General features: G+C 46.2%; 1 protein-coding gene across 2 annotated transcripts; it reads right to left on the bottom strand.

Annotated features, from left to right (window-relative positions):
• Window positions 1–15,772: 15,772 nt before the first annotated feature.
• On the bottom strand, window positions 15,773–71,812 carry LOC122935433 (fetuin-B-like). Of its 2 annotated transcripts, none has more exons than XM_044291202.1 (7): window positions 71,427–71,812; window positions 39,580–39,705; window positions 31,682–31,769; window positions 31,436–31,602; window positions 25,525–25,638; window positions 18,972–19,058; window positions 15,773–16,292 (listed from the first exon to the last, which is right to left on the bottom strand). In XM_044291202.1, the coding sequence occupies exons 2-7, from the start codon at window positions 39,670–39,672 to the stop codon at window positions 15,843–15,845; spliced, it is 999 nt and encodes a 332-aa protein (XP_044147137.1). In that variant the 5' UTR covers window positions 39,673–39,705; window positions 71,427–71,812; the 3' UTR covers window positions 15,773–15,842. The 2 variants fall into 2 exon arrangements, with proteins under 2 accessions (XP_044147137.1, XP_044147136.1); XM_044291201.1 differs by lacking the exon at window positions 71,427–71,812 and adding an exon at window positions 57,669–57,925.
• Window positions 71,813–72,089: the final 277 nt, after the last annotated feature.

Raw genomic sequence — 72,089 nt, 5'->3', positions numbered from 1 at the left:
CCACATCCTCTTCCATCATCGCCAGGAGCGTTTTTTCAAGGATGCATAGAAGTGGGATAGTAACGCTGAGAACGGCGTTATCGGCACGGGCCATGTTGGTGGAGTACTCAAAACAGCGCAACAAGGAACACAGGTCTCGCATGGAGGCCAAGTCATTGGTGGTGAAGTGGTGCTGTTCCGCCGAGCGACTCACCCGTGCATGCTGCAGCTGAAACTCCACTATCGCCGGCTGCTGCTCGCACAGTCTGGCCAGCATGTGCAAGGTGGAGTTCCACCTTGTGGGCACGTCGCATATGAGGCGGTGAGCGGGAAGGCCGAAGTTACGCTGCAGCGCTGAAAGGCGAGCAGCAGCAGGGTGAGAACGCCGAAAGCGCGCACAGATGGCACACACATTATGCAGCAGCTCTGACATATCAGGGGAATTCTTAAGGAATCTCTGCACCACCAAATTCAGCACATGCGCCAGGCAAGGGATGTGCGTCAAACCAGCTAGTCCCAGAGCTGCTACGAGATTTCGCCATTTATCGCACCCCACCAGGCCGGGCTTGAGGCTCACTGGCACCAATCACTCATCGGTCTGTTGTTCAAGGCCCATCCACAGCTCCTGCGTGGTGTGGGGTTTGTCCCCCAAACAGATAAGTTTTAAAACTGCCTGCTGTCGTTTACCCCTGGCTATGCTGAAGTTGGTGGTGAAGGTGTTACGCTGCCCGGATGAGGAGCCGGTAGAGGATAAGGAAGCAGAGTAGGAGAAGGAAGCAACAGGAGGAAAACTGAAACCCAGCCGCCACTGCATTTACCAAATGTGCTGTTATGGATATATAACGTCCGTGACCGTGCTTACTGGTCCACGTATCCATAGTGAGGTGCACCTTGCCACAGATGGCATTGCGCAGTGCACACCTGATTTTGTCCCCTACTTGGTTGTGCAGGGAAGGGATGGCTCGCCTGGAAAAGTAGTGGCGGCTGGGCACGACGTACTGTGGGACAGCCACCGCCATAAGGCCTTAAAAACTATTTGTTTCCCCCAGACGGAATGACATAATTTCAAAGGCCAGTAATTTAGAAATGCTGGCATTCAGTGCTAGGGATCGCGGGTGGGTAGGGGGGTACTTCCTCTTCCTCTCCAGCGTTTGGGAGATGGAGAGCTGAATGCTTGCGTGGGACATTGTGAAGATGCTTGGTGACCCAGGTGTTGGTGTTGCTGGCAGATCCTCTGTTTGCGGGGTGGCAGGTGGCACTGTCACTCCAGCGGTGGATGAAGAGGCAGAGACTGCAGCAGAAGAGGAAGCACGAGAAGCCAGAGACCTTTCTTGGTTTTTGAGGTGTCTACTCCACTGCAGCTCATGCTTTGCACTTAAATGCCTGGTCATGCAGGTTGTGCTCAGGTTGAGAACTTTTATGCCTCGCTTCAGGCTATGATAGCACAGCGTGCAAACCACTTGTGTCTTGTCGTCAGAACATTGTCTGAAGAACTGCCACCCCAGGGAACTCATTGAAGCTGGTTTTGGTGCTCGGTCCCTTGCTGCAGTGGGCAGTAGCAGGCGTACTGTCTAGAGGATGGCCGCTCCGCTTTTGCACCCTGCTTCCTCTTCTGCTGTGCTGGTGGCTCTGTGCGGCCACCGCCTCTTCCTCCGAACTACATAGGTCACTCGCATGACATTGATTCCATGTGGGGTCGAGGACCTCATCGTCCTCCACATCATCTTCCACCCAGTCTTCACCCCTGCCTTCCTTGTTGGTCTGCACACTTTCAGAAGCCCCAGCAGTTGGCATCCGAGACGTGCTGCGATGGTCCTCCCATGTACTCATCTTGAAAAATAAGTGGTTGGGCATCGGTGCACTCAATCTCTTCCACTTCTGGGGCAGGGATAGGTGGATGGCCCTGGGAAACCCTGCTAACAGAGTCATCAAAAAGCAGAAGAGACTGCTGCATGACTTGGGGCTCAGACTGCTTGGCTGATTTGCAAGGGGGTGAGGTGAAAGACTGATGGACATCGGCTGCAGGTGCCAACTGTGGTCTTTCAGCAGGAGACTGGGTGGGAGACAATGTGAAGGAACTGGATCCACTGTCAGCAACCCAAGGCCGCTGAAGGTTCTGTCGCCTACTCGCACCTGAGAAAGGGGTTTCACTTGTGTGTGTAGCTGGCACAGATCGACCATGTCCTCTCCCTGCAACAGGAGCTCCACCAGCAGCACCACGACCTGGGCCACGTCCCTTATTTGACGCTCTCCTCATATTTCTCGAATTTAGGATCTTGCCCTAAATGGGTGTTTCATTAATAGTAGAATAGAACGACAGTATGTACAGGGTGTATCTCACACGCACTGAACCAGACTAGGCCTTCTTTTAATTTTGTTTCGCCAAAATGGCTGTATTTCAAATATCTGAATAGAAACCCTGTATTTAAAGGGTGTATCTAACAATGACATATGCAGCAAAGGCTGAAAAATAAACTTTTTTTGCCCAAACGGGTGTTTGTTTAATAACTGAATATGGCAGCATTATATAACCCTGGAATTTCAAACGTCTTGATGCTGCAAGGCCTGGAAAAATTTGTATTTTCCCCCAAAAATGGTGTTTTATTAATAGAAGAATATAAGCCCTGTATATACACAGTGTATCTCACACGGCCTGACCCACACTAGGACTCAATGAAAGATTTGTGTACAAAATGGCGGTATTTCAAATGAATAGAACCTGTCACGAGTTGGAGGTCCCAGGAAAGACCTCCGCGTCGTCAAGCAAAAACATACAGCAAAACGGTACAGTCACAACAGAGTTTATTGCACAAACAGAATCCAAGGAGGGAAACACAGGGAAATTGAGAGCTCTATGTACCGTCCGCACAGTGGGAGGAAAACCCCCACTGCGCCACTGTCTAGTAATACTCCAGAGGGGCGTGACTAAGCAACTCCTAGTATTCACTAGGGCCCCAGATGGTAGGGTTAGGCTTTGCCGCAGGGAGTTGCCAGGGTCCACTCTGGAGCGTGAACTAGACAGTGACAACAGGAGCAAACGGACAACAGGTACCAGAAGGTACCGACGGTATATAGGCAAACATAAACAAGCAAATACAAGCAGGCAACTGAAAACACAAGAAGGAGTTCATGCAAGGGAGCAGGAGTGGCAATAAGCAGAGAAGGACTAGCTCCACCAGTGGTATACTGCGTGGCCTTGCCCATAACACTCTGCAACAAGGCACGCTGCAGCAGGGGCTTGCTGAACAGAGACAATTGAATACACACAAGGTGACTCAAACATAACTGGCAGAACAGATAACAGAAACACAGGAAAGAGGATGGCAATGAACAAGTAGGAAACCCACAGAGCACAGACAGACACGGATCCCATGGGTCAGCAGCATGGGAGAGTGAGTACAAACAAGGAGCAGGACAAGACAACACACACCAGGAGATCTGACACAGAACTGAGGAAACCTCAGCCTTATATACAGGTTCCATGGGTGCAGCAGAGAGGCCACACCCATGGAGCAGACAGAGAGGATTAACTCCAGATAGGAACACAGGGGAGTTAACCCATAATGAACCACAAGCAACATACGGGAACGGAGCTGCAGCAAGAGAATAGACAGAACGTCACAGCCAGAGGTAATGACTGTGACAGAACCCCTGTATTTAAAGGGTGTATCTCACAATGACATCTGCAGCAAAGACTGCCAAATAAACCTTTTTTGCCCAAACAGGTTTGTTTAATAACTGAATATGGCAGCAGTTGTCACGGCGAACAGGATCTCAGATACACAGACAACCAAATACACAAGTGTCTAGGCTAGATGCTGGGGAAAGGTCACCTCCTAGCACATCCCGGACTTCTCTCCCTATGCTGCTAAGCCCACATTCAGACCTTGATGGTAGGAATGATGTGTCCTCGTGCCTGGACTGCAAGCACCCTAGAATGCCTGAGATGGTGAAAGGGGAGAAGGGGCAGAAGACACACAAATAGCCTAGACCGCAAACAACACAAACAGAAACCTAATTTATCTGATCTGGAACAGACAATCCTTCCTTCCTTCCTTGAAACCAAGGCCAGACTGAATTCTATAACCCGCATAGCCCTCTGGGACTGAAGGCAATTTAAGCCAATGACCCCTCCCAGAGCACCTGAAGGAAGGCGGATCCAGCATGATTCCAAAACAAGCAAAAGGTTAGACACATGCTGCCAACCTGACAGACCTCTGCTCACCGTCCGAGCAAGGCATGACAGTACCCCCCCTTCTATGGGTGACCTCCGGGCACCCCGGACCAACCTTATCCGGGTGGGCTCTGTGAAAAGCCCTAACCAGTCGGCTGGCATTGACCTCCAGTGCCGGAACCCACATCCTCTCCTCGTGTAATGCCGCCGACGCGACGGCCTTTGCCTTGCCTGCTGCGGTCCTTGCGTTCCACCGTGGAACGCGGAAGTTGCACCAACTCCGGCCTGTGACGCGGCGGCTGCGTTCCACGGTGGAACGCGGAAGTCATCCGGACCAATCCGAAGGTCCTCTTGTACTTCCTGGTTCTGATTTAAAGGGGCTGGTGAGGCGGCACGGCGTGCTGTGATAGTAGTCAGATCGCCTGCTGCCTCACCACCTGTGTACAGGACCTGGGAACCGATTCTCGCACCACCAGATCCGCTCCAGCTACCACGCTATCTTCTGCGGTACGGATCCGCAACACCCCGGGACCCGCTCCAGCTACCACGCTACCTTCTGCTGTACGGATCCGCAACACCACGGGACCCGCTCCAGCTACCACGCTACCTTCTGCGGTACGGATCCTCAACACCACAGGACCCGCTCCAGCTACCACCCTATCATCTGCGGTACGGATCCGCACACCACCGGACCCGATCCAGCTACCACGCTATCGCCTGAGGGACGGATCCGCTCACCACTCTAACCCTTCTCACCTCCGCAATACCATCTAGAAGACGGACCCACTCTGCTCTGAACCTACAGTCCGCAGCGGAGTCTCCATCATCGCAAGGCCGCTGCCAACCGCAAGTACCCTCTCTGCCAGAGAGCACGTCTCCTTACATACATTGGCTAGATAACTGTGTAGGGTTCCTGCTAAGTGGCCTCTATTAACCCCGCGACACCTACCGCACACTTAGTATACTAACCCCAAACCGCAGTCTATGAAGCAATAGTACTGGGTAACCGAGTTGTTTCCTTTTGACCACGTGATGGTAGATTCTCAAACTCACCGTTAAGGTTGTGAGTGACGCCTGAGATTCATATCTGATTGGTCCTAATTAACTCCGCGGTTGAGATCCAGTGTTGAAGAATCGTAGGCGTGACAGTATCACAGCACCCCATAAAAATGGATCCAGCGGAACTCGCTAGACATATGGTTTCCTTGTCCCAAAGAGTCGAGACCCTATCTGCCTCCATGCAGGACCTACAGCTGGAGAACCAGAGATTGCGTGCTTTGGTTGCCCAAAACACAGGTGCTGCACCTCCCAGAGAGGGACCTGAACCTAAGGTCTGTGCCCCCGAACCCTTCTCCGGGGATAGGAGATTATTCCGTCAGTTCATAAGTTCGTGCAGACTCATGTTTGATCTGCGTCCACGCACTTATTACAACGACCGAATAAAGGTTCTCACACTCATTTCCTACCTCAAAGGGGAACCCCGAGCCTGGGCCGAGACCTACTTTGATGAAGAGGATGAGGTCCTAGATTCCTTTCCCAGATTCATGGAGGCCATGGCACTCCTCTATGATGACTCCAGTAAACAATTGACCGCAGAAACTGCCATCAGAGCACTTAAACAAGGCCGCCGACCAGTCGAAGATTATATAGCCGAGTTTAAACGGTGGGCCAGGGAGACTGAGTGGAATAACCTCAGCCTCCGCAACCAATTCCGCCTCGGCCTTTCTGAGGCCTTAAAGGATGAGATTGCCCGTGATGAGTTACCTCCCACCTTGGACGACCTAATCCAACGCTCTGTTACTATTGACCGCCGTCTCCGCGAACGGAGAGCTGAGAGAGTCTTTTCCCCTACACCAGCTGTAAGAGGAGCCAGATCTTCCCCTAAAGAGGAGCCAATGGAGCTAGGAACCTTGCGAGGACCCCTCACGACGGCTGAAAAAGCCAGGAGACGCACTCTGAACCTATGTCTCTACTGTGCCTCCCCTGACCACGTAGTAGACGACTGCCCGGCGGTTAAAAAGAAGACAGAAGGTAGGGAGATACATATCTGCAAACTGACACATAGTCTCTGCCACCGCAATTCTTACATATATATTTCTCTCAGTCTACAGTGGGATACCGAAAGGATCACCATCAAGGCCATGATAGACACCGGAGCCTGTGGCAACTTTATAGATTCACATCTGGTTAAGTCCAATAAAATACCCCACACCTTGAAGCAGAACCCGGTCTCAATTACTTTTTTAGATGGGTCCACATCCCCATCAGGACCAATCTCTCATCACACCCAACCACTGCTCGTGGCCTGTGGAGAGGGTCACACCGAGCACCTTATGTTTGATGTTATTTCCTCTCCCATGTTCCCTGTAGTATTGGGGCTTCCCTGGATCCGACTTCACCAACCTTCTCTCCTCTGGCCTAAAGGGGAGGTGCAGTTGGATTCCCACTACTGTACCTCCACTTGTTATCCAAACACTGCCCTCATGCAGGTCGCTCCCACGGGGCTACCTCCTCATCTCGCTGAATTTGAAGACGTTTTCAGCCAATCTGGTGCAGCCACACTTCCCCCACATAGACCCTATGACTGCCCTATTGACCTCATTCCCGGCAGTCCTCTTCCTACGGGCCGCATTTATCCTCTCTCCCAACCAGAATTAGTCCACCTGAAGGCCTACTTAGACGAAAACTTAAAAAAGGGGTTCATTAGGCCCTCAACCTCACCTGCTAGCGCAGGAATGTTCTTTGTGAAAAACAAAGATGGCGGATTAAGACCAATAATTGACTACAGAGGTCTCAACAAAATTACCATAAAAAACCGCTACCCTCTTCCACTCATCCCCGAACTGATCGAGAGGTTACAATCATCCCGTATTTTCACCAAACTGGACCTCAGAAACGCCTATAATTTAATCAGGATCCGGGATGGTGATGAGTGGAAGACGGCATTCAGAACCAGATACGGACTGTTCGAGTACAGGGTAATGCCTTTCGGACTGTGCAATGCACCGGCGACGTTCCAGCATTTCGTTAACGATATTTTCCGAGATCTGCTGGACGTCTGCGTAGTAGTCTATCTGGATGACATTCTGGTGTACTCGGACAGTCCTACCGACCACAGAAGGCACCTAAGATGGGTGCTGTCTCGTCTTCGGGTCCACTCCCTTTTCGCTAAATTAGAGAAGTGTATCTTCGAAAAACCTTCCATTTCCTTCCTGGGATATCACATCTCCCCCCAGGGGATTCAAATGGATCAGTCCAAAGTGGAATGCATCCTGACCTGGCCTGTGCCCCACACACGCAAGGCACTCCAACGATTCCTAGGCTTTTCCAACTATTACCGAAAATTCATAAAAAATTTCTCAGAGATAGTAAAACCCTTGACAAAACTAACCAGTACTACAATTCCCTATACATGGTCCCCCGACGCCCAAAAGGCCTTCGAAATACTCAAACAAAGGTATACCTCAGCTCCCATACTCCAATTGCCCAACCCCGATTTCCATTTTGTTCTAGAGGTGGATGCTTCCCACCTCGCCATTGGAGCAGTTCTATCGCAACAACCGTCCCTTTCGGAACCCTTGCACCCAGTTGCATACTACTCCCGAACTCTTAACACTGCTGAAAAAAATTACCCCATAGGGGAAAAAGAGCTGTTAGCCATTAAGGATGCCTTAGGCAATTGGAGACATCTTTTAGAAGGAACCAAACATCCCATCATGATCTACACTGACCACCGCAATTTACAGTTCCTCAAAACTTGTAAAACCATGTCGGCAAGACAAGTACGGTGGAGCCTTTTCTTTGATCGTTTTGACTTCCATATATCTTACCGACCAGGTTCCAAAAACACAAAGGCTGACTCCCTCTCCAGGTTATACGAAGAGAGTACTGACACAGAACCTCCTTCCTTACTACTTCCGGCAAACCGGTTCGTGGGTCTCACCACGAGATTCAAGGAGCTCTTAAAACATACTCCCTCTGAAGGGGACCCTCCTGCTCCTCCAGGGTTGACAACAACCGATGGATTCCTTTTCAAAAATGACAAACTTTACGTTCCTCCCAGAATGCAACCTTCCGTCATTCAACTCATGCATGACACACCTCTAGCGGGCCACCCAGGCATCACCAAAACCTTGGAGCTTCTACGCAGAAAATTCTGGTGGCCAGACATGACCAAATCCATCCACGAATATGTCTCCACATGCGATGTCTGCGCCTCTACCAAAACCGACAGAAAGCCTCCCTATGGGTTACTGATGTCACTGGAAACACCCAACAGACCTTGGCAGGTGGTATCTGTCGATTTTATAGTCGACCTCCCTCGCTCAGAGGGTTGTAACACCATCATGGTTACAGTCGACTTACTAACCAAAATGGCTCACTTCTCCCCGCTTAAAAAATTACCATCATCAAAAGAGAACCGCCCAAACTTTCCTCAGTCAAGTCCTTCGATTGCACGGGTTGCCTTCCACAATTATTTCCGACAGGGGCAGTCAGTTTATATCAAAATTTTGGAAGGCCCTTTGCACAGCCCTCCAAATTGATCACAGAATGTCGACCGCATACCACCCGCAAACTAACGGCCAAACAGAGCGTGTAAACCAGTGTCTGGAACAATACATTCGATGCTATTGCAGTCATCTCCAAGATGACTGGTTCGAGCTACTGCCTCTGGCCGAGTTTGCATATAACAATGCAATGAATTCCTCCACTCAATACTCCCCCTTCTATGCAAACTACGGTTTCCACCCCACCAACCTGCCCCCTGATTACTTACCCGGGAACGTTCCTGCAGTTCAGGACTATCTCAAATGTCTAAGAGAGACTTCCCTTACACTACAAGATAACCTAAAGACCGCAAAGGAGCGACAAAAAAGACATTATGATACTCGACACTCTAATCCCCCCGCATACTGTGTGGGAGACATGGTGTGGTTGTCGACGAGAAATCTCCGCCTTAACGTACCCGCTAGGAAACTCGGTCGCCAGTACATCGGCCCATTTCCCATCGAGAGAGTCCTGAATCAAAATGCGGTTCGCCTAACTCTTCCTCCCGACTGGAAAATCCATCCCTCCTTCCATGTGTCCTTGCTTAAACCGTACAAACCTAACCGACTCCCCCTGGGCCCCCAATTCAAGTCCAGGGTGAGGTTGAGTACGAAGTCGACAAAATACTCGACTCCCGTAAAAGGGGATCATCTATACAGTATCTCATAAGATGGAAGGGTTATTCTCCTGCGGATGATTCTTGGGAAGACTCGCGGGACGTACATGCTCCTAGATTGACCCGTTTGTTCCATCGTAGGTATCCTGATCGGCCTACTCCCAGGGAGAACTCCGGAGGCGTTCCTTTGGGGGGGGGATACTGTAATGCCGCCGACGCGACGGCCTTTGCCTTGCCTGCTGCGGTCCTTGCGTTCCACCGTGGAACGCGGAAGTTGCACCAACTCCGGCCTGTGACGCGGCGGCTGCGTTCCACGGTGGAACGCGGAAGTCATCCGGACCAATCCGAAGGTCCTCTTGTACTTCCTGGTTCTGATTTAAAGGGGCTGGTGAGGCGGCACGGCGTGCTGTGATAGTAGTCAGATCGCCTGCTGCCTCACCACCTGTGTACAGGACCTGGGAACCGATTCTCGCACCACCAGATCCGCTCCAGCTACCACGCTATCTTCTGCGGTACGGATCCGCAACACCCCGGGACCCGCTCCAGCTACCACGCTACCTTCTGCTGTACGGATCCGCAACACCACGGGACCCGCTCCAGCTACCACGCTACCTTCTGCGGTACGGATCCTCAACACCACAGGACCCGCTCCAGCTACCACCCTATCATCTGCGGTACGGATCCGCACACCACCGGACCCGATCCAGCTACCACGCTATCGCCTGAGGGACGGATCCGCTCACCACTCTAACCCTTCTCACCTCCGCAATACCATCTAGAAGACGGACCCACTCTGCTCTGAACCTACAGTCCGCAGCGGAGTCTCCATCATCGCAAGGCCGCTGCCAACCGCAAGTACCCTCTCTGCCAGAGAGCACGTCTCCTTACATACATTGGCTTAGATAACTGTGTAGGGTTCCTGCTAAGTGGCCTCTATTAACCCCGCGACACCTACCGCACACTGGTATACTAACCCCAAACCGCAGTCTATGAAGCAATAGTACTGGGTAACCGAGTTGTTTCCTTTTGACCACGTGATGGTAGATTCTCAAACTCACCGTTAAGGTTGTGAGTGACGCCTGAGATTCATATCTGATTGGTCCTAATTAACTCCGCGGTTGAGATCCAGTGTTGAAGAATCGTAGGCGTGACACCTCGGGGCGGTATCCCCTCCAGTGTACCAGGTACTGAAGGGAACCCCGAAGAACTCTAGAGTCAAGAATCCTGGAGATTTCGAACTCTAAATTTCCATCGATCAGAACAGGAGGAGGGGGCAATGGCGATGGTTCCACTGGTCTCACATATTTTTTTAATAAAGATCTATGGAACATATCATGGATCCTCCAAGTCTGCGGAAGATCTAGTCGAAACGCTACTGGATTGATCAGCGCTGATATTTTGTACGGGCCAATAAATCTTGGACCCAGTTTCCAAGATGGCACTCTCAATTTAAGATTTTTAGTGGACAACCACACCAGATCACCCACACACAGGTCCGGACCAGTCACACGTCTCCTGTCGGCCATTTGCTTATATCTCTCACCCATTGTCTCCAAATTCACTTGTATCCTCCGATAGAGGATAAGGTAGAAGAAAACCTTTCCTCCTCTGGCATCCCAGAGGAACTAGTCCCAGAAAAGGTACCAAACTGAGGATGAAAACCATATGCGCCAAAAAATGGCGACTTACCCATGGATTCCTGTCTACGGTTATTCAAAGCAAACTCCGCTAAGGGCAGGAATAAGGACCAGTCCTCCTGATTCTCCGCCACAAAGCACCTCAAGTAGGTCTCCAGGTTCTGATTAGTACGCTCCGTCTGTCCATTTGACTGCGGATGGAAAGCCGAAGAGAACGAAAGTTGAATGCCAAGCCGAGAGCAGAACGCCCTCCAGAACCTGGAGACAAACTGCGTGCCCCTATCAGAAACCACATCCGAAGGAATACCATGCAATCTCACGATATTGTCAACAAAAATTTGCGCAAGAGTCTTGGCATTAGGCAGACTAGTTAACGATGTAAAATGAGTCATCTTGCTAAAACGATCAACTACCACCAAAATTACTGTTTTCCCCAAGGAACTCGGCAGATCCGTAATAAAGTCCATGGACAAGTGCGTCCAAGGACGAGAGGGAATAGATAAAGGAAGGAGTGAACCAGCCGGCCGAGTATGAGCAACCTTAGATCGTGCACAGGTCTCACAAGCTGCCACGTAATCCTCAATGCTCCTACGTAACCTGGGCCACCAGAACCTCCGGGACACAAGGTCACAGGTGGACTTACCACCAGGATGTCCGGCAAGGACAGTATCGTGATGTTCCTTGAAAACCTTGTATCGCAGTTCTTCGGGAACAAACAACCTCCCTGGGGGACAGGAACCAGGAGCCCCCTCCTGGGCTCCGAACACCTCCATCTCCAATTCGGGATACAGAGCGCAAACCACGCCCCCGTCAGCCAAAATCGGAGCAGGATCCTCTGAATCACCTCCCCCAGGAAAACTGCGGGACAACGCATCTGCCTTGATGTTTTTGACCCCCGGACGAAAAGTAACAACAAAATTGAACCTGGTAAAAAACAGTGACCATCTGGCCTGTCTAGAGTTCAGACGCTTGGCAGATTGCAGGTAAGCCAAATTCTTATGATCCGCATAAACAGTAATGGGGTGAGAAGCCCCCTCCAACCAGTGACGCCATTCCTCAAAGGCCAACTTTATAGCTAGCAACTCTCTATCTCACACATCATAGTTCCTCTCGGCAAACTTCTTGGAAAAGAAAGCACATGGGACCCATTTGCCAGGAGAAGAACCCTGCGACAGCACCGCTCCCACCCCCACTTCTGATGCATCCACCTCCACCACAAATGGTTGAGACACATCCGGCTGCACCAGAATGGGAGCAGACACAAAACACTCCTTAATAGTCGAAAAGGCCTGCAATGCCTCCTCCGACCAAACAGAGACGTCAGTGCCCTTCTTTGTCATAGCAGTCAGAGGTTTAACAATGGTGGAATAGTTTAGAATACATTTTCTATAAGGCCCCATGCATACGGCCGTGTTTCACAGCCGTGTGCGGGCCGTGGAACCGCGGCCTGGATCCCTCCTGAGAGCAGGAGCGCACGGCGTCACTGGTTGATATGACGCCGTGCGCTCCCTGCTGCCGCCGCAATACAGTAATACACTGGTATGATCTATACCAGTGTATTACTGTACTGTGCCGGCAGCAGGGAGCGCACGGCGTCATAGCAACCAGTGACGCCGTGCGCTCCTGCTCTCAGGAGGGATCCAGGCCGCGGTTCCACGCCCCGCACACGGCTGTGAAACACGGCCGTGTGCATGGGGCCTAATAGTTAGTAAACCCCAAAAACCGCATCAAAGCTTTCTGATTCTCTGGTCAGTCCCATTCCAGAACTGCCCGGACCTTTTTGGGGTCCATACGTAAACCAGAGTCGGAAAGCAGATATCCCAAAAAACGGAAGCTCCTGCACAGAAAACACACATTTTTCCAATTTGGCATATAACTTATTCTCCTGAAGGATCGTCAAAACCTGTCTCACATGATCCTGATGGGTCTTCAGATCAGGAGAGTAAATTAAAATGTCATCGTAAACTACCACGAACCTCCCCACCAAGTGATGAAAAATGTAATTGACGAATAGCTGAAATACCGCTGGCGCGTTCGTCAACCCAAAAGGCATAACCAGATTCTCAAAATGACCCTCGTGCGTATTGAAGGCCGTCTTCCACTCATCCCCTTCCTTGATTCTTATCAGATTGTAGGCCCCTCTCGAATCCAACTTGGAGAACACCCTGGCACCAACAATCTGATCAAAAGATCAGCAGAGTTGTGTGAAAAGGTAGTGAATCTTTAAGTCTTATTCAGATTTTTCCTTTATGACATGCAGGGCCGGCCTTTGGGGTGTGCGGGCTGTGCGGCCGCACAGGGCGCCATAGCAACAGGGGCGCCGGGCGGCCGACAGCCCGCAATGTAATATGGGCAGGCGAGGCGGCACTTATGTTTTCCCACGGGGCGGGCCTCCGCCCCCTCCATCTCCCCCTCCCCTGTATTCAGCAGGGGGCGCACGTTGCGGTTTAAAAAAAAAAAACTTGCTTATATAAGTTCGGGCGGCTGGCGGCGCCCCTCATTCTGCGCCGCCTGAGTGGCTGAGGCTGAGCGCCTGCCTGCGCCTGCTGTGTGCTGTTAATGTAGCGTGGCCGAGCTCTGTTCGATCCGCGGTACAGGAGCTTTTGTTTCCTGTACCCGGCCGGACTGACAGGAAGTGCTCACTTAGTGTGCACTTCCTGTCAGTCCGGCCGGGTACAGGAAACAAATGCTCCTGTACCGCGGATCGAACAGAGCTCGGCCACGCTACACTAGAGGTGGAAAAGAGAGTGAAAAGGGGGAGGGGGGGGAGGAAATAATGAGAGTGATGGGGGGGGGAGAAATAATGAGAGTGATGGGGGGGGAAATAATGAGAGTGATGGGGGGGGAATAATGAGAGTAATGGGGGGGAGAATAATGAGAGTGATGGGGGGGGGAGAATAATGAGAGTGATGGGGGGGAGAATAATGAGAGTGATGGGGGGGGAGAATAATGAGAGTGATGGGGGGGAGAATAATGAGAGTGATGGGGGGGAGAATAATGAGAGTGATGGGGGGGGAATAATGAGAGTGATGGGGGGTGGGGAGAATAATGAGAGTGATGGGGGGGAGAATAATGAGAGTGATGGGGGGGGAGAATAATGAGAGTGATGGGGGGGAGAATAATGAGAGTGATGGGGGGGGGAGAATAATGAGAGTGATGGGGGGGGAGAATAATGAGAGTGATGGTGGAGAATAATGAGAGTGATGGGGGGGAGAGAATAATGAGAGTGATGGGGGGAGAGAATAATGAGAGTGATGGTGGAGAATAATGAGAGTGATGGGGGGGAGAGAATAATGAGAGTGATGGGGGGAGAGAATAATGAGAGTGATGGGGGGGAGAGAATAATGAGAGTGATGGGGGGGAGAGAATAATGAGAGTGATGGGGGGGAGAGAATAATGAGAGTGATGGGGGGGAGAGAATAATGAGAGTGATGGGGGGGAGAGAATAATGAGAGTGATGGGGGGGAGAGAATAATGAGAGTGATGGGGGGGGAGAGAATAATGAGAGTGATGGGGGGGAGAGAATAATGAGAGTGATGGGGGGGGGAGAGAATAATGAGAGTGATGGGGGGAGAGAATAATGAGAGTGATGGGGGGGAGAGAATAATGAGAGTGATGGGGGGGAGAGAATAATGAGAGTGATGGGGGGAAATAATGAGAGTGATGGCGGGGGGGGGAAATAATGAGAGTGATGGCGGGGGGGGGGAAATAATGAGAGTGATGGCGGGGGGGGAAATAATGAGAGTGATGGCGGGGGGGGAAATAATGAGAGTGATGGGGGGGAGAATAATGAGAGTGATGGGGGGAGGATAATGAGAGTGATTGGGGGGAGAATAATGAGAGTGATGGGGGGAGAATAATGAGAGTGATTGGGGGGAGAATAATGAGAGTGATGGGGGGGAGAATAATGAGAGTGATGGGGGGAGAATAATGAGAGTGATGGGGGGGAGAATAATGAGAGTGATGGGGGGGAGAATAATGAGAGTGATGGGGGGGAGAATAATGAGAGTGATGGGGGGGAGAATAATGAGAGTGATGGGGGGAGAATAATGAGAGTGATGGCGGTGGGGGAAATAATGAGAGTGATGGGGGGGGGGAATAATGAGAGTGACGAGGGAAGGGGGGGGGGGGGAGAGAGTGACAATGGAGTCCCCAGAGCCAGACTGCAGCCAGAGTCCAGATCATCTTATTGTCCTGGTGGTAAGTAGACAATGCAATATGTTTATTATTTAATTGTTTAGTTATTAATACTACATTGGAAACTAATTTTCTCAGCTGGACACCGGCCGACATGCGCTGGGGGCCTCACCAGCGGTTAGGGTAGGGAAAAAGCACTGGCCCGTACGTAAATTTTTCCCTTCCCTAACCGCTGGTGAGGCTCCCGGTGCATGCGCAGTGTCGGCCGGTGTTCAGCTGAAAACATCCATCCGATCACTGCGCATTGGCCCATAGTTTTTCCCTACCCTAACCGCCGGCGAGGCTCCTGGCGCATGCGCATTCTGCTGTGAAATTTCCCTAACCTGTCGTTGTGCGCCTGCGCGATGCTGCACACCTCCTCACGTCATGTCCGGTGCGACCGGAAGTGACGAGGGTAGGGAAATCTCACGAACTAGGGAAGTATAACATTACACCGGCCTTTGGGGTGTGAGGGCTGGTAACTACTTGGTTGGATAGTCAGCCAGCCTATGCCATGATGCCAGCAACAAGCAGTTTTTTTTTTTTTGGGGGGGGGGGGCGCCACAAGGTTAGCTCGCACAGGGCGCCTGAACACCTAAGGCCGGCCCTGATGACATGCATTGAAGGTGACAAATACTGCTATTTTTTGTTTCATAAATGTTTATTGTTGCTCTTTTTAACATATATAGTAGACAAATGCTGTTGCTCTATATTATTTAAAAAGACAATCTTGAACAATTTGTGGTAATTCTACCATTGGTTCACCTGGACATGTTTTCAGTTTTGATTGTTCACTTGGAAATTCTATATAATCAAACTTTCCATGCTTCCCAGGCTTTTTATATTTTTGAGGTTGGTGGACAATGGTAGGATGTGGTACACACTCTCCCACAGCAAAAAGATAGTAAATCCCAAGTGAACTTTTTGATCTTTTTTCATGTCGGCAACGATGATGTTTATGACCCCTGTGGAGTGGGCATCGCCCATGCTCACAATTGCCAGGTGCCTCTTTGCCTTTTCCCGCCTCCCCAGCACCTTTTTGCATTTCTTCTGCTGCATCTGCGCCTGGGACTGTGGTATTTTCTTCTCCTCGTTCATTATTTGATCTATCTGGTCCATGACCACAAAGCCGATGTCTATGATCATCATAGTCTTTATCAACCTGAAAAGAAAAATCATATTCAGGCTTTTGTTTATTAAAAAAAACTATATTTATTATACTAAACAAATAGATACAATCAATTTAAAGGGATTTTCCGCGAGTTTAATATAGATGGCTTATCCTAAGGAAAGGTCATCATTATGTGATCAGTGGTGGTTCAACTCCTGGCACCCTTGCCGATCAGGACCCCCTTTAGTAATTTTCTAGTTTTAATCCATTATAGATAAATTGCTGTATAATAAAAAGTCATGGGAAACTAAAATATTTTGGGGTCATTTATCAAACTGGTGTAAAGTAGAACTGGCTTAGTTGTGCATAGCAACCAATCAGATTCCACATATCATTTTCCGAAGGAGCTGTCAAAAATTATAGATGGAATCTGATTGGTTGCTATGGGCAACTAAGCCTGTTCTACTTTACATCAGTTTGATAAATTACCACATTTGTCTACCAATTCCTTACAATTTAAAAACCATCTAGTTGTTGTCAGTGAATGGAAACATTCTCATTGACATCTTGAGGCAAAAATCTGCTAAGATCATGTCCAACTGACATAGGTGCACAGCTTATTAGGCTAGGTCTACACGACGACATTTGTCACACGACATTTTGTTGCACTAATGTCGCGCGACAATTTTTATAATGGCAATCTATGGTGTCGCACTGCAACATGCAACATGCTGCGACTGCAACGCAACCGTCGCAGAAAATCCATTTGAGATGGATTTTTCTGCAACTGTTGCGTCACAGTTGCAGTATGTTGCATGTTGCAGTGCGACACCATAGACTGCCATTATAAAAATTGTTGCGCGACATTGGTTCAACAAAATGTTGCGCTACAAATGTTGCAGTGTAGTTGTGCCCTATCTGTCGCACGACTTATTGTGGCACGACAAATGTCGTCGTGTAGACCTAGCCTTAAAGTTTGAGAACTCTCTTCTAGCAGTCTCTGACCCTGAGTCAGAACAGGACAAGTTTTCAGCCTCTCTTTGTGAACGAGTAACTGACAACAATCAGGGTTCTTGAAAAGGTATGTAATTCAAAGACAAGGTTTGTTAGAAACTTACATAACTTTACATTATACTGTGATTAGGCTACTTTCACACGAGCGTTGTTAAATCCGGTATTGAGATCCGGCAGAGGATCTCAATAGGTTATTTTGCACATCATGATGCATCCTTTCTGTTAAGCTTTATTCACACGTCAGTGATTTCCATCAGTGATTGTGAACCAAAACCAGGAGTGGATCCTACACAGACATAAGTTATAAGGAAAGATCTGCTCCTGTTCTGTGTTTAGAGCCGCACCTGGTTTTGGCTCACAATCACTGATGGAAATCACTGACCGAACACTGACGTGTGAATGAGGCATTAGGATGTGGTTGTGTGAAATAAAATGGAAAAAAATGGATCAGTCACTAAATATATTGAAAGTCAATGGGTGACGGAACCGGTTTTTAGACATAAAAAACACGGATCTGTCACCATTGACTTTCATTGTTTTCAGTGCTGGATCCATTTTTTATGACCGGACACAAAACTGCATTCTCTTTCTATTCAGAATGCATGAGGACTAAACAGAATTTTTTTTTCGTGGTATTGAAATCCTCTGCCGTATCTCAATACCAGAAAACAACAACGCAAGTGTGAAAGTAGCCTTACACCAATCGTTAGGCCTATTACACACAGTTGGTTTTTTTTTCAGCATTTAAAAACACATAGTCATATAAACTCCTCATTACACCAAGAGTTTGAGATGTTTTATGGTGTTTTCATTTTGCCATGGAGACAAAAAACTGAAAAAACACTATACTCAGACATGCTGCTTTTGATAAAAACATTAGTCAGCAGGGTTTAGCTCAGAAAATGAAGCCAACAGCACTGTGAAACACTGTGAAAGTGGCCTAATGCTATATTCACATGCTACGGATTTGTTGCACATATTTCTGAGATTAAAAGTAATTTCCATTTATTCTGGTTATTAAAGGTTATCCCCTATCCCCTGGATATGACAGAATAGGGGATAGCTAACTGATTTGTAGGGTTCCAACAGCTGGGACCACCTCTGATCCCAATGGAGTGCCGCTCCATTCATTCTATGGACTTTCTGGGACTGTCAGAGACAGCCGAGAAGCTCCATAGAGAATGAATGGAGTGGCGGGGAGCATTTAGGTTATTTTCTCATGAATTACAAAATTTGGAAATAAAACAAAAGTATGGCACTCTCTGCTTCTAGGGAAGACAACATTCTGCAGCATACAGAAGGCTTATGAATGCCATAATGTAAGGCATAATGCTGCCATATAACACACAACTTTACTATGTGCGTTGAATCCGCCAATACCATGAGATGTCAGTTGCAATGGCTAATTTTGACTGACCCTTGTTTGAAATATCAGCGAGAGCAATCGTTTGCCCAATCACTTACCATTGAACTTAAGGCCCAGGAAGTCATTTTTTTCTTTAGAAATCAACTCTTTAGTCTGGCACATTGGTGATTGGATCATTCGCATGAACAATTCCACTGACGAGTCATTGGCGGCTATGATCGCTGTCTCATGTGTATGCAAGTGTATTTCTCTACTATTCTGAGTGAAAGGCTTCCCGAGTAAAAAAAACAACCCACATGTCTAGTTCAAAATGTGACTGATTATCAATTTGAAGCATGTACACAGCTTACCCTTGGGTTGTAGATTTCACAGGACACGTAATACTTTTCTTGCCTTTCAGGTGTGTGGTAAACACCTCCTGTGCAGAAACCAACATGCTGTGGAAAAGAACACCTCAGTTATGTCTGCTGTTTATTACTTTGGTATTTGCAGCTAACAATCTCTTTTTTTGTCTTATAACTCTACTATCTGACAAACACACCATGCTGAAACCTAATAGCAGACTGACCCCCATATGTTGGTGCGGTCAAATAATTTTTTTTTTCCCCAGAAGCCATAAATTCAAGGTGATGTTTAAAGGGAACCTGTCATGTTAAACATGGTGTCTGAGCTGAAGGCATCATGTTATAGAGCAGGAGATGCTGAGCAGAGCAGTAGATTTATGGGAAAATATTCAGTATAACTTGTTAGGCTACATGCACACGGCCATTTTTAGCACCAGTGATAGTCTATGGGGCTATTCACATGGGCGTTTTTTTTTAACAGCCAGTGAATAGCGTTCGTCCAAAAATAGGACATGTTCTATTTTTGGCCGTTTTCACGGCCGGAGGGACCACATTAAAATCAATGGGACTGTTTTTAACGGCCAATTGACAGGAATGTACCCGTCTAACGGCCGTTAAAAACGGGTACACAGGCCATTTAGGGGTTAAAAAAACAAAACCTCACCTCATCCACTTGCTCGCGGTGCGACAGTCTCTTCTCTCTTCATTGAGCAGGACCTACAGAAGGACCTGCGATCTGCGTGATGACGTAACCATGTGGGAGAGCGCAGTGACGGACATGAAAAACTGATGCAAAATGGACATTAAAAACGGACACATAGCCAGAAAATGGATGCACACACTGATGCAAAATGGCCATGAAAAACTGCCAGCGTGTCCGTTTTTTTGTCGTGTGCATGAGGCCTAATTCAGTCATATAAATTCCAGCTCATTCTGAGCTTTGAAGTCTAGGAGGTGGTCCTATCAGTGTATCGGTATATACAGTCATAGAGGGAAGGCTGGCAATCATTTCAATACATTTCTATTCCTTAAGCCCTTAAATGGGTTCTCTGTGAATTCATAAAATACATTTATTGAAAATACTTAAATATTACTTGTCATAATCACACAGGAGTACAAGTTAGTTCACAACACTGAGCTAAATAACTGCCTCAGCCTCCTCTCTGCTGATAAGATCTTCTGCTGAATCTCTGCAGGAATGGAGTTCATGAGGAGATATGAAGTACAGAGAGGATGCTATAGTGTAGTATATATTGAGGGTAGCTGCCTCTTTTAGATTGAGCTCTACCCACTCATCTGCCTGGGGCTTCTGAGCAGAGTATATATGGAGCTGGTTCCTACACTGCCCTGAATATTGTAGGCTTAGTCAAGCCCAGGATAGGCAGTTCTGTTAGTGTTAGGGACCCATATGCAGAAGCCACCTTGACACCTGGTAGATGGGCCCTACACACGTTTGATCAAAAATGTGCGCAAAGAGCTTGTATTTTTTTTTAGGAACAAATATATGCCACTTTTTGCATATATCTGTCACAGATTGCGGTGCAAAGGTTATTTGTTCTGCAATCTGCGACTTTTTCCCCTTTTTCACTGCTCACGAGAGGTCTAAAAAAGGGGGCATGGCGTGGGCGGGTAAAAGGGCGGACCAGCTGGCACGTCTCATTTATCATTTTCTACGTCTGTTTTAATGTAGAAAATGGTCTAAATTTACACCAGCAAGGGACCTGGCTTAGATTTAGACAAGTATAAAGTCTGCCTACGTTATGAACCACCATTGCAGAAGGGACAACGGCCCAGCATCTAAATCACCAGTCTTCATAAACGTCCCCCTAAGTTTCATTTAACCCTGAATGGTTTTAGAGAGTCATTCTTCCCTTCACATTGGTTGCATGTATGTAAGGATAAGCTAAACAGTCCATCTGCAGTCTGGCTCACACAGGCTACGTCTATCTGCGGCAGCCAATGGTCACATGAAAAATCAGACGATGGTTCATTTGGCCTTTATCATCAATTCCCTCATTCACCAGCTACATAAATTGCTTATAAACCAGACCAATTCAGATTGTAGTGGAGAACTTCCAAACCCAAACCAGATTCCTGCACCTTCTCTTCCTAAACAAGTTAACTGCTATGGACATCTTTTTATGATTTAATTTTACTCATTGGTCTTTATTAAAATTTGTCAGCAGTTTTAACGATACATGCGGTCAAACATCATTTGAGACTATCTTTCCTGAGTTCTGTCAGGTGATATGACAGCTCATGTAGAGGGCTTATTGTGATCTCCTGACCTCATATAAACACTCTACAGTATAAGCCATATTCTTATTTGTTTGCTAAGAGTTTAGCTAGAATGAGTGTTTAGGAGTTCAGAACATCACAGATAAGACCTTTACATAAGCCATTAGCTGTCCGTTTTTCGTTCATAATAAAAAATGTATTAGTTTTAGCAATAGTATAGCGGACTTTGTGTGTGTGCAATATACAAACGTACACACATTTTTTTCCTTCCATAAAAATGAAATTTAAAAATATAGGTATTCATTTTAGCTACATTTAGTAATATTTATAAAAAAATTTTTAAAAACCCCAAAAGCTTAAAATGTCCATATTTCCCCAAGATGAAAAGCTTAAAGGGTTATTGTGACTACAGCCAAGCCTTATAGAAACCCATTATTCATAACCACCCAAAGCACCACCACCCAATATATAATTTAATCTTGTGCTGTTCTGGTATCTCGATCACGAATCCCCATGTCCGTGTTTCGGCCTAGTTATACGCTACTGCGTGTTGGTTTCTCACCCTATATAACCCCGTTAATGGACCGGGCTTATATCAAACGAGAAGCTGGTGGCAGTCTTCCCAGGTGGAGGAAGCACTGTTTCACTGGGGCAGTGAAAAGGATCCCTCAGCTTGTCGCCTCTCTGTGTCCATGTGGACAGGAAGAGTCTGTGAACATTGTACCAAGCTGACCTTACCTGCTCCTCAGGGATAGCGTAACGTCATGCCTTGGTAACCAGTATACTATATCTCACTGGCTCTATGTATTTGACGTCCGGCAGCAGCGAGGTGCGGCATTCGTCACATAATGAATGTCTGTTAATTTTTCATTGAACTGGGGAATGGCCTAGACCTCCTGCAGGGAAGTTTTCCTGCAAGATCCGTGCTGTCTGAATGGAGGTGTGAAATTGTATGCAAGTGGCCTGCTTGTCTAGGACCTCCTGTGGAGTTCTCTGACCTCTGATATCTGGCTGTGCTTTGAAGCAGGGCCCCCTTGTGGAGTTTGATTTCCTCTGACCACTCCTGGAGCATATGGCAGGAATGAAATCATACTCCATATTCCCCACAGTCATCATAAAAAAGTCATTTTAAAGGAGCTTCTAATGTTTTAGCACGGTGCAACATCTGCAGTACAGTGCCGTAGAACCAGCACTGAACAAGCACTGTGTCTACAGATAGGAAACACGATGCTGCATCCTGTTCTGGCCCTAGCGATTATGTGACCGCCGGGCCCAGAGACTGCAGGAGCTGCCAGGCCTTCCTCGACGACAATCAGCTCTGCAGTAAATCTGTACTGTGCCACTGCACAACCTCAACCCTAGTTACGGGAGAAATCAACAGTAAAAAAAATAAAAAAAATGTTATGTTAAATGTCCCTAAAGGTCTTGTATGACCTTATGGGTGACACAAAGTGTAAAAAAAAAAAAGTTTATAAAAATTACATTTTCAGGTGTAAAAAAGCCCATTTTCCGTAATCAAGTTATTTAAAAATTTAAAAATTTTTTTAAAAAAATTGACATAATTGGTATTGCAAAATTATCGCTGAAACAGCTATTTTTAGTCACCTCACTTTCCAAAAAACATGGGGACAAAGCAGCTTTTTTTGTGCCCATGGCCTCCCAAAAACATTATATCAAGTCAGCAAAAAGTCTTATGTACCCCCAAATAGTACCAATAAAAATACGGTCTGTCCTGCAAATGGCAAGTCCTTAGACGTCTATATTGGCAGAAAAATAAAAATGTTATGGATGTTAGCATATGGTGATGCAAAATACAAAATATTTTTAATAAAAAGTGATTTTATTATACAAAATAGTAAAACATGAAAAAAACTATACACCTTTGGCATCGCCATAATCATATCAACCTGCAGAATAAAGTAATCATATCATATGTATCACATAGTGAACCTCATAAAAAATAAAAGTAATAAATAAAAGTAAAAAACATCGACAACATTTAAATTTTTGCCCACTTCACCTCCCAAAAAATGAGATGATAAAAGAGATCAGGAAGCCAAATGTACCCCAAAATAGTGCCAATAAAAACAACTGCTTGTCCAGCCAAAATAAGCACCCACACAGCTCAGTCAACAAAATAATAAAAAAGGTATGGCTCTTAAAAAACATTTAAGCAATTTCATTTCATGCGGCTCCTTCCCTTCTAAACCCTGGCATATCCCCAAACTGCAGTTTTAGACCACATATCGGGTGTTTCTGTATTCAGTAGAAAATGGGATGCAAATTGTCGAGTGATTTTCTCCTGTTATCCCTTGTGAAAAAGAAAGTTTGGGCCCATTTTCTTATGAAAATAATGTATTTTTTTTTTAATTTTCACAGAGTTTTATAAATTCTATGAAGCGTTTGTTGGGTCAAAGTACTTACAACACCCCTTAAAAATTCCTTGGGTGGTGTAGTTTCCAAAATGTGGTCACTTTTTGGGGGTTCCCACTTTATGGGTACCTCAGAGTCAACATGGTTTGGGTAACATGACGCCCAAAGACCATTCCAGCACAATCTGCAATCCAAAAACCATATGGCACTCCTTGGCTTCTGAGCACTGTTATGTGCCCATATAGCAGTTTATGACCAGATATGGAATGTTTCTGTAAACTACAGAATCAGGGTAATAAATGTTGAGGTTTGGTTTGCTGTTAACCCTTGATGTGTTACAGGAATAAATGGATTATCTGCAAAAATAAGGGAAATTTGAAAATATCCCCTCCATTTTATTTTAATTCCTGTGGAGTAAGAATTCTAAAATTAGTTTTGAGTCACTAGAGGGGTGTAGTTCATTTATGGGTGGTTTCTATTATGTAAGCTCCTCAAAGTGACTTCAAAACTGAATTGATTTTGGAAATTTTCTTGAGAATTTAAAAAATTGCTTCTAAAATTCTAAGGCCCCTTGCAGACGAGTGTGCCGGATTCAGAACATACTGCGATTTTCACGCAACGCACAAGTGATGCATGAAAAACATCGCTCATGTACACAGCCCCATTGAAATGAATGGGTCAGGATTCAGTGCGGGTGCAATGTGTTCACGTCACACATTTCACCCGGGCGGAAAACTCGCCCGTGAGAAAGGGGCCTAAGCCTCCCATAGTTGTAAAGAAAATAAAAAAAACATTACCAAAATGATGATAACATAAAGTAGACATATGGTGAATTTTAAAGAGGACCTTTCACCGATCTTGACATTGTGAACTAAGTATCATGACATATACAGCGGCACCCAGGGATCTCACTGCACTTACTATTATCCCTTGGCGCCGCTCCGTTCTCCCATTATGTCCTCCGGTATGTTCAGGGACTTGGTTATAGTAGGCGGAGTCTGCCCTTGTTCTGCCGGCGTCTCCCTCTCCTAGGCTGTAGCGCTGGCCAATCGCAGCACAGAGCTCACAGCCTGGGAGGTTTTTTTAAGCTGCATAGTGTTTCCTATGAAGCCCCTGTCTGTAGCAGGGCTCCATCTCCACAGGAATCTAGTAAATTTCTCATAGACTCCAATGCTAATGCGTTAAAGTCTATGACAATAGCAATCTAATGACTACTTGTTATATTTATCTATGGGAACTATAAAAAAGTGTAAAAAAAATAAAGTTTTTAACATAAAATAATGAAAAAAATATAAAAATTCAAATCACCTCAATTTCCCCGAGATAAAAAAAAAGCACATCATGGGTATCACCACTTGTGAAAACAACCATACTATAAAAATATTTTCCCCATATGGCAAACTGCGAAACGGAATAAAAAGTGGCCAATTCAGTTTTAGGGGTTAGAATATGGTGATGAAAAAATAAAACAGATTTTTTTCCAAGGTATTTACTATTTTACCAGTATCAAAATGCAAGAAAACCACCGGGTTCATTCTGACCTGCAGAATGAAAGTAACTGGTTAGTTTTATCACACATCGAACGTTGTAAATAAAAACCCTGTAAAACAGTGGTAGAATAGCTTTTTTTTTTTCCAGAGGATAGGTCATCAGTAAAAAAATTCTCTAAAAACTCTTTTAAATCTCACCGATCAAGTGCGTGTCATGATTCATTTGGAGTCTTTCATTTATTAGAGACAACAAGAAAAGAGTGAATGGTGATGTGGTAATTTGTACCAACCCCTTTCAGTATGTCTAATGCCCCCTCATGTGGAGAACATAGACAGCACAGAACTGTGATTCACTGACTTGTGAACAAGCCCTTACAGTATTTTGTGATAGTACATTAGAAAAATATAAAGCTGCAACTATATAAAGGATCAAAAGAATATGAAATAATACAACTTACTGCATCCTTGTCTGCACGGAACACGCAATCATCAAGATTTACATAAGCTTGTGTTCTCAAACACTCAGTTTCCTTTATGATTAATTCGAAGAAATACAATTGTCCATACTTATACTAGAAAAGAAAAAAAAATAACTACATTATATAAAAAGCAGTCATAATGGAGTTGTCCTTTATTCTTTATTGTCTATTGTGTTTTTGTTTTCTTTATACTGAGCAGTTAGCTATATGTATGTATGTATGTATTTATGCTCAACGCTGTTTCTTTCACATATACTGTTATGGATTTACTGGATCATACTAGTAAGATAAGGTCCATTGACAGTTCTACTATCATCTCTCTTTTTCTATACCAAGCTGGTAAGGAAACTAAAGATACAACCAGAGCACTCACCATTATTTTTATAATTGGGAATGCTTCTGGTTTCAATCTAAGGCTAGTTATAGCCAAATACTGCAAGCACCAGCTTTTGTTTGGCAGAATGCTAGCACTAGTAACATAGTATATAAGGACGAAAAAAGAAATTTGTCCATCCAGTTCGGCCTGTCATCCTGCAAGTTAATCCAGAGGAAGACAAAAAAAAAAAAGCCAATTTTCCCTACTTAAAGAGGACCTTTCACCAATTATGACAATGTGAACTAAGTATACAGACATGGAGAGCGGCGCCCATGAATCTCACTGCACTTACTATTATCCCTGGGCGCCGCTCCGTTCTCCCACTATGCCCTCCAGTATCTTCGCTCACTAAGTTATAGTAGGCGGAGATTTCAGTCACTAAGTTATGGTAGGCGGAGTCTGCCCTTGTTCTGCTGTAGCGCTGGCCAATCGCATTGCAGAGCTCACAGCCTGGGAGAAAATAACCTCCCAGGCTGTGAGATCTGCGCTACAATTGGCCAGTGCTACAGCAGAACAAGGGCAGACTCCGCCTACCATAACTTTGTGACCGGAGATACCGGAGGGCATAGCAGGAAAACGGAGCGGCGCCCAGGGATAATAGTAAGTGCAGTGAGATCCCCGGGCGTCGCTCTCCATGTCTGTATACTTAGTTCACATTGTCATAATCGGTGAAAGGTCCTCTTTAAGGGGAAAAAAAAATCCTTCCCGACTCCAATCAGGCAATCAGACTAACTCTCTGGATCAACGATCCCTCTCTAGTAGCTATATCCTGTAATATTATTACACTCCAGAAATACATCCAGGCCCCTCTTGAAATCTTTTAGTGAACTCACCATCACCACCTCCTCAGGCAGAGAGTTCCATAGTCTCACTGCTCTTACCAGAAAAAATCCTCTTCCATGTTTGTGTACAAACCTTCTTTCCTCCAGATGCAGAGGATGTCCCCTCGTCACAGTCCTGGGGATAACTAGATGATGGGAGAGATCTCTGTACTGACCCCTGATATATTTATGCATAGTAATTAGATCTCCCCTCAGTCGTCTTTTTTCTAAAGTGAATACCCCAATGTTGATAATCTTTCAGGGTACTGTAGTCCCCCCATTCCAGCTATTACTTTAGTTACCCTCCTCTGAACCCTCTCCAGCTCTGCTATGTCTGCCTTGTTCACAGGAGACCATAACTATACACAGTACTCCATGTGTGGTCTGACTAGTGATTTGTAAAGTGGTAGGACTATGTTCTCATCACGGGTCTCTATGCCCCTTTTAATGCAATCCATTATCTTATTGGCCTTGGCAGCAGCAGCCTGACACTGTTTTTACAGCTTAATTTGCTGTTCACTAAAATTCCTAGGTCCTTTTCCATGTCAGTGTTACCCAGTGTTTTACCATTTAGTATGTACGGGTGACTTGCATTATTCCTTTCTATGTGTTAACCTTCCATTTGTCAGTGTTAAACCTCATCTGCCACTTCTCTGTCCAAACCTCCAGTCTATCCAGATCCCTCTGTAGTAGTATACTGTCCTCTTTCGTGTCAATTACTTTGCACAGTTTAGTGTCATCTGCAAAAAATGATATTTTACTGTGCAAGCCTTCTACAAGATCATTAATAAATATATTGAAGAGAATAGGGCCTAATACTGACCCCTGAGGTACCCCACTAGTGACAGTGACCCAATCTGAGTGTGTACCATTAATAACCACCCTCTGTTTTCTATCATTGAGCCAGTTACTTACCCACGTACAGACGTTTGCTCCCAGTCCAAGCATTCTCTTTTTATATACTAACCTTTTATGCGGTACAGTGTCAAATGCTTTGGAGAAGTCCAGATATACGACATCCATTGATTCGCCGTGGTCAAGTCTAGAACTTATCTCCTCATAGAAACGGATTAAATTAGTTTGACATGACCGATCCCTCATGAAGCCATGCTAATATGGTGTTATTTTTTTATTTTCATTGAGGTTTTCCAAGATAGCATCTCTTAGAAAACATTGGCCTATAGTTTCCGGGCTCTGTTTTTGTACCCTTTTTGAATATTGCCACTATATTGGCTATGCGCCAATCCTGTGGAACATTCCCTGTCAGTACTGCTGGAAAATGACGGAATTCCCATTGGGTCCCATTATAGTCAATGGGTTTTTGACTCCAGCCTTTTCCAGCTATGCTGGATGCAATGAACTGTGGCAGGCAATTCCTCTGCTGAAACAACCTGCCGGAAGATTTGTGAAAATAGCCTAAATAGATTAAAAATTCTGTGCTGATAATTTTATATCTTAATAGGGGACCTAAGGTTTCCAATACAGACGTCCAAAACAGTAAGCTGCTCCTGAGCTGTAGAAATCTATGTTCTATAAGCAACTCCCAGTGACTGTAGGTAGACATATTTATGTCTTTAGGCAGTGTGTTATTAAAAAATGTTGACATTTTTTTTCAGAATTTTTCATGATTTTTGTTTAAAAATATCTAAACATGCAGTTTTCACACTGGCCACTAGGCCTAATGTCGAGACTTCCTCTTCTTAATACAGGTAACTTTTCAGTAGCGGTTGCGTTATCATCACAGGCAGGATTAGAATGACAGATCACCTTAGTATAGATAACACAGGATCCACCATTCACAACAAGTGAGATCACAGCTTATCACATTCCTGTCACATGCCTAGAAAATTCTCCCATAGAAGTCAATGAGAGCAGCTCTAGTCTATTTGTGTCTATGGCCCATGTGGCTGTTCTCAAACAGGAAGTCTTGACATATTTTATGCCTTGTAGCCAGTGTGAAAACTGCAGGATTATAGGAATATTTTAAAATATAGATAGTGACAGGGAAAAATGTTTTACCCAAAATTCTAAATAAATACGTTTAACATAAAAAATTGATTTGGCCATGTAAAGGGAACCAAGGGATTTGGAGCACTGGTATAAATGAGCTCTACATTTTGGACCTAAAAATGTCAGAAGTCAGGGGCCTTGTAAACCCCCCCAAGCCTGCACTTATATTAAATGCTGCTTCTGGCAGAACCAGTAAGATCACAATCCCCTGCAATACAGTAGTATTGCAGTGTATTGTACAAGCAATCTATCACGACCGGCGTACCGATCACATACGCGACGCAAAGGGAGGGAAAAGAGAAGGCCCTGTCCAAGGGAGAGGGAAAGGTGGTGACCCCTAACTCACCTTGAGGGTGGCACCTGACTGCCCTGACGTCCCTAGACGGGTTTCTCACCCGTACACCGATCGTGTGCCTAAACCCTGGCTTTCCCTAAGATGATCCCTAAGTAGTGAATAGGGCGGTGGGAACACTAGTCCACACCACTAACACTAAAGGGAAACACTAAGGAGAAGACAGACAATACTGACAAAACCCATAATGCCAGGTGGGCGACAACAAACACCCAACAGGGATCCGGAGGGTAACGCTCTGGAACAACAACCAAGAATCACAGCTACACAGCTCCAGTGGGTCAGTATAGAAGTCCAGGCAGGAAGCTCTATATCTGGCAACCAGAGAAGTGGGAGAGAGGAATATAAGGAGGTTGGGAGTGCTGGACAAGAGACAGCTGAGGGGAAGAAGCTACGGATCCCTGAGTGAGCCAAAAAGGATTGCAAGGCAAACCCAGAAAGCTACCATTAAGTAACAGCGCGATCTTTAGACATAGCCACCCGCTGCGACTTCCTGACCCCGGGTATGACGGAGTCAGACATGGCTCTTGACACCCTCGTGACACAATCAGAATATGCCAACACAAAGCATTACTTTTAAAGTTTTAAAGTAGTGATATATACCAAAAACTATTGAATGTATATTATTATTACTTTTATTACTGTAAACGTACTGACCAGAAGATTAAATAGCATCTGTCTGCAGATTTGTGCCTTTCAAACTGGCTGACCTGTTCCATGTGCACTTGGCAGCTGAAGGCATCTCTATTGGTCCCATGTCCCATATGTGCCCGCATTCCTGAGAAAAATGATGTTTCAATATATGCAAATGAGCCTCTAGGAGCAATTTTGCCATTACACCTAGAGGCTCTGCTCTCTCTGTAACTGTCATGTCTTCTGCACTTTGATTGACAGGACCAGGCAGTGTAAACGTCATCATGCCTGGCCCTGCCAATCAAAGTGCAGAGGGCATGAAAGTTGCAGGGAGAGCAGAGCCTCTAGGTGTAACGGTAACCCTCCTGTTGGTCCTAGAGGCTCATTTGCATATATTTAAACATCATTTTTCTCAGGAATGCACACACATATGAACATGGGACCAACACAGATGCCTTCATCTGCCAAGCGCTCATCAAGAGATCAGCCAGTGTCATAGGTACAAATCTGCTGACAGATGCCTTTTAAGGTTATCAAGTCCTTTTTACCATATAGTGAATGGTTCAGAAAAGAAAAAAGAAAACCCCAAAAACAATGCTGCAATTGTGTTTTTTTTTCTATTTCACCTGACTTATGTAAAAAAAAAAACACACAAAAACACACACAATGTACTACTTTATGGAATATTTAACAGTAAAAAATACAATTCATAAAAAACTCAAAAGATAAAAAACATAAAGATAAAACCAATTAGGGTTTTTGGAAGGCAGGGAAAGAAAAACTTGGCTTGGTCTTTAACTTGTATTATAGTGCATATAGCAATGTGTCCCATTCTCATATGATCTTATGACTTGTGTTTCGGAGGGCATATGGTCTCGTGCAAGGACCCTCACCCTAAGTTCACACTTGAGCGTTTTACAGCGCGTTCCTACGCGCTGTAAAACGCTCAACAGGCAAGAACCAATGATTCCCTATGGGGCTGGTTCACATTTTCGCGTTTTACAGCGCGTTTGAACGCGCTGTAAAACGCCTGACGCTCAAACAAGTACAGGAGCTTTTTTTGGCGCGTTTGACGCGCGTTTGGGCCATAGACTCTTTGGACAACACTGCTGTCAATAACCCAAACGCGCGTCAAACGCGCGTTCACTATTAAAAAAACGCGCATAAAAACGCGCGACAAAAACGCGCATAGAAACGCGCGTTTGAGAAACACTCATGTGTGAAACCAGGGTAAAGGATCTTTGCAGAGAGCAATTATTACCTTATTATTTACTGTGCAGCAATGTTGGTCCTTGCAGTATTTGCACAGGGGTGAGCCGTGTACACTGAAGTGTGGGCACGTGCAGTGTGTTCGCCCTACGCATATCCTGCATGAATGATTGACTTTACAGTGCACACAGTACCCTCCACATGACTTGCACCCTAAGGCCCCTCATATCTGTGCCTTCTAGACACTGGCTGGAGACTGGCTTGTGCAGCTTTATGTGCAGTATATAGTTTTTCTAAAAGATGGCTGGACTATTGTACTTCTAGCTCCTCATAGATTGTAAGCTCTTGTGATCGGGGCTTTCAATCCTGTTAGACTTTTGAATTAGTTGTGTCACAATGTAATGCCTGATCTGGTTTTTCAATTGATTGTGTCAGAAATAGACAAGGCTGCATGTAAGTAAGGAGCTTCCATGCATAGCTGCATCTTACCTGTGTTCTCACTCTTTCAATTTTATCCACTTTGAAATGATGCGTCTTATTGCTGTCTTCATTAAACTGCTGGATGACACGATTAGCCTTTGCTTTTATGTATGGGGCGGTATTGCTCATTAAAAAGGGGCAGGCTACGCAAATACGAGCAACTGTCCTAGAAGGAACTGATAATAAAAGGGTCATTGAATGAGCAGATTGATTTGACAGGAGCAGCCCACGTCCTACATTATACGTTGCTCTTACCTGTGCCAAGGGTGCAATTATAATTCAAGAGTCTCTGACTTCTCGATGTCTTGGATATGAAAGTGATGACTTTACAGTGACCAGATACCTGGAGCATACAAGTACAGAGCTTGTAAAGTATTCTTGTTCTATGCATATTTTTAGAGATGAGTTTAGAACAATGGAGAAGCTCGGTGATTACACAGAGAGTTGGCAAGAAAAGCTCTATGTGGCTATATGGAAGGTTATGCACCTGGACTGAGGAAACAACATGTGCAGTTTTGTATTAAAGAGGACCTTTCACCACTCCTGACGTGCCTATTATCATAGCTACATGTATTCCCCATGTAATAACAATTCTAGAACATCTATTCCTATGGCTCTGTTATGGACTATTGATACAAAATGGATACTTGCTTGTTGAGCTAAGATGGTGGCCAGGCATTCAGCCTACACCTATAAACTAGAATCTTACTTTGTGTTTTTATCATGTGTTTCTTTGTGGTTTCTGTTCAGCTCAAGCAAGCAGCTACAAAGAAAGAAGTAACGGTTTCACCCAGGGGGGAGGGAGAAGGAATTTCCTCTGGCCGTCAAGGTTACAGAAAAGTAGAGAGTTCATAGCCAATAGAAAATATATACTTTATCTTTCACCCCCCTCCCACTCCTTCCTCTCATGAAACCCATGTTGTTTTCAGAAATAAACCAGAGATACTGATTAACTCCATGTAGTGAGTTGTCTGTCTGATCTCTCCGTGCACGTATCTTAATTAATTTGGAGCAGTACATCAAATCAATCTGGCAGCTTTGTCAGAACCAGAACAATTTTGGCGCCCAATCGTGGGGCTCGAGGATTGGACCCTCTGTTCCCGTACCCCCAGAGACCAGACGAGGAGAGGCGCACTAACGGACACCGGGATCGCAACCCGTGATATGAGGTAGGAAAATTGAGTCATCTTGCCTATAAAGTGTCCCCTGGTGTAGCCTCTTGGTGTTCGTCTGAGGGAGGGGTGCGGAAGCAGTCTGGGACGTCCTCGAGGGCATGAAAGTAAGAACCCCATATGTTTTCTTAAAGTCTTGATGTACTGTGTTGTGCCTATAAGTTGTGAAGACCCTGTTGACAAGTATCATTGACTGGAGACACGGAGTTCTCCTGTGTTCCTGTATCGGAGTTCAGCCCGGTGTCTGACTCAAATCTCCATAAAGGGGACGATCACAGATGGGTGGAGAGCGGTTCGCGGTAGCCCAGAGTGTGCTGACCGGAACTCAAAGGTCTTCACGTCCAGTGATTACTCTATGCAGAGGTCTTTAGGCGGCTTCAGTAGGTACGAGAGATAATGGGAAATGAGGAAAGTGTCCCGAAGGGTTACTGTTCACCTGAACAGTACGTGGCGGACAGGAGAGGCAAACGTTTCATAAAAGGATTAAGTAAGTTGGAGAAGAGTTAAAGGTGTCTGTAAAGGAGGCATCCTCATAAAAGGATTAAGTAAGTTGGAGAAGAGTTAAAGGTGTCTGTAAAGGAGGCATCCTATGTAGTGCTACCTGGCAAGTGTTGTTAAACGAGAAGAGAGGGAAGTTAGAAGATGATAAATTGACAGACATGGTCCGTGTGTGGTTGGACTGTAGTAAAGAATTTGAACAGACCGGGGGGGAACTAAATTTTGATGAGAAAAGACAGAGATATTTCTGTAAGCCTGGTGTTGCATTGATACATGAATTGCCACCACCCTATAATGGCGCCGGGAAGAAAGCAGGTGGGTGGACCTGCAAAACATGTGGTCAACAGAATCCCTCCTCCCGTGATACGTGCCTTCCCTGTGGGGTTCCCCACCCACAAAACCACACCTTGGTAACTACTCCCCGGCACGTCCCATCACTTCCCGTGTTAGCTACAGCGCCATCTTGTCCCCAGGCAACGCCCATGAACGGACCTTTAATATCATTCGGTCCGGACCCCCCCCGTCACTCCTATGTCACCCTTGCCCCTTCCTACTACCTTGTACCCGATGATAAACCCGGACGGTACATTCATGCTACCCCACTCACCTGCCACCCTTACTCCTATAATGGTAGGGGGGCAACCTGATGAAGCAGAACAGGGGGATGCAGACGGTGCTGCAGAATCCACAATGGGCATACAAAATGCACCGGGTAATATGCAGACTCCTTCGCGGGGTACCCCGACAGACTACGGGGATCCGCCAACTTTACCCCTGGCACCACAGTGGACTGTACCCATGACCGTGCGCCCATCACGACGTTCACAAGATCAAATACTGCAGGGTCGGATTACAGAGTTACAAAAGAACTTACAGAAAATTGAGCAGGGAAACCTTGAGACACTGAAAGAAGCCCTAGCACTTAACCGGCCACAGGGACCACCAAAATATGTGTCTTTCACCCCACAACAGTTATTCACCATAGTGAATTTACTGCCTGACCCTGAGACCCATCCCATGCCCTTTTTCAGGAAGCTGTCCCAAGTGCATCAAACCTATGGGTGCACATGGTCGGACCTGCAAAGTATAGTGGAAAACAAGACAGGTGAATACTCCACACTGATGATGGATCAAATCCACATCCCTGAACTTAAAGGTGCTAACTTTGGCCCCCGGGATCATGAGTCTGGAGAATTCTTTATAGAACAACTACAGAAATGGACAAAAGCTAAAATTTGCAGATCATTCCATGCAGATCATTCCACCACATTGCAGGACAGCTGCGGGGGATCAGTTGACCCCCACCTTTTTTCTTTTCACAGAAATGTTAGTTTCTGCTGTGTTAGTTTAAGCTCCTCTTTCTGATAAGAAACTGTCTTGCTTCTTGGTCTTTGTGGTTTTCACTCAAATTATGTGACACCCATGGCTGCCGGATGTCTGACAATAAAATTCTGCACTGATTCATATGAGCAAGGGGATTCGCTGCAAACCATTTTGCACCTCATCCCCAATACTCTCTGGGCCAGAGGACCCCAGGATATTGGATACCTCAGTGTCCCACCAGTCACTGTGACCCTGAAGGACCCCAAAGTCCTACCATACAAAGAGACTGGACCCAGTAGCCAGAGAAGCCCCTTCCTGTGTCAGAGCTATCCATGCTGCCAGCTCTCTTCTAAACGTCACATCTGACGTTGTGCTGGGTCATCCCCTCACTATTCTGGCTCCCCATGACATTTCTGCCATCCTCCAGCAGACTCAACCTAAACACCTCACTGCACAGCGCCACCTCCGGCTTCCGTGTAGTTTGCTTCTGCCAGATAATGTCACGATTCGGAGGTGCCACATCCTCCATCCTGCTGCACTCCTTCCTCTTCCAAGGGGGGAGTATAATGGACATTCTGAAGATTTTATTGATCTACAGGCACACTCGAGCTGACACCTCTGAGGCCAGAGGAAACGCCCTAGCTGACCAAGCTGCGAAGGAAGCAGCAGTGAAAGAGGAAAGAGTTCAGTCAGACCAGATTATGATAACACAGGAAGACCTGGAACAAGAAGAAATCACATAGGACCTCCTGAAACAAATACAGAAACAGGCCACGCCACAAGAAAAATTGGATTGGCTAAAAGAGTCAGCCCAAGAAGAGAAAGAATCTGGACTGTGGACCCAAGGAAGGAGAGCATCTCTGCCCAAAGCTCTCTATCCTCTGATAGCTTCAATAGCTCATGGGCCCACCCATCAATCTAAGACCATCATGAAAGAACTAATAGACAATGGCCCCAGGTATAACCCCTGTCCTGGTGAGGCATACTCAGTCTTGCCTCATCTGTGCGCAGTGCAACCCGGGAAGACCTGAGCCTACACCAACCAAATGTCTCCCCAAAGCCCAGTACCCGTTCCAACGGATTCAAATTGACCACATCCAGATGCCAATGTGCCAAGGGTTTCAATATGTGCTAGTAGTGATAGACTTGTTCTCTGGGTGGCCAGAAGCCTACCCCGTCCGAAACCGGACAGCAACCACTACTGCAAAAAAACTGATGCAGGAGCTTGTCTGTAGGTTCGGAGTACCTGAGGTCATTGAGAGTGATCAGGGCCCAGCATTCACTGCTAGATTAACCCAAGAAGTCTGGAAGATGGTAGGGTCACACTTAGCCTATCACACACCCTACAGACCCCAAAGCGGCGACAAAGTCAAACGACTGAACGGGGTACTGAAGTCCAAGATGCTGAAAATGACTGGGGAGACAGGGCTCAGTTGGGTACAATGCCTGCCAATAGCACTATTTTCAGTTAGACACACCCCTAGGCCTCCACACAAAATTTTGTTTAGGACACGGCCTAGGATGGGACAGTACTTCCCACAGCAATTGCAAATGCATTATGAATCTGTTGCTAAATATGTGATTGCCCATAGTAAACAATTGTCTAACATATGTGCACAAGTTTTCTCTTCCATTCCAGATCCTGACTCCCTAGAGGGAATACACACTCTCAAACCTGGAGAGTGGGTGGTGGTCAAGAAACACGTCAGAAACGCCCTCGAACCACGATACAAGGGGCCTTACCAGGTGTTGCTGACTACCCCGACCTCTGTGAAACTCGATGGAGGCTTACCTGGATCCACACCTCACATTGTAAAAGAGTAAAGGCTGTCCCGATGACCCTGGAACAATAAGCCATGAGGGTCCACCTACTTATGACTTTAACAGTGGGCATATCTGCAGTGTTCACGCCACTGGGTGATGAATGGGACAATTCACTGACACGGCACCATCAAATTCTAGTCCAGGGGTTGAGACACTCAGAGATTGTTGGATCTGTACCCACAGTCCCGTGAGTTCAACCAGTATGCCTTATGTTGCAATTCCCTTGGAACTTTCTGAACTGATTGACCTGTCTAATTCTACCATCTTTCTCACTACCATACACCAAGTTAAATCCAGTACAAACAAGGACAAGGAAGTAGCCTTACCTGTTGCAGGGTGGGCAGATGCCCCATGGCTCATGATAAACAGATCAGGACCCTCGGTAGATTATAGCTCTACTCCTTGGCGAGAGGGACACTGGGCTAATGTCACATGTTTTCCTAGCTGGACACACTGTTATTGTCTCCAAGTACAAACCAAAGGTATGACATTTAGTCCACACATACACTCAGGTTGCAATGATTCAAAAACAGACAGCCACGTGCAGTGTATTGGTGTAGATGCTGAGAACGGAAAGGATCTGCCCTGTAACAACCGTACTGTACAGGATCTCCTGACAGGTATATTAGCTAACGACACCGAAAGTCAGTCAAAAGGATATGAGTTGGCGAAAGGGACACAATTAGCCAAACTAATTACCCGATTATTCAATAGCACAGAAGTTCCAGAAGATATATACTTAGTTTGTGGACACAAAGCATACAAATGGTTATCCGAGAATGTCACAGGACTGTGCACCATCGCCAGGCTTACTCCTGCCACCTTTATAGTATCACACTCTCAAATTGACATAAATGCAGTACCTAAACACACCTTGTATCGTAGGGCCAAAGATAACACACCCAGACCAAATGGCAAGCCACATGTAGTAGAGATGAGCATTACCAACAAAATTGTTAGTTCCATCTTCATATATCCCATGATAGTGCAGATGTGGGATCATCTGGTAGTAGCAACAGACTACCTGGATGACCAAATATGGGGAGTGATTAGACTTATGAATACCTCAAACATTGTGCAAAACCAGTTAATCATTGTCACCAACCAACACACATTAGTTCTAGATTATGTTACAGCTAAAGATGGAGGTATGTGCCAGGTTGTGGGACCCTCTTGTTGCCATTACATAGACCCGCAGGGTAATTTGCAAGTTAAGGTGGGTATAGAGGAAATGGCGGATTTAAGAGATAAATGGCTGGACGCACATAAAGCTGGTAAAGATACATGGTGGTCTGATACCTTCTCTTCCCTTAACCCCAATAACTGGTTCAAAGGTATTGGGGGTTGGCTCATGGGAATTGTCCAGGTAATATTGCAGGTAGCCCTAATAATATTGGTGATATATGTAGTGATTAAGCTCGTTCTTATTTGTGTGACCCGCTTTTCAAAAAGAATGAAGAAAACTGATGAACGACCTATTATGCTCCTCTACGATGAGGAAGGACAGAAGGAAACATCGTTCAACACAGCTCCCCCTCCTCACAATGATGCCTGGCTGAGATAGGGTGAGATGAATCCCAGGGTATTACCACAAGTCCGAGCAACCGGGAGCCTACCTATAAGGGGTAGGTTGTCGCCACTGCGGGTGAAGAGGATACGAATGGTATGCCCAGGGGATTCGCTAGGCGAAGGGAAAGTCTACAATCAAGTCTCCAAGGGGGGACTGTTATGGACTATTGATACAAAATGGATACTTGCTTGTTGAGCTAAGATGGTGGCCAGGCATTCAGCCTACACCTATAAACTAGAATCTTACTTTGTGTTTTTATCATGTGTTTCTTTGTGGTTTCTGTTCAGCTCAAGCAAGCAGCTACAAAGAAAGAAGTAACGGTTTCACCCAGGGGGGAGGGAGAAGGAATTTCCTCTGGCCGTCAAGGTTACAGAAAAGTAGAGAGTTCATAGCCAATAGAAAATATATACTTTATCTTTCACCCCCCTCCCACTCCTTCCTCTCATGAAACCCATGTTGTTTTCAGAAATAAACCAGAGATACTGATTAACTCCATGTAGTGAGTTGTCTGTCTGATCTCTCCGTGCACGTATCTTAATTAATTTGGAGCAGTACATCAAATCAATCTGGCAGCTTTGTCAGAACCAGAACAGCTCTATGTTGTGCCGTTCTGTTATTATTTCTACAAGAAGTTCTGAATGAATTGCTGGCAGTCTGCAGTAAGGGTAACGAGGGGTGGTAACCAGTTCGGGGGGTGTACCTGCACAGACTCACTCTATCCAATCAGTGCTTCCATTTTTAGACCCCCCCCCCCCCCACAACTGGTAACACCCCTCTGTACCCTTACTGAAGGCTAATAGCAATTCATTCATAACTTCTAGTAGAAATATTAAAAGAACGGCACAACATAGAGCCATAAGAATAGATGTTCCAGAATTGTTTTTACATGGGGAATGCAAGTAGCTATTAAAACAGACATGTCAGGAGTACTGACAGGTCCTATTTAAAATTAAATAATACTTCACTGAGTAAAACTACTAGTGAAAAATATAGTAGTGGACAGCACACTTTCCATTAGCAACCAGTGTCAGACAGCTGCTGTCAAGCCAAATAAAATCATGGCAAGATAAAAAATGGATAGCACCCATAAATTACCACCTAGATATCTCCAAAGACTCAAATTCCAAACATGCAATTTTTTATTGTTCCACTCATTTGAAAGCGCATAAAGGGGTTCTGCGGTGGGTTAATGCTTATGGCCTAGCCTCAGGATAGGTCAATATCTAATCTGCAACGTCTGATTCCCTGTACCCTGTTGATCAGCTGTTTGAAGAGGTAGTGGGGCTCATGTAGGTGCTACTTCCTCCTCATAATTACCTGCCCATTGTCTCGACTGTAGAGGAGGTGCAGTGTATTTACAACGGATCCTTCCCATTCCAGTGAATGTATTGTAATTACAAGAGACAGGACGCACAGGTAATTTTGAAGAGGAAGTCTTCAAACAGCTGATCGGTGGTGTTGCCGGGAGTCAGATCCCCACCAATCTGATATTGATTACCTATTCTGAGGGTAGAGCAGCAATATTAACCCACTGCACAAGTAAAATAGATGTATTGATGGTGAATATTATAAACATAACTACAGACAATGAGCTAGTGCAGATGTCAGAATGCTGACTGCCATATTCTTCCCTAAGATTATATATTTTTCTACTAGCTAGCACATTCACCTGTTGTGTAACACACAAGACATTATAGATGTTTGCTGGTATTTGTTATTATCAGCTTATCGATAAATGGCATGGCTCTCTGGTGGTCTCTACTTACCATTTCAGGGAATGAAATGTTATCATTGCTACACTCTTTCCACGATTTCCCACTCAGGACAGAGCATTTTGTTTCAACCACATCCAGATCCATATAGTAGATGAAGCCTCCATGTTTTGTCACTGGCTGAAATTAGAAAATGATAAAAAAAATTAAAAAAGAGAGAATAAAAAATAAAAATAAAAAAGACAGCAACAAATAGAAGTCATTGAGTTGTTTTCTCTCATTCAGTTGTTCTTTCTTTCAGTGATTTCCAACTATATTTGTTATATCTGATGACCGCCATTATAATTGTCTGAGGGGTTGCTGTTCACCAGTATTCCCAGGACTTGGTCACAACCTCTATGGGAACTGTAATAGCAATCATTCCCGTTAGTCACTTTTGTAGAAAAAGAAGGCATCAGAGGAGAAATGTATAATACAACACAGGTTTGGTGATGGATCCCATTGGAATCAGGGGAACCATCCAGATAATATCTAATTACAATGGCCACCCTATAAGGTACCTTTCATACTACATTTTAGTGTGCTTGTGAGTGTATATTCTAAGGCAAATATATGTTGACTTATGACATAGTTTTGTATATGTTTTATATGTTACTAGCTGGAGGACCCGGCTTTGCACGGGTATATTTCATCTATTTCATTTAATGTTTGTGTGTGTCATTAAAAGATATCGACAGTATCCCCCTTAAGAGTTACCTCTACAGCACCCTGCCCCTTAACACTGACCTCCATAGCGGACCGTCCCCTTAACTGTGACCTCCACAATTCCCTGTCCCCTTAACAGAGACCTCCACAGTGCCCGACCCCTTATCAGTAACTCCAAAACAGCCCGCTACTTTAGCAGTGACCTCAACAGCATCCCGCCCCTTAACAGTGACCTCCACAGCGGCCGCCCCTTCATTAGTGACCTCCACAGTACCCAATCCCCTTAACAGTGGCCTCTACAGCAATCTGCCCCTTAACACTGACCTCCATAGCGGGCTGTCCCCTTAACTGTGACCTCCACAGCAGCCAGCCTCTAGGGTGGCCAGAGGTCCGGTTTCAGACTCCCTGTCCTCCATCCGACACCGGACCTGGGTGTGTGTGGCTTAGCGGGACCTGGGGGCGTGGTTTTAAGTCAATCTTTTGAGGGTGGCCTGAATGGCCACCCTACCTGCCCCTGAACTGTGACCTCCACAGCACTCGCCTCCCTTAAAAGTGTCATCCATAGCACCCTGCCCCTTTAACGCTGACCTACAGCATTACAGCAGTGAAGAAAAATGGCTGGGTTGTTATGGAAACCTAGTGTAAAACTGTGTGCAGGGGCAGGTTCGGACGGGGGGCAGGGAGGCGCAGGCGGCGCAGCCCTGGATGTAATTACGGCGGGCAGCAGTGGCGGCAGGCAGTAGGAGATGAGCGCTTTCATTGTGGAATCGCTCATCTCCATATTCATCTGTATCGCCATCCTCAGGACAGTGATACAGATGGTTGTGCTGTTGGGCAGGGGAGGGAGAGGCGTCTTCCTCACCTGTTCTTCTGATAGGCCGCAGCTCAGGGATAACGCTCAGTCCTGGGCCTCTTCGCTGCCGGTGGGGGCACGGCCCCTCCGTTCAGTGGATGACTTTTTTGTAGCCCTGGGTCAGATATATGATGATCTGGATCGTATTGCTCTGGCTGAATCTAAACTGCGTCTTTTATGCCAGGGTAAACAATCCGCAGAGATATACTGTTCATAATTTCGGAGATGGGCAGCTGATACTGGTTGGAATGATGCTGCACTCCGAAGTCAATTTTGCCATGGTCTTTCAGAGGGATTGAAAGATGCATTTGCCTTTCATGAGAGACCTACCTCTTTGGAGTCTGCCATGTCTCGGGCTGTTCGTATTGACAGGCGTCTTAGAGAGAGAGAAGAGATCACTCCTTCCTGTCATACTCAGTCCAAGGACAGTGGGGCGTTCTCATTCAGTGCGCAGGAGCCTCAGTCTCTCTCAATCCTCTCTGAGCAGGAGTCCATGCAGCTGGGTTTGCTTGCCTCTAACAATAGAGAAATTTAGCTCTCAGAGAAGGGTTTGTTTCTGTTGTGGAGGTATAAATCATTTGGCAAATGTTTGTCCCTCTAGGAGATTCAGGGAGTTTTTTGAGGGTAATAAAGAAACAAAAAGAAAAAAATCCTCTAAAAACGTTCCATCTGTTACTATTGGCAAGGTTGATGCGGAAATTGAAGGTTTTCCGTTTGCTTGTAGTTCCCGTTTTGTCCTTCCTGCCAGGGTGGCGCTAGAGAGCAAGAATATTGTTTGTGAGATTTTTGTAGATAGTGGAGCAGCTGTCAATCTCATTGATAATCAATTTGCTATAACGCATGGTTTCCAGGTATGCACTTTGGGAAAGGACATACCTGTTTTTGCTATTGATTCCGCTCCACTTTCTCAAAAATCGTTAAAGGGCATAGTTCACAATATCCGTTTGATTGTGGCTGATGCTCATGTTGAGGATGTGTCATGCTTCGTCCTAAGCGGATTACCTACTTCTCTAGTGTTGGGGCTACCCTGGCTCACTAAACATAACCCCACCATTGATTGGCAAGCGAGGCAAATAAATGGTTGGAGTGACTTTTGCAGAGAGAATTGCCTCTCAACGTCTCTTTCAGAGGTTTCTACTAAGACTGTACCATCTTTTCTCTCTGAATTTTCGGATGTGTTTTCTGAGAGTGTTGTTCAGGAGCTGCTCCCTCACCGGGAGTACGATTGCCCTATTAATCTCATCCCAGGCGCCAAGCTGCCTAAATCTCGTTTATACAATCTCTCCCAACCTGAAAGGGTCGCTATGCGTACATATATCTCTGAGAGCCTGAGAAAGGGACACATATGACCCTTGAAGTCACCTGTTGCCGCTGGGTTTTTTTTTTGTTAAGAAAAAAGATGGTTTTACTATTCGTGACCCTTATCCGCTTCCTCTGATCCCGGACCTCTTTAACCAGGTTGTTGGGGCTAAAGTTTTTTCCAAGTTGGATTTGAAAGGGGCATACAACCTGGTCAGGGTCAGAGAAGGGGACGAATGGAAGACGGCCTTCAATACCCCTGAGGGCCATTTTGAGAATTTGGTTATGCCTTTTCGTTTGATGAATGATCCAGCCGTCTTCCAACATTTTGTGAACAGCATTTTTTATCATGTAATGGGGAAATTTGTAAATTTGTATTATTGTATCTAGATGACATTTAGATTTTTTCTCCTGATTTCAAGACTCATAGGGACCACCTACGTCAGGTTTTGCTCATTCTGCGGGAGAATAAATTGTACGCTAAACTGGAAAAATGTGTGTTTGTGGTTCCAGAAATTCAATTTCTGGGTTTTCTTCTCTCCACTTCTGGTTTTCGCATGGACCCTGAGAAGGTCCGTGCTGTGCTTGATTGGGAGCTTCCTGAGAATCATAAGGCGCTGATGCGTTTTTTGGGTGTTGCCGATTATTACAGGAAGTTCATTTTGAATTATTCCTCTATTGTTAAGCCACTGACTGATATGACTAGAAAGGGGGTAGATTTTTCCCCCTGGTCGGTAGAGGCATGTAAGGCCTTTTCTAGTATCAAAGAGAGTTTTGCTTCCGCTCCCATCTTGGTACAACCTGATGTCTCTCTGCCCTTCATTGTTGAGGTGGACGCTTCTGAGGTGGGTGTGGGTGCGGTCTTGTCTCAGGGTCCCTCTCCTGCCAAATGGCGACCGTGTGCCTTTTTCTCGAAGAAACTCTCCTCCGCAGAGAGAAATTACGATGTGGGAGATAGGGAGTTGTTGGCCATCAAGTTAGCACCATTGGCTAGAGGGAGCCAGACACCCTATTACCGTGTTTACCAACCATAAGAATCTGGCCTACTTGGAGTCAGCCAAGCGTCTGAACCCGAGACAGGCCAGATGGTCTTTGTTCTTTTCAAAGTTTAATTTTGTTGTCACGTTCAGCCCTGGGGTTAAGAATGTGAAGACGGATGCCCTGTCACGTTGTTTTCCGGGAGGGGGGAACTTTGAAGACACGGGTCCCATTTTGGCTGAAGGGGTGGTTGTCTCTGCTCTTTATCCTGAATTGGAGGCAGAGGTTCAGGCAGCCCAGGCAGAGGCTCCTGATCTTTGTCCTCCTGGGAGGTTGTTTGTGCCTCTCGCTTTACGACACACTAAGGAGCACTACGATACTGTCCTTGCTGGGCACCCGGGGGGTAGAGCCGCAGTGGATCTCATTGCTTGGAGATTCTGGTGGCCGGCTCTTCAGTCCATTGAGGGTTTTGTGGCAGCCTGCAAGACCTGCGCTCGTGCCAAAGTCCCTCATTCACGGCCATCAGGTCCTCTCCTTCCGTTACCCATTCCTTCCCATCCTTGGACACATCTGTCCATGGATTTCATTACGGACCTGCCTCGTTCCTCAGGGAAGACTGTTCCTCAGGGAAGCAAAATGGCGCATTTTATTCCTTTTCCTGGGTTGCCCAATGCTAAAACGCTGGCGCAGGCATTTATTGATCACATTGTCAAATTGCATGGTATTCCTTCAGACATAGTCTCTGATAGGGGCACACAGTTTGTTTCCAGATTCTGGAAGGCTTTCTGTTCTCGCTTGGGGGTTCGGTTGTCGTTCTCTTCTGCTTTCCACCCGCAGTCGAATGGCCAGACAGAGCGCGTCAATCAGAATCTGGAATCATATCTGCGCTGTTTTCTGGCGAAGAATCAGGAGTATTGGTGTTCTTTTCTCTCCCTTGCAGAGTTTGCTTTAAATAACCGTCATCAGGAGTCCTCTGATAAGTCATCATTTTTTGGTGCATATGGGTTTCATCCGCAGTTTGGGACATTCTCTGGAGAGGGGGCTTCTGGTTTACCTGATGAAGAGAGATTCTCCTCGTCTTTGTCATCTATTTGGCAAAAGATTCAGGATAATTTAAAGAGCATGAGTGAGAGATATAAGCGTGTGGCGGATAAGAGACGTGTGCCTGGTCCGGACCTGAATGTTGGTGATCTGGTGTGGTTGTCTACTAAGAATATCAAATTGAAGGTTCCCTCCTGGAAGTTGGGTCCTAAGTTTATCGGGCCTTACAAAATCTTGTCTGTCATCAATCCCGTTGCCTACCGTCTTGATCTTCCTTAGACTTGGAAGATCCATAATGTTTTTCACAAGTCCTTATTAAAACCTTATGTCCAACCCACTCCTCCTCCGATTGTGGTTGATGGTAATCTCGAATTTCAGGTCTCTAGGATTGTGGACTCTCGTATTGTCCGCGGTTCTCTTCAGTACTGTCACAACCAGACAGCTGAGAAGCTCTGACAGAGGCCTTTCAGAACCTCCTCCTTGAATTTCTGTGTTGTGGTATTCAGCTCCTCCTCTCGTCAGCCTCTCTCAGCTGTCATGTGTTAATTGCTTCCCTTTAAATGCCTCCCCAGAATGCTTTTCTGGGCGGCTTATATTACTTCCTGGAGTGTGTGTGCACGCTGATCTGTCCTCCTGTTTGCTTCTAAGCTAAGTGTACCTTTATCTGTTAACCCCTTAGGGACCCATGACGTACCGGTACGGCATGTTTCCCGAGTCCTTAAGGACCCATGACGTACCGGTACGTCATGAGTTTAAATTGAGATTGTGGCGCCCCAGGGGTTAATCCGCACAGGATGCCGGCTGAAATCATTCAGCCGGCATCCTGTCACAACGCCTGGGGGGGTCATGTGACCCCCCCGTATCGGCGATCGCAGCAAACCGCAGGTCAATTCAGACCTGCGGTTTGTTGCTATTTCTGCTGTTTCTGATCGCCGCGGTCCCTGATCGCCGCGGTCCCTGACCGCGGCGATCAGAAACTTTAGTGTGGCACAAATCTATAGTGATCACCCCCCCTGCACCCCTGCATGATTTTAGCCTGGTGAAAGGTGCAGGGGGGGTCTTGCGGGCGGTGTGGGCGGTGCGGGAGGCGGGCGGTGCGGCAGGCGGGATCGCGATCCCCCGCCCGCCTCCCGCTGAATAATCGTTGGCTTCTAGTGGGTATACCAGGGTGCCAGCACATTGCTGGCACCCTGGTATAAACGGCTGACATCTGTGAATGGATGTCAGCCGTTTAACCCTTTCCATACAGCGGTCCGTACGGACCGCTGTATGGAAAGAGTTAACAGTAAGATGCGGCTCCCTCCCTCTCCCATCGGGGGGCTGCTGTGCCTTTGCAGCCCCCCGATGGGAGAGGGAGAGAGCCCCCAGACAGCCCCCCGAAGCCCCAGTCCTTACCCTTCCCCGTCTGCGAAGTTGTGGCAGACGGGGAAGGTTCCCATGGCAACAGGACGCCTGATCAGGCGTCCTGCTGTCCATGGTGCTGAACAGATCTGTGCTGAAAGCATAGATCTGTTCAGTGTAAGTAAAATACAGTACAGAAACATATATAGGTTCTGTACTGTATTATGCAGACACCAGACCCACTGGATCTTCAAGAACCAAGTGGGTCAGGGTCAAAAAAAAAGTAAGAAAAAGTGAAAAAAAAGTGAAAATCAAAAAACACATTTATCACTAATTAAAAATGAAAAAAATAAAATTCCCTACACATGTTTGGTATCTCCGCGTCCGTAACGACCTGATCTATAAAACGGTCATGTTACTTTCCCCGCACGGTGAACGCCATAAAAATAAAAAAATAAAAACTATGAGAAAATTAAAATTTTGCCCACCTTACTTCCCAAAAAAGGTAATAAAAGTGATCAAAAAAGTCGCATGTACGCCAAAATAGTGCCAATCAAACCGGCATCTCATCCCGCAAAAAATGAGACCCTACCCAAGATTATCGCCCAAAAACTGAAAAAACTATGGCTCTTAGACTATGGAAACACTAATACATCATTTTTTTTGTTTCAAAAATTAAATCATTGTGTAAAACTTACATAAATAAAAAAAAGTATACATATTAGGTATCTCCGCGTCCGTATCGACCGGCTCTATAAAAATATCACATGAGTTAACCCCTCAGGTGACCACCGTAAAAAAATAAAAATAAAAACGGTTTAAAAAAAGCAATTTTTTGTCATCTTACGTCACAAAAAGTGCAATAGCAAGCGATCAAAAAGTCATATGCACCCCAAAATAGTGCCAATAAGACAGCCATCTCATCCCGCAAAAAATGAGACCCTACATAAGATAATCGCCCAAAAACTGAAAAAACTATGGCTCTTAGACTATGGAGAAACTAAAACTTTTTTTGTTTTAACAATGAAATCATTGTGTAAAACTTACATAAATAAAAAAAAAGTATACATATTAGGTATCGCCGCGTCCGTGAGAACCTGCTCTATAAAATTACCACATGATCTAACCTTTCAGATGAATTTTGTAAATAACAAAAAAAAAACGGTGCCAAAAAAGCTTTTTCTTGTTACCTTGCCGCACACAAAGTGTAATATAGAGCAACCAAAAATCATATGTACCCTAAACTAGTACCAAGAAAACTGCCACCTTATCCCGTAGTTTCTAAAATGGGGTCACTTTTTTGGAGTTTCTACTCTAGGGGTGCATCAGGGGGGCTTCAAATGGGACATGGTGTAAAAAAACCAGTCCAGCAAAATCTGCCTTCCAAAAACCGTATGGCATTCCTTTCCTTCTGCGCCCTGCCGTGTGCCCGTACAGCAGTTTACGACCACATATGGGGTGTTTCTGTAAACTACAGAATTAGGGCCATAAATAATGAGTTTTGTTTGGCTGTTAACCCTTGCTTTGTTACTTGAAAAAATATATTAAAATGGAAAATCTGCCAAAAAAGTGAAATTTTGAAATTGTATCTCTATTTTCCATTATATCTTGTGCAACACCTAAAGGGTTAACAAAGTTTTTAAAATCAGTTTTGAATACCTTGAGGGGTGTAGTTTCTTAGATGGGGTCACTTTTATGGAGTTTCTACTCTAGGGGTGCATCAGGGGGCTTCAAATGGGACATGGTGTCAAAAAAACAGTCCAGCAAAATTTGGCTTCCAAAAACCAAACGGCACACCTTTCACTCTACGCTCTGCTGTGTGGCCGTACAGTAGTTTACGGCCACATATGGGGTGTTTCTGTAAACGGCAGAGTCAGGGCAATAAAGATACAGTCTTGTTTGGCTGTTAACCCTTGCTTTGTTAGTGGAAAAAATGGGTTAAAATGGAAAATTAGGCAAAAAAATGAAATTCTCAAATTTCATCCCCATTTACCAATAACTCTTGTGCAACACCTAAAGGGTTAACAAAGTTTGTAAAATCAGTTTTGAATACCTTGAGGGGTGTAGTTTATAGAATGGGGTCATTTTTGGGTGGTTTCTATTATGTAAGCCTCGCAAAGTGACTTCAGAGCTGTAGTGGTCCCTAAAAATTGGGTTTTTGTAAATTTCTGAAAAATTTCAATATTTGCTTCTAAAGTTCTAAACCTTGTAACATCCCCAAAAAATAAAATATCATTCCCAAAATAATTCCAACCTGAAGTAGACATATGGGGAATGTAAAGTCATCACAATTTTTGGGGGTATTACTATGTATTACAGAAGTAGAGAAACTGAAACTTTGAAATTTGCAAATTTTTCCAAATTTTTTGTAAATTAGGTATTTTTTTATGCAAAAAAAATATTTTTTTTGACTTCATTTTACCAGTGTCATGAAGTACAATATGTGACGAAAAAACAATCTCAGAATGGCCTGGATAAGTCAAAGTGTTTTAAAGTAATGAGCACTTAAAGGGACACTGGTCAGATTTGCAAAAAATGGCCAAGTCCTTAAGGTGAAATAGGGCTGAGTCCTTAAGGGGTTAATATCTGTTTGCTGGATCCCAGGTGACCCTGACTCCCTCCGTGTCTTGTGTAGGGAGCCGGTGGTCGTGTCCCCTCACTATTGTAGGGTGCTCAGGGCTTTATAGTCAAGGTTCGTGGATATGCAAACCTCCACCATTCGGATCTTTGCATAGGCTGAGCAGCCAGGGAAAGTGCCAGGTCTTCTGCAGGGGTCTCCCTTGGTTCCTTAGTTTTTGGATCCAGCGAGTCGTTTATACATGTTGCTTTGCCTTGTTACCTGTACACATTCCGTGACATTATAAGCCGCCAAAACCGTCTTAAGCATGGATCCGGTTTCACTTTTGGCTGAACGCTTCCAGGGTCTTTCATTGGAGGTAGCTGACCTCCGTAAGACTTTTTCTCAGCTTCAAGTGACCGGTTCAGCTTGCGTTCATGGAGCTTGTTCTGAGCCTAAGATCTCGCTCCCGGATACGTTCTCCGGGGGTAGTGAGAATTTTGTGCGTTTTAGAGAGGCTTGCAAACTCCATTTTTGCCTTCTTCCCCATTCTTCTGGTGATGAGGAACGGAGGGTGGGGATCATTATATCGCTGCTCAGGGGTAACGCTCAGTCCTGGGCATTTTCGCTGCCGGAGGGGGCACGGCCCCTCCGTTCAGTGGATGAATTCTTTTTAGCCCTGGGTCAGATATATGATGATCTGGATCGTATTGCTCTGGCGGAGTCTAGACTACGTCTCCTATGCCAGGGTAAACAATCCGCAGAAATATACTGCTCAGAATTTCGGAGTTGGGCAGCTGATACTGGTTGGAATGATGCTGCACTCCGAAGTCAATTTTGCCATGGTCTTTCAGAGGGATTGAAAGATGCATTTGCCTTTCATGAAAGGCCTATTTCTTTGGACTCTGCTATGTCTCAGGCCGTTCGTATTGACAGGCGTCTTAGAGAGAGAGGAGAGATCTCTCCTTCCTGTCATACTCGGTCCCAGGACTGTGCAGTGGTCCCATTCTCTGCGCAGGGGTCTCAGTCGCTGTCAGCCCCTTCTGAGCAGGAGCCCATGCAGCTGGGGTTGATTGCTTCTGACAATAGAAGATTCAGCCCGCATGGGAGGGTTTGTTTTTGTTGTGGAGGTATTAATCATTTGGCAAATATTTGTCCCTCTAGGAGATTCAGGCAGTTCTCTGGGTATAATAAAGAAACAAAGAGGAAAAAAATCTTTGAAAAATGTTCAGTCTGTTACTATTGGCAGGATTGAGGCGGAGATTGAAGATTTTCCGTTTGCTTGTAGTTCCCGTTTTGTCCTGCCGGCTAGGGTGGCGCTAGAGAGCAGAGAACATTTTTTGTGAGATTTTTGTGGATAGTGGATCAGCGGTCAATCTCATTGATAATCACTTTGCGATAACTCATGGTTTCCAGGTGTGCGCTTTGAGAAAGGATATTCCTGTGTTTGCTATCGATTCCGCTCCACTTTCTCAGAAGTCATTAAAGGGCATAGTTCACAATATCCGTTTAATTGTGAGTGATGCTCATGTTGAGGATGTGTCATGTTTCGTCCTTAGCGGTTTGCCGACTCCTCTAGTGTTGGGGCTACCCTGGCTCACTAAACATAACCCCACCATTGATTGGCAAGCAAGGCAAATAAATGGTTGGAGTGACTTTTGCAGAGAGAATTGCCTCACGACATCTGTTTCTGAGGTTGCTACTAAGACTGTACCATCTTTTCTCTCTGAATTTTCGGATGTCTTCTCTGAGAGTGGAGTTCAGGATTTGCCCCCGCACAGGGAGTACGATTGCCCTATTAATCTCACCCCAGGCGCCAAGCTGCCTAAATATCGTTTATACAATCTTTCCCAACCTGAGAGGATCGCTATGCGTGCTTATATCTCTGAGAGTCTGAGAAAGGGACACATACGACCCTCAAAGTCACCTGTTGCCGCTGGTTTTTTCTTTGTTAAGAAAAAAGATGGTTCTTTAAGACCTTGTCTGGATTTCAGGGAGCTGAACAATATCACAATTCGTGACCCTTATCCGCTTCCTCTGATCCCGGACCTATTTAACCAGGTTGTTGGGGCTAAAGTCTTTTCCAAATTAGATTTAAGAGGGGCATACAACCTGGTAAGGGTCAGAGAAGGGGACGAATGGAAGACGGCCTTCAATACCCCTGAGGGCCATTTTGAGAATTTGGTTATGCCTTTTGGTTTGATGAATGCCCCAGCCGTTTTTCAGCATTTCGTGAACAGCATTTTTTATCATTTGATGGGAAAATTTGTATTGGTGTATTTGGATGACATTTTGATTTTTTTCTCCCGATTTCAAAACTCATAAGGAACATTTACGTCAGGTCTTGCTCATCCTGCGGGAGAATAAATTATATGCGAAACTGGAAAAATGTGTGTTTGCGGTTCCAGAAATTCAATTTCTGGGGTTTCTTCTCTCCGCTTCTGGTTTTCGCATGGACCCCGAGAAGGTCCGCGCTGTGCTTGAGTGGGAGCTTCCTGAGAATCAAAAGGCGCTGATGCGTTTTTTGGGCTTTGCCAATTATTACAGGAAGTTCATTTTGAATTATTCTTCTATTGTTAAACCACTCACTGATATGACCAGAAAGGGGGTAGATTTTTCTTCTTGGTCAGTAGAGGCGCGTAAGGCTTTTTCTGATATCAAGGAGAGTTTTGCTTCCGCTCCCATCTTGGTGCAACCTGATGTTTCGTTACCCTTCATAGTTGAGGTTGATGCTTCTGAGGTGGGTGTGGGGGCGGTCTTGTCTCAGGGTTCCTCTCCTGCCAATTGGCGACCGTGTGCCTTTTTCTCAAGAAAACTCTTCTCCGCAGAGAGAAATTACGATGTGGGAGATAGGGAATTGTTGGCCATCAAGTTGGCTTTTGAGGAATGGCGCCATTGGCTAGAGGGAGCCAGACACCCTATTACCGTATTTACTGACCATACAAATCTGGCCTACTTGGAGTCAGCCAAGCGTCTGAACCCGAGACAGGCCAGATGGTCGTTGTTCTTTTCTAGGTTTAATTTTGTTGTCACGTTCCGCCCTGGAGTTAAGAATGTGAAGGCAGATGCCCTGTCACGTTGTTTTCCGGGAGGCGGGAATTTTGAAGACCCGGGTCCCATTTTGGCTGAAGGTGTGGTGGTCTCTGCTCTTTTTACTGAATTGGAGGCAGAGGTGCAGGCAGCCCAGTCAGAGGCTCCTGATCTTTGTCCTCCTGGGAGGTTGTTTGTGCCTCTCGCTTTAAGACACAAGATTTTTAAAGAACACCACGATACGGTCCTTGCTGGGCACCCAGGGGTAAGAGCCACACTGGATCTCATCGCTCGGAGATTTTGGTGGCCTGCGCTTCGTAAGTCGGTTGAGGGTTTTGTGGCAGCCTGCGAGACTTGCGCTCGTGCCAAAGTCCCTCATTCACGGCCATCAGGTCCTCTCCTTCCCTTACCCATTCCTTCCCGTCCTTGGACACATCTGTCCATGGACTTTATCACGGACCTGCCTCGTTCCTCGGGGAAGACTGTGATTCTGGTGGTGGTGGACCGTTTTAGCAAAATGGTGCATTTCATCCCTTTTCCTGGTTTGCCCAATGCTAAGACGCTGGCGCAGGCATTTGTTGATCACATTGTCAAATTGCACGGTATTCCTTCAGACATAGTCTCTGATAGGGGCACGCAGTTTGTTTCCAGATTCTGGAAGGCTTTCTGTTCTCGCTTGGGGGTTCGGTTGTCATTCTCTTCTGCTTTCCACCCGCAGTCGAATGGCCAGACAGAGCGCGTCAATCAGAATCTGGAGACATATCTGCGTTGTTTTGTGGCGGAGAATCAAGAGGATTGGTGTTCTTTTTTGTCCCTTGCGGAGTTTGCTTTAAATAACCGTCGTCAGGAGTCCTCTGATAAGTCACCATTTTTTGGTGCATATGGGTTTCATCCACAGTTTGGGACTTTCTCGGGAGAGGGGTCTTCTGGTTTACCTGATGAGGACAGATTCTCTCGTCTTTGTCATCTATTTGGCAAAAGATTCAAGATAATCTAAAGAGCATGAGTGAGAGATATAAGCGTGTGGCTGATAAGAGACGTGTGCTTGGTCCGGACCTGAATGTTGGTGATCTGGTGTGGTTGTCTACCAAGAATATCAAATTGAAGGTTCCCTCCTGGAAGTTGGGTCCTAGGTTTATTGGGCCTTACAAAATCCTGTCTGTCATCAATCCTGTTGCATACCGTCTTGATCTTCCTCAGACTTGGAAGATCCATAATGTTTTTCATAAGTCCTTATTGAAACCTTATGTTCAACCCATTGTACCCTCGCCTTTGCCTCCTCCTCCGATTATGGTTGATGGGAATCTTGAATTTCAGGTATCTAGGATTGTGGATTCTCGTCTTGTCCGCGGTTCTCTTCAGTACCTTGTTCAGTGGGAGGGGTATGGTCCTGAGGAGAGGATGTGGGTCCCAGTGACGGACATTAAGGCCTCTCGTCTCATCAGGGCTTTCCATAGGTCCCATCCTGAGAAGGTGGGTTCTGAGTGTCCGGAGTCCACTCGTAGAGGGAGGGGTACTGTCACAACCAGACAGCTGAGAAGCTCTGACAGAGGCCTTTCAGAACCTCCTCCTTGAATTTCTGTGTTGTGGTATTCAGCTCCTCCTCTCGTCAGCCTCTCTCAGCTGTCATGTGTTAATTGCTTCCCTTTAAATGCCTCCCCAGAATGCTTTTCTGGGCGGCTTATATTACTTCCTGGAGTGTGTGTGCACGCTGATCTGTCCTCCTGTTTGCTTCTAAGCTAAGTGTACCTTTATCTGTTAATATCTGTTTGCTGGATCCCAGGTGACCCTGACTCCCTCCGTGTCTTGTGTAGGGAGCCGGTGGTCGTGTCCCCTCACTATTGTAGGGTGCTCAGGGCTTTATAGTCAAGGTTCGTGGATATGCAAACCTCCACCATTCGGATCTTTGCATAGGCTGAGCAGCCAGGGAAAGTGCCAGGTCTTCTGCAGGGGTCTCCCTTGGTTCCTTAGTTTTTGGATCCAGTGAGTCGTTTATACATGTTGCTTTGCCTTGTTACCTGTACACATTCCGTGACAAGTATCTTGTTCATTGGGAGGGTTATGGTCCTGAGGAGAGGATGTGGGTTCCAGCGGCAGACATTAAGGCCACTCGTCTTCTCAGGGCATTCCATAGGTCCCACCCTAAGAAGGTGGGCTCTGAGTGTCCGGAGTACACTCGTAGAGGGAGGGGTACTGTCACCGCCAAATCTTTGAGAAGTTCTGCCAGACGTTCTTCAGTACCTTCTGCATGATGTTATTTTGTTTTGCTTTCGCTTTGACATCTCTTCTCCCTCTCCCAGCTGTCATCTATTAGCAGTGATTGCCTCCCTATATATCTCCTCCCATACTGCCTCACTTTGCGGTTTATACTACTTCCTGGATGCTGTTCACTGCTTGAAGTTGCTACTACTGGTTCCTCAAGATAAGTCTATTTCTGCATTTGCGTTTTCCTGTTGGCTTGATTCTAGATGACCCTGACTCCCTCTGTATTAAGTGCAGGGAGCTGGTGGTCGTGTCCCCTCACTATTATAGGGTTTGCAGGTGTCACTCAGTCGAGGTACGTGGACATGCAACTTTCTATCATTGAGATCTTTGCATGGGCTGAGCAGCCAGGGAGAGCTCTAGGGCTTTAATAGGGCTCACCCTTTTGTTCCTTAGTTTAGGATCAAGTCAGTCGGATCTTTATTTGTTACTTCTTGTTTTCTGCAACACCATCCGTGACAGTTTGTGAATCTCTGCAGAGACGGGAGATGGCTGAAAAATCATGGCGGTCTGGTCTGAATGGAGAAAATGAGGAAAGAGAACGTCTACAACAAAGGTGACAAGAACGTCTACAACAAAGGTGACATCACTGGATGTAAGAGGTATGGGGCGCTATGTAGGAGAAGAGATGCTCCGGCTCCTCCCCCTGCCATTTGCAGAAGGAGGATTCAGAACTGGGTGAGGACAACCAAGTTGGGCAGCAGGCCACGGGCGGGTGGCAGATGGTGGGGGGAACCACAAGCCTTGAGCAGGATCTGGGGAGGGAGGAGAGTGGAGGAGCTTCCTGGCTGTAGCCTGCTGTTGGTTATTGTATAATGTAAAGCAGGCAGTGCAGCCAGGACAGGCCCTACCCTCTCCGTATGATGTTCAGAGACAGGCCTCAACAATAGAATTTCAGCTGTACAGAGTTTGTTGGGAGTGGCCTATTATATGTAGGAGGGGCTTTTAATAATGGGCGGGGCTAAAATTGGCCACTTGACTGGATTTGCCCCGAGGACTAAGGCTGCCAGCCCTCCCGCCTGTGTGTATGTGGAGACTAAGGGCCTGTGAGCTTCTATTGGGTGATATGGGTCATGTGACCAGGCTTCTATTGGCTAATGCATTTTTGGGAATATCTTATGTAGGGATGTCCTTTTGAACAGCTCACTCTCAGACAACAGCACTGTGCTGTCTGAGCATGAGCTGCAGGGAGAAAGTCACCGTCCCTCCCACCCCTGCAGCTGACAGAAGTTGATTTTTACCTTCATTTTTTCAATCACAGTCTGCTGCGGAGTGGGAGGGGCGTGGCCTAACCGGATTGGGCGTGGCTTAGCATGACATGGGGGCAGGGTTTTTAAGTCTGTCTTTTGAGAGTGGCCTGAATGGCCACCCTACCTGCCCCCTGAATTGTTCACCTCCACAGCACCCTGCCCCCTTAACAGTGTCATCCACAGCTCCCTGCTCTTTTAAAGCTGACCTGCAGCAGTGAAGAAAAATGGCTGGGTTGTTATGGAAACCTGGTGTAAAACTGTGTGTATGTGGAGACTAAGGACCTGCAAGCTTCTATTGGTTGATAAGGGACATGTGACCGTGTGTATGGCAGTTAGGGGTATGAAGACAAAGACCTGCAGGCTTCTATTGGCTAATGTAGGTCATATGATGTGCCATATTAGCATTTTTTGGGGAACATCTCAGGAACAGTACATCCAAGAGAGCTGTGACCCCCACAAGATTTCTTTCCAGGTAGCAAGGGACGTGTATACCAAGTTTAGTTGAAATCGATGGTTGCGTTTTTGAGTGATCGCGGAACATACATACATACATATGTCCTTCTTTGTATATATAGATATATTTTTTGTTCCTTCTTTCTGTGTGTACATTTACAAATTAAAAAAAAGGGAGAAAAAAAGGATACAAATGTATACGAATATATGCCATAAGTTTCCATAGTCAACTAATTAGCTTTCATGGTAACAGAAAATCTTTGTGACATACGGTACTTTTTTTGATAACCAATAAGGGAAAGGTCTGCACAGTTTGCACAGGTCGACACCTGCTACAAGGAGACACTTTAGACCTATATTTAGCTTTTTTATAGTTTAAAAAAAATAAAAATAATACTTTCCCTGAAGTATATAGAAAAATGCGATGTGAATGAGATTTTAAGGGGTTATCCTAGAAAGGATAATGATGACATCCTAAGGATGGGTCACCATTATTACATCAGTGGGGGTCCAAGTCCTGGCATCTCCTCTTATAAGCTGATTTAGGTAGCTGCTGTGCTTACCCAAGTTCTGGAGAGCGACGCAGGCTCCCAGCAGCGTTCGAAGGACAGCACCATACATCGTATAGTGGCAGTGCTTGGTATTGCAGCTCAGCCCTATTGGGGAATGTGGCTGAGCAGCAAATAGGCCATGTGACTGATGTACAGTGATGTCACTAGCCTAGGAAGAGGCTGCAGCGCTCAGGACTTCTTCTAACAGCTGATTGGGGGTCCTGGGTGTTGCACCACTGCAGATCTGATGACCTATCCTGAGCATAAGTCCTAAATATTTTTCTGGATAACCCCTTTAAGATCAGCTGACTGAGTCTAAAAAAGGAGTCGATTGTAGACTTACCAGCACAGTTTTTTTCACACATGACAGATTTGTTGCAGCATATTCTGTGACTGGAAATACATACGTTTGGATGGGGTCTGCAGCATGTGATTACAAGCCCCATTCAGATGTATGGGACAGATTATCAGTTGCAGATATTTTTACAACTGTTGCATTTCAGCAAGCCCTTAGGGGGAAATTTATCATCTCTCCACCTGAAAAGTGGCGTTAAAAAGTTGCAAACTCTGTGTTTGTGACTTTTTTCCAAAATTGCTGCATTTCCCATTTCCTCCACTTTTCAGAAATGGTGTGTGGCAAGGGCAGGAAGGGTGTGTGACCAGCAGCAGCGACAAATTTAACTTAATTTACACCAGTTTTCTGGCACAAATGATTAGAGAAATCTACGGAAGCTCTGAACTGTCGTAGATTTCTGTTTAGTCATATGGACTGCCGGAGGATGCATTTTATATATGACAAGGTATGCGCCTCGTCGTAAGTTAGGCGCATCCTCCGACGGCACAGGAGATAGCACTAACCAGCACTGAAAGTGTCGATCTTGATAAATCTCCTCCTTAGGCCTCATGCACACAACAGTATTTTTTCACGGTCCGCAAAACAGGGTTCCATTGTTCCGTGATCCGTTTACGTTTTTTTTTCCGTGTGTCTTCCTTGATTTTTGGAGGATCACCAGACAAGAAAAGTGAAAAAAAAAATCTAAGTCAAGTTTGCCTTGAAAATGATAGGAAAAAAACGGACACGGATCACGGACACGGATGGCAATCTTGCGTGTCTCCGTGTTTTTTCACAGACCCATTGACTTGAATGGGTCCGCGAACCGTTGTCCATGAAAAAATAGGACAGGTCATATTTTTTTGACGGACAGGAAACACGGATCACAGACGCGGATAAACAACGGTGCATTTTCCTAGTTTTCAACGGACCCATTGAAAGTCAATTGGTCCACAGAAAATCACGGAAAACGGAACAACAGACATCGATGCACACTACGGTCGTGTGCATGAGGCCTTAATGTCCTCCTATATCAGTCATAGTGCAAAATAGCATAGACACTTGCAATTCATTTTCTGTTTCCACTAAAACCTACAAAAAACCTACATGTTTTTTCTATTATATCCATTTATGTTGTAATTAAACGGTAATATATTACTATTCCTTATATTTAATATTAATAAAACGGACAGCAGACTTCAGTTCAATGTGATTTGCTGTGCAGGTAAATGTACTGAATTATATAAACTAGTTATAACAAGAAAGTCAAATCCAGCTCTGTATATCTCTATAAACCTATACAAACCTACTTTAAAATTTTGATTTGTAGTATAAACTGGATATTATAATCATTATATTTTATCAAATTTATCAAAGATGGCATGGTTTCTCACCTCTTTCGCCATGTATTTTTATGTTGATATGTTTATGTGACAATGAAACCCAATTCAATTTGTTTTTACCATGTCATTGCTATAGGATGGTCACTTACCTCCTGCTGGACAACCGACTTAACTCGCACTGGTCTTAACACAAACCCCTCATCGCGATGTTCGTTGATGAGGTTCATTGCCACATCTGTTTCAAATAGTGTTTCATTGCAATCTAGAGCAATTATATTAGGAAATGGAGGGCTTGTGGCAGAACACAATGCCACCAATAAGGCTATTATTACAAACTGCTCCATGTTGATCAAGTCCTGCAAAACTGTGTGGCCCGATCAACCGTTTAACTTCCAATGCCCTGTATTATATAGCCCTTAATTGTGGACACTGGCTTTTATCCCTGAACTTTTTGTTAGGAAACTACAAATAAAAAAAAGGTAAATGATTAGTCTGCTTGATTTGATAAATACTGCCACTATCTATGCAGGATCGGTGCCCATTTTATTATCTATGGTAAACGGACTTGCTCAACTGATTTCTAGTTATCTTTAACTAACAAGTAGAGCTGAGCGAACACCTGGATGTTCGGGTTCGAGAAGTTCTGCCGAACTTCCCGGAAATGTTCGGGTTCGGGAGCCGAACCCAACCCGAACTTCGTCCCGAACACCATTGAAGTTAATGGGGACCCGAACTTTTCGGCACTAAAAAGGCTGTAAAACAGCCCAGGAAAGGGCTAGAGGGCTGCAAAAGGCAGCAAAATGTAGTTCCCCTGCAAACAAATGTGGATAGGGAAATGAATAAAAATAAAAATAAAATAAATAAAAATTTAACAATATCAATTGGAGAGAGGTCCCATAGCAGAGAATCAGGCTTCACGTCACCCAGCACTGGAACAGGCCATTGTCAGATATTTTGGCCCTGGCACCCAGACAGAGGAGAGAGGTCCCATTGCAGAGAATCAGGCTTCATGTCACCCAACACTGGAACAGGCCACTATCAGATATTTTTAGGCCCGGCACCCAGACAGAGGAGAGAGGACCCATAGCAGAGAATCAGGCTTCATGTCATAGCAGAGAATCAGGCTTCATGTCATAGCAGAGAATCAGGCTTCACGTCCCCCACCACTGGAACATGCCATTGTCAGATATTTTGGCCCTGGCACCCAGACAGAGGAGAGAGGTCCCATTGCAGAGAATCAGGCTTCATGTCATAGCAGAGAATCAGGCTTCACGTCACCCACCACTGGAACAGGCCATTGTCAGATATTTAGGCCCCGGCACCCAGACAGAGGAGAGAGGTCCCATTGCAGAGAATCAGGCTTCATGTCATAGCAGAGAATCAGGCTTCACGTCACCCACCACTGGAACAGGCCATTGTCAGATATTTAGGCCCCGGCACCCAGACAGAGGAGAGAGGTCCCATTGCAGAGAATCAGGCTTCATGTCATAGCAGAGAATCAGGCTTCACGTCACCCACCACTGGAACAGGCCATTGTCAGATATTTAGGCCCCGGCACCCAGACAGAGGAGAGAGGTCCCATTGCAGAGAATCAGGCTTCATGTCATAGCAGAGAATCAGGCTTCACGTCACCCACCACTGGAACAGGCCATTGTCAGATATTTAGGCCCCGGCACCCAGACAGAGGAGAGAGGTCCCATTGCAGAGAATCAGGCTTCATGTCATAGCAGAGAATCAGGCTTCACGTCACCCAAAACCGGAACAGGCCATTGTCAGATATTTTAGCCCTGGCACCCAGACAGAGGAGAGAGGTCCCATTGCAGAGAATCAGGCTTCATGTCACCCAACACTGGAACAGGCCACTGTCAGATATTTTTAGGCCCCGGCACCCAGACAGAGGAGAGAGGTCCCATAGCAGAGATTCAGGCTTCATGTCATAGCAGAGAATCAGGCTTCACGTCACCCAAAACTGGAACAGTCCATTGTCAGATATTTAGGCCCCGGCACCCAGACAGAGGAGAGAGGTCCCATAGCAGAGATTCAGGCTTCATGTCATAGCAGAGAATCATGCTTCATGTCACCCAACACTGGAACAGGCCACTGTCAGATATTTTTAGGCCCCGGCACCCAGACAGAGGAGAGATTCATTAAACTTTGGGTTGCCCCACAATATAATGGTAAAATAAAAATAAAAATAGGATTGAATGAGGAAGTGCCCTGGAGTACAATAATATATGGTTAAGGGGAGGTAGTTATAAATGTCTAACCTGCACAAGGGATGGACAGGTCCTGTGGGATCCATGCCTGGTTCGTTTTTATGAACGTCAGCTTGTCCACATTGGCTGTAGACAGGCGGATGCGTTTGTCTGTAATGACGCCCCCTGCCGTGCTGAATTCACGTTCAGACAAAACGCTGGCCGCCAGGCAGGCCAGCACCTCCAAGGCAAAAAAGGCTAGCTCTGGCCACGTGGATAATTTGGAGACCCAGAAGTTGAATGGGGCCGAACCATCAGTCAGTACGTGGAGGGGTGTGCACATGTACTGTTCCAACATGTTAGTGAAATGTTGCCTCCTGCTAACACATTCCGTATCAGGTGGTGGTGCAGTTAGCTGTGGCGTGTTGACAAAACTTTTCCACATCTCTGCCATGCTAACCCTGCCCTCAGAGGAGCTGGCCGTGACACAGCTGCGTTGGTGACCTCTTGCTCCTCCTCTGCCTTCGCCTTGGGCTTCCACTTGTTCCCCTGTGACATTTGGGAATGCTCTCAGTAGCGTGTCTACCAATGTGCGCTTGTACTCGCGCATCTACCTATCACGCTCCAGTGCAGGAAGTAAGGTGGGCACATTGTCTTTGTACCGGGGATCCAGCAGGGTGGCAACCCAGTAGTCCGCACACGTTAAAATGTGGGCAACTCTGCTGTCGTTGCGCAGGCACTGCAGCATGTAGTCGCTCATGTGTGCCAGGCTGCCCAGAGGTAAGGACAAGCTGTCCTCTGTGGGAGGCGTATCGTCATCGTCCTGCGTTTCCCCCCAGCCATGCAGCAGTGATGGGCTCGAGCTGCGTTGGGTGCCACCCCGCTGTGACCATGCTTCATCCTCATCCTCCTCCTCAACCTCGTCCTCCAGTAGTGGGCCCTGGCTGGCCACATTTGTACCTGGCCTCTGCTGTTGCCAAAAAACTCCCTCTGAGTCACTTCGAAGAGACTGGCCTGAAAGTGCTATAAATGACCCCTCTTCCTCCTCCTCCTCCTCCTCCTCCTCCTCCTCCTGGGCCACCTCCTCTTCCATCATCACCCTAAGTGTTTTCTCAAGGAGACATAGAAGTGGTATTGTAACGCTGATAACGGCGTCATCGCCACTGGCCATGTTGGTGGAGTACTCGAAACAGCGCAACAGGGCACACAGGTCTCGCATGGAGGCCCAGTCATTGGTGGTGAAGTGGTGCTGTTCCGCAGTGCGACTGACCCATGCGTGCTGCAGCTGAAACTCCACTATGCCCTGCTGCTGCTCGCACAGTCTGTCCAGCATGTGCAAGGTGGAGTTCCACCTGGTGGGCACGTCGCATATGAGACGGTGAGTGGGAAGGCCGAAGTTACGCTGTAGCGCAGACAGGCGAGCAGCGGCAGGATGTGAACGCCGGAAGCGTGAACAGACGGCCCGCACTTTATGCAGCAGCTCTGACATGTCGGGGTAGTTGTGAATCAACTTCTGCACCACCAAACTCAGCACATGCGCCAGGCAAGGGATGTGCGTCAAACCGGCTAGTCCCAGAGCTGCAACGAGATTTCGCCCATTATCGCACACCACCAGGCTGGGCTTGAGGCTCACCGGCAGCAACCACTCTTCGGTCTGTTGTTCTATACCCCGCCACAACTCCTGTGCGGTGTGGGGCCTGTCCCCCAAACATGTGAGTTTCAGAATGGCCTGCTGACATTTACCCCGGGCTGTGCTGAAGTTGGTGGTGAAGGTGTGTGGCTGACTGGATGAGCAGGTGGAAGAAGAGGAGGAGGAAGCCGAGTAGGAGGAGGAGGCAACAGGAGGCAAAGAATGTTGCCCTGCGATCCTTGGCGGCGGAAGGACGTGCACCAAACAGCTCTACGCCTGGGGCCCAGCCGCCACTACATTTACCCAGTGTGCAGTTAGGGAGATATAGCGTCCCTGGCCGTGCTTACTGGTCCACGTATCTGTGGTTAGGTGGACCTTGCCACAGATGGCGTTGCACAGTGAACACTTGATTTTATTGGATACTTGGTTGTGCAGGGAAGGCACGGCTCTCTTGGCGAAGTAGTGGCAGCTGGGAACAACATACTGTGGGACAGCAAGCGACATGAGCTGTTTGAAGCTGTCTGTGTCCACCAGCCTGAATTACAGCATTTCATAGGCCAGGAGTTTAGAAATTCTGGCATTCAGGGCCAGGGATCGAGGGTGGCTAGGTGGGAATTTACGCTTTCTCTCTTTCTCTTGTGAGATGGAGAGCTGAACGCTGCCGTGCGACATGGTTGAGATGCTTGGTGACGGAGGTGGTGGTGTTGGTTGTACATCTTATGTTTTCTGGGCAGCAGGTGCCAACATTCCTCCAGAGGCGGAGGAAGAGGCCGAGGCAGCAGCAGCAGAAGAGGTAGCAGGGGGAGCCTGAGCGAGTTCCTTGTTTTTAAGGTGTTTACTCCACTGCAGTTCATGCTTTGCATGCAGGTGCCTGGTCATGCAGGTTGTGCTAAGGTTCAGAACGTTAATGCCTCGTTTCAGGCTCTGATGGCACAGCGTGCAAACCACTCGGGTCTTGTCGTCAGCACATTGTTTGAAGAAGCTGTCTTTGGGGTGCTCGGTCCCAGATGGCGGCGGTCAGTAGCAGGCGGAGTCTCTTGGCGGCGGGTGTTCTGCTTTTGCCCACTGCTCCCTCTTTTGCTACGCTGTTGGCTCGGTCTCACCACTGCCTCTTCCTCCGAACTCTGAAAGTCAGTGGCACGACCTTCATTCCATGTGGGGTCTAGGACCTCATCGTCCCCTGCATCGTCTTCCACCCAGTCTTCCTCCCTGACCTCCTGTTCAGTCTGCACACTGCAGAAAGACGCAGCAGTTGGCACCTGTGTTTCGTCATCATCAGAGACGTGCTGAGGTGGTATTCCCATGTCCTCATCATGAGGAAACATAAGTCGTTGTGCATCAGTGCATTCTATGTCTTCCACCGCTGGGGAAGGGCTAGGTGGATGCCCTTGGGAAACCCTGCCAGCAGAGTCTTCAAACAGCATAAGAGACTGCTGCATGACTTGAGGCTCAGACAGTTTCCCTGATATGCATGGGGGTGATGTGACAGACTGATGGGCTTGGTTTTCAGGCGCCATCTGTGCGCTTTCTGCAGAAGACTGGGTGGGAATAATGTGAACGTGCTGGATCCACTGTCGGCCACCCAATTGACTAATGCCTGTACCTGCTCAGGCCTTACCATCCTTAGAACAGCATTGGGCCCCACCAAATATCGCTGTAAATTCTGGCGGCTACTGGGACCTGAGGTAGTTGGTTCACTAGAACGTGTGGCTGTGGCAGAACGGCCACATCCTCTCACAGCATCAGAGGGTCCACTAACACCACCACGACCATGTCCGCGTCCGTGTCCCTTACTAGATGTTTTCCTCATTGTTACCGTTCACCACAATAAGAAAACAATTATTTGGCCCAATGTATTGAATTCAAATTCAGGCCTTTTTTTACAGACACCTAACACTATCTGGCTATCTATTTAGGTACCGTATTACACTAATACAGGCACAGCAGTAACAACAGATTTAGCTGAATATAAATTGTAGGCCTAGTATTTAGGCCCTGGATGACAGGTATCCCTTTTACGGACAGAATTATACTTGGAAATGCACGGTAGTGTGTGAAGTTATTGAGGATGACCCTATCAGAACCTTCAATCTAATATACCCTTTTATGGATAGATTTAAAGTTGGCCTGATACAGCAGAAACCACTGATTTAGGCCTCATGCACACGTTTTTTTTCACGGTCCGCAAAAACGGGGTCCGTGGGTCCGTGATCCGTGACCGTTTTTTCGTCCGTGGGTCTTCCTTGATTTTTGGAGGATCCACGGACATGAAAAAAAAGTCGTTTTGGCGTCCGCCTGGCCGTGCGGAGCCAAACGGATCCGTCCTGAATTACAATGCAAGTCAATGGGGACGGATCCGTTTGACGTTGACACAATATGGTGCAATTGCAAACGGATCCGTCCCCATTGACTTTCAATGTAAAGTCAGGAGTCCCTTTACTTTCACACTTGTGTTCATAATGCAGACGGTGGCTCCGTTCAGAGCGGATCCGTCTGCATTATATTGTTAAAACATTTCTAAGTGTGAAAATAGCCTCAGACGGATCCGTCCAGACTTTACATTGAAAGTCAATGGGGGAGGGATCCGTTTGAAAATTGAGCCACAGTGTGTCATCTTCAAACGGATCCGTCCCCATTGACTTACATTATAAGTCTGGACGGATCCGCTTGCCTCCGCACGGCCAGGCGGACACCCGAACATAACTTGAAGCGTCCCCATCACCATGGGAACGCCTCTACGTTAGAATATACTGTCGGATATGAGCTACATCGTGAAACTCATTTCCGACAGTATATTCTAACACAGAGGCGTTCCCATGGTGATGGGGACGCTTCAGGTTAGAATATACTGAAAAACTGTGTACATGACTGCCCCCTGCTGCCTGGCAGCACCCGATCTCTTACAGGGGGCCGTGATCAGCACAATTAACTCCTCCGGTGCCGCACCTGAAGGGGTTAATTGTACTATCATATCCCCCTGTAAGAGATCAGGGCTGCCAGGCAGCAGGGGGCAGACCCCCCCCCCCTCCCCAGTTTGAATATCGTTGGTGGCACAGTGTGCGCCCACCATCGCCCCCCCCCTCCCTCCCTCTATTGTAATAAATCATTGGTGGCACAGTGTGCGCCCACCATCGCCCCCCCCCCTCTATAGCAGTAACAACATTGGTGGCAGTGTGCGGCCTCCCATCTCCCCCCCCCCATCATTGGTGGCAGCGGAGTTCCGATCGGAGTCCCAGTTTAATCGCTGGGGCTCCGATCGGGAGCTCCACCTACTGGTAAGTGAAAGGTCTGTGCGGCGCATTGCTAAAGAACTGTCACTTACCAGTAGGAGGAGCTCCCGGACGGTCACAGACATCGCAGCAGCAAGCAGGTAAGTATGAATCTTCTACTGTTGTACTATTGCTAAGTAACCATGGCAAACAGGGCTGCAGTAGCTTCCTGGTTGCCATGGTTACCGATCGGAGCCCCAGCGATTAAACTGGGACTCCGATCGGAACTCCGCTGCCACCAATGATGGGGGGGGGGGGGGAATGGGAGGCCGCACACTGCCACCAATGGTTGTTACTACTATAGAGAGAGGGGGGGCCGATGGTGGGCGCACACTGTGCCACCAACGATTTTTAACTATAGAGGGAGGAAGGGGGGGGCGATGGTGGGCGCACACTGTGCCACCAACGATTTATTACAATAGAGGGAGGGAGGGGGGGGGCGATGGTGGGCGCACACTGTGCCACCAACGATATTCAAACTGGGGAGGGGTCTGCCCCCTGCTGCCTGGCAGCCCTGATCTCTTACAGGGGAATATGATAGTACAATTAACCCCTTTAGGTGCCGCACCTGAAGGGGTTAATTGTGCTATCATATCCCCCTGGAAGAGATCGGGTGGTGCCAGGCAGCAGGGGGCAGTCTTGTACAAAGTTTGCAGTGTATTCTAACTAGAAGCGTCCCCATCACCATGGGAACGCTTCTGTGTTAGAATATACTGTCGGAAATGAGTTTTCACGAAGTGAAAACTTAGATCAGAAAAAGCTTTTATGCAGACGGATCTTCGGATCCGTCTGTATGAAAGCAACCTACGGCCACGGATCACGGACACGGATGCCAATCTTGTGTGCATCCGTGTTCTTTCACGGACCCATTGACTTGAATGGGTCCGTTGTCCGTCAAAAAAATAGGACAGGTCATATTTTTTTGACGGACAGGATACACGGATCACGGCCTCGGCTGCAAAACGGTGCATTTTCCGATTTTTCCACGGACCCATTGAAAGTCAATGGGTCCGCGGAAAAAAACGGAAAACGGCCACGGATGCACACAACGGTCATGTGCATGAGGCCTTAGGGAATTGCTAAGTTGGGAATTGTATTTCAACCCAGAACAAAAACGGTGCTTTGGCGGACACTAAATAAATTGACCAGCCACAGCAGTAACAACAGATTTAGCTGAATATAAATTGTAGGCCTATTATTTAGGCGCTGGATGACAGGTATACGTTTACGGACAGAATTAGACTTGGAAATGCACAGTAGCGTGTGAAGTTATTGAGGATGACCCTTACAGCATCTTCAATCTAATATACCCTTTTATGGACAGATTTAAAGTTGGCCTGATACAGCACAAACCACTGATTTAGGGAATTGCTAAGTTGGGAATTGTATTTCAACCCAGAACAAAAAACTGTGCTTTGACGGACACTAAATAACTTGACCAGCCACAACAATAACCACAGATTTAGTGGAATATAAATTGTAGGCCTAGTATTTAGGCCCTGGATGACAGGTATACGTTTACGGACAGAATTAGACTTGGAAATGCACGGTAGCGTGTGAAGTTATTGAGGATGACCCTATCAGAACCTTCAATCTAATATACCCTTTTATGGATAGATTTAAAGTTGGCCTGATACAGCAGAAACCACTGATTTAGGGAATTGCTAAGTTGGGAATTGTATTTCAGCCCAGAACAAAAACTGTGCTTTGACGGACACTAAATAACTTGACCAGCCACCGCAATAACCACAGATTTAGTGGAATATAAATTGTAGGCCTAGTATTTAGGCCCTGGATGACAGGTATACGTTTACGGACAGAATTAGACTTGGAAATGCACGGTAGCGTGTGAAGTTATTGAGGATGACCCTATCGGCACCTTCAATCTAATATACCCTTTTATGGATAGATTTAAAGTTGGCCTGATACAGCAGAAACCACTGATTTAGGGAATTGCTAATTTGGGAATTGTATTTCAACCCAGAAAAAAATATATCCTTTGCCAGACAGCAGACAGTATTACAATTGGCTAGCCACAGATGAAACACCAGATTTAGGGTTCTGCTATTTTGGCAATTGTATTTCACCCCTCCATAAAATAGCAAGCACAGCCAAGCACCTGATGTAGGATATAGCAAAAAAAAAAACACACTATTGATGGTTAAATGTATTTGGTGGCAGCTTGTGCTGGCGCACCACAAGACACAAAATGGCCGCCGATCACCCCAGAAAAAAGTGACAGAAAAACGCTCTGGGCAGCCTAAAAACAGTGAGCAATTAAATAGCAGCAGTTGAATGATCCACAGCTGTAGATCGATCACTTCATTAAGTGTTTTTGCTGAGCAAATCCCTGCCTAATCTCGCCCTAACAGCAGCAGCTGCATCCTCTCCCTACACTGATCAGAGCAGAGTGACGTGTGGCGCTACGTGACACCAGCTTAAATAGAGGCTGGGTCACATGCTGCACTGGCCAATCACAGCCATGCCAATAGTAGGCTTGGCTGTGATGGCCTCTTGGGGCAAGTAGTATGACGCTTGTTGATTGGCTGCTTTGCAGCCTTTCAAAAAGCGCCAAGAAAGCGCCGAACACTGAACCCGAACTTTTACGAAAATGTTCGGGTCCGTGTCGCGGACACCCCAAAATTCGTCACGAACCCGAACTATACAGTTCGGGTTAGCTCATCCCTATTTATGTATAATTATAGAATATTTTGTGTCAAATCAATCTGGACAGTGATAGTGTGTAGGGATACACCTTATTGCAGAGGTGTAGCTAGGTTTTCCTGCACCCGGCGCAAGGATTCCAAATTGCGCGACTCAAATTTATATATAGAGGGTGAAGTTAATCGGTGCACACTATGGCAAGTTTTGCACACTAAGCCACACCTTTAACTCTGCACAATGCATCTCTATACTCACCCAGTCCCACCTAATAAAATCTATCATACCAATACATGTCAGCGTGATGTCCGCTGGATCCGGGACAACTTTCCTGTGGTGATAGAGAAAAAAAAATAATCACATAAGGAAGGGATGGTGACTGTACCTGGTAAAAACCTACGATGGGGTGCTGTGCTGGTCCTGTAAGAACAAGCCATCCCAAAGTATAACAGAGTAATCTAGGGCATTTCCCCTTAGTGCTACCACACAGTAGTAATGCCCACATTGTGCCCCCCTCATTGTAGTTATGCCCACATTGTGGCCCCTTGACAATAGTTATGTCCTCCTTGAGGTCCCTCACTGTAGTTATGCCCACCTTTATGCTCGTCACAGTAGTTCTGCTCATCTTTGTGCCCCTTGACAGTAATCATGCCCAGATATGTGCCCCTTCACATTAGTTATGCCCACCTTTATGCCCTTGCACAGTAGTTATGTCCTCCTGGTGGCCCCTCACTGTTGTTATGCCCCCCTTTGTGCCTGTCACAGTAGGTATGTCCTCCTTTGTGCCCCTTCAGAGTAGTAATGTCCTCCTTTGTGCCCCCCCCCCCCCACAGTAGGTATGCCCAGTTTGTACCCCTTCGCTGTAGTTATGCCCGCTTTTGTGTCCCCTCACAGTAGTTACTGTATGAGAAGATATGTGCCCCCTCAGTGTAGTTATGCTCAGATATGTTCCTCCTCAGTGTAGTTATGCCCACTTGTGTGTCCCCTCACAGAGTCATGTCCTCCTTGTGGCCCCAGGTGCCCTTTCTAGCTACATCAAAGAAAAAAAACTGAAATACTTACCTGCTTCCCTGATACATCCGCGCTGCTAGCTGGGCAAGAGGCTGATTCCCAGGCCTTCATCGCTTCTCCCACAGCCAACAGCATGATGTACAGCCTAAGGGGGGAACGCAGAACTGTTACCGGCAGAGCAGTGAAGCAGGGAGTGGATGGCTCCCTACTTCACCATGGAAAAGAACTGCCCGGGAGTGAAAAGAACTGCCAGGCAGGTATGCCCCCCTAGCCTTTGTGCCCTGTCTGCCTCCCCTCGCTACGCCCCTGCCCTATTGAGAAGTGGAGTGGTAACACCCAGTTTTCACCTTATCATTTCCAGAAAGAATAACAGAGGAATAACATATAACTCTAAGAAAAGCACTGTTATATTAGAAGTAATGCAAATACTTAGAGGACCTTTCACTGGTCCTAACATTACAATATAAGTACCTGGAACTGTTGGGCATGTTAATGTCCTTGCATTTATTTTTCCAGATGGGCTGCTCCGTTCCCCCGCTGTGCCCCCTATTCTGATTTGTCGCCCTGTATGCTAATCCATACCATTGGTATGGGGATGAGGAGATGGCAGCGTCTCCAGGGGCGGATTGGCCATAGAGTCTAGACCTTACAGGGAAATTTCCCAGTGGGACGATGTCCAGGGGCCACCCAAGCCCTTTTCTCTGCCGCTGGCAAAATGAGCTCTCATGGTTAATCAAAGCTTTGAGAATCAGGTAATCGTGTACCTGGACAGCGATCGCACATGTCCTCCTGAATTCAACTATGGCCCACATCTCGCCCCCTATGCCCCCTGCTCCATATCCTAATCAGAGACAACTGGAGAAGGACAGAATATGGCATCTATTAATGGCCACCACAAAGAGACAGCTTCTGGGGCAGTATATTGTGCTGCACTGTGGTATATGTATTCTGTAATATGGTATTGCTGCCCCCGCCTATTTGTGTTGCCCCGTCTACAACATGAGGCCACCTGTAATAAAAAATTTTTTCCCATACCACTTTAAATTCCCAGTTTACCGCTGGGCGTCTCCTTCTCCCTGGCTGTGAGCCTTCAATCACAGCGGAGCACGTCACAGCCAGAAGGTGAGCTTTTTTTTTCTCCCTGGCTGTGATGCTCTCCGCTGTGATTGGACAGTTCCTAGCCCCCTGAGAAACAGGGCCATCTCCTCCCTGTACCAATGGTAAGGATTAGCATACAGGGTGGGAAAACAGAATGGGAGGCACAATGGGGGAACAGAGCAGCCCATCAGAAAAAAATAAGCACGAGGACATCTCAACATGCCCTACAATGCCAGGTACTTATATTGTAATGTCAGGATCGTAAAAGGTCCTCTTAAAGGGTAACTGTTATATATATATTTTTTATTTGCTAGTTTATTAGAGCTAGGCATGTGAGTTAGTCTGTCAATGATTGTCAAAAAATCTGTAATTACTTTATAATAACAGCTTTCATTAATGTCCTCTGTCACTTTCCACTGGTCCCTTAAAAGACAGTTGCTATGACTTGTCTGTCTTCCGCTAAGAAGACAGGAAGAAGGAGGGGCGGTCCTTCACACTGCATGCCTGCATTAGGCTTCAGAGGGAGGAGGCGTGTCTCTCAGTAATCCAATCTGATTGGCTGGCATGGAGCTACTGGCTACAGCAATTGTGTATGAGAAGTGAGGGAAAGCAGTTTTGGCCTCAGAGAACTAGCAGAGGAGCCATCCTGAGAAGATGGTATGTGAAGAAACTAAAGATTGCATTGTGCATAATGCTGCTGCAGCAGTAACATATGCTAAAATTGATGATGAAAACATGACAGTTACCCTTTAACTTTAAACATGTCGGTCTACCACATGTATAATATTGTGTAATATTCAGATATCTCAGTTATTTTCTCTTATGGATAAAGGCATATGCATTTCCTATCTATGGTATCCTGAATGGCCACATGTTTGGCAGCATCGACAGATGAAAATAGGCAACGTGCCATGTTTGTACGGATCAGCATGGACTTTTTTCTGTAAATATTACAACACATTACACAACCCTGAGCTCTGCAGCTTCTCTATACACTGGGAAAGATCAGAAGAGAAGCGTTATCTCAGTTATTTGCCTAGGGCAGCTGACAAAGGCAGAATAGATTGGGAAATAACTTCTAGTGTATTTCAATGAAAAGTGGGCATTTCTCATTTGCTATATTACAGAGCATAGACTTTAGATTAGCAAAAAGGTCTTTTTCACAAAGAAATGGTTACATTTGTCCATGGCATGTGTCTAGCATTTATTTATGTTATTTCCTGTTGTTGATTTAGCATCAACATATTCCATAGCGTAGTACCGAGGTCGCCCTAACATCTATCCTGCTCCCCAATAGGGTTCATAATCTAAATTCTGTCTCAAACACACTCAAGGAACCCAGTTAAAGGGCATCTGTCAGCAAACTGGCTGACCTGTTTCATGTGCGCTTGGCAGCTAAAGGCATCTGTGGTCCCATGTTCATATGTGCACGCATTGCTAAGAAAAATAAAGTTTTAATATTTGCAAATAACCTCTAGGAGCAATGGGGGCATTGCCATTACTCCAGGGGGGCCAATATAGAAACACAAAGTAGCAAGTATGTGTGAAATGAAAAGAAAATGATACATGGTTTTAACAATTTTAATAAACAAAAATCTGGAAAGTGTGGTGTGCATTGAATTCAGCCCCCCTGAGTCAATACTTTGTAGGACCACCTTTCGCTGCAATTGCAATTTTTGCCCATTCTTCTGTAAGCCGTGAACCAGGGTGGGCTCCCCAGGATACAGTGAAGTTACGAACAAGGAAAACTACTCTGATACCAGCTCTTGAAGAGCAGACTTTGCTTTACTGTTACAGGATATCAAACACACTCCCAAATGCAGTAAGCATAAAATCAGATTATATACACTCAGCCCAGAAGCTAAGACCCCTGTGTTGCACAGCACCCTACGATGGTAGCTGGAAAACACTTGCATAATTTACCTACTGCGAGCAGAGCTAACTCTGCCTAGTCATACCTGTTATTACCCTGAAGAACAGGAACAATCGTGTGTGTGAGATACAGGCTAGCCCGCGGTGCGACACAGAAGCTTACAATCTTACCGGCCTATTCAGTGATTATGGTGAAGTCCTCTCTGTTCTCCGGTTCTAAAACTTTAACTGATAAGTCTTTGGGATAAACAAACAGAAATTCTTGGTAGCCTGCCACTCAGCAACACTAACTAACTACCGGCAGGTTTGATCTCAATCTCAAGTATTTAGGCACGCTCTGTCTCACCGACCCGGGTCTGCTCTGCCTCAGCTGGTGACTGCGAACTGAACAAAGACTGATCCAACACACGTGCGGTACTGTAGGGTCCGTTGCTTTGCTCTTCAGCTCTCATCAGCGATCCTGGCAGCTGTACTCCTTCTCCTGGACAGGATCCGGGTCCTTGACAAGATCAGCTTCACTTGGCTGCAATCCTGGTCACAAAAGGGTGATTCCATGCTAGGATGTTAATGGAATTCTTTTCTCACACACTTTTCCAGTCTGCAACTAAAATGGACGCCAGCTTCCTTCCTCTAGACACACAGCTCCACCTCTTATGAATATTTAAATCTGATCAGTGTGTTTAGCTGTGTGGGGAAACAGCGGCCTCTTGTAGCCAAACAGCAAAATAACAGTGTTCATGCAATAAGAGCTGTTTCACAATCTCACACTTCTTTGCAAAGTAGCTCAAACTAAGTCAGATTGGATAGAGAGCGTCTGTGAACAGCAATTTTTAA

The sequence above is a fragment of the Bufo gargarizans genome, chromosome 4 (genome assembly GCF_014858855.1).
Source record: "Bufo gargarizans isolate SCDJY-AF-19 chromosome 4, ASM1485885v1, whole genome shotgun sequence".
In the NCBI taxonomy this organism is placed as follows: Eukaryota; Metazoa; Chordata; class Amphibia; order Anura; family Bufonidae; genus Bufo; species Bufo gargarizans.
Note: the sequence above shows the minus strand (reverse complement) of the source record. Positions and strands in the feature narration are given on the sequence as shown.

Coding starts and splice junctions, on each gene's coding strand:
- LOC122935433 (XM_044291201.1), bottom strand. CDS start 57,863: ATGGAGCAGTTTGTAATAATAGCCTTATTGGTGGCATTGTGTTCTGCC. Junction 39,706..57,668: donor AGTCGGTTGTCCAGCAGGAG/GTAAGTGACCAT, acceptor TTCTAATTTCAG/CCAGTGACAAAACATGGAGG. Junction 31,603..31,681: donor TAATTGCACCCTTGGCACAG/GTAAGAGCAACG, acceptor TTTTATTATCAG/TTCCTTCTAGGACAGTTGCT.